At 34.0% G+C, this 72089-nt stretch overlaps 2 protein-coding genes across 6 annotated transcripts; both read right to left on the reverse strand.

The window, feature by feature from the left end:
* Positions 1 to 10795: 10795 nt before the first annotated feature.
* LOC108336896 (casein kinase 1-like protein 3) lies at positions 10796 to 35599 on the reverse strand. Of its 5 annotated transcripts, none has more exons than XM_052879914.1 (15): positions 35398 to 35593; positions 34766 to 34806; positions 22535 to 22604; positions 22309 to 22457; positions 22052 to 22147; positions 21866 to 21936; positions 21415 to 21476; positions 21267 to 21330; positions 21059 to 21143; positions 20699 to 20825; positions 13075 to 13157; positions 12729 to 12783; positions 12445 to 12566; positions 11966 to 12070; positions 10796 to 11156 (listed from the first exon to the last, which is right to left on the reverse strand). In XM_052879914.1, the coding sequence occupies exons 1-14, from the start codon at positions 35471 to 35473 to the stop codon at positions 11966 to 11968; spliced, it is 1206 nt and encodes a 401-aa protein (XP_052735874.1). In that variant the 5' UTR covers positions 35474 to 35593; the 3' UTR covers positions 10796 to 11156. The 5 variants fall into 5 exon arrangements, 4 of the variants coding, with proteins under 4 accessions (XP_052735874.1, XP_052735873.1, XP_052735876.1 ...); XM_052879913.1 differs by having other exon boundaries at positions 10796 to 11160; XM_052879916.1 differs by lacking the exons at positions 10796 to 11156; positions 11966 to 12070 and having other exon boundaries at positions 12480 to 12566; positions 13075 to 13107; positions 35398 to 35595.
* Positions 35600 to 49587: 13988 nt separating this feature from the next.
* Positions 49588 to 51532, reverse strand: LOC108336897 (protein FAR-RED IMPAIRED RESPONSE 1-like). The gene is made up of 4 exons (XM_017573342.2): positions 51213 to 51532; positions 50791 to 51094; positions 49945 to 50139; positions 49588 to 49740 (listed from the first exon to the last, which is right to left on the reverse strand). The coding sequence occupies exons 1-4, from the start codon at positions 51530 to 51532 to the stop codon at positions 49588 to 49590; spliced, it is 972 nt and encodes a 323-aa protein (XP_017428831.2).
* Between the last annotated feature and the right edge of the window lie 20557 nt (positions 51533 to 72089).

Here is a 72089-nt window from a genome sequence, read left to right on the forward strand (position 1 = left end):
ATTTCTTTCATTCCATATACACCATATAATGGCTATCCACACCCCCATCGAAATCATGTTTCCTTTCTAAACTTAATTCCATTAGGTAGAATTGTTTGAAGTGTGTCCTTGCTTGATTATGGTGTACATTACTAACTCTTATCCAAACATCACACATGTTCCATATTGTGCTAGCTATCTTACACTAAAAAAATAAGTGACTAGTTGTTTCCACACTTTCCGAACACAAACACATAGATCATTTCCTAAATTACTATCCCTCTTTGTTATATTTTCTTTAGTGGTCAATCAATTTAATATTATTTTCCAAGTAAAGTATCGGGGTTGTAGGAACGACTATAGTCAGTGAAGTATGGTACAAGAGTGTGATTGATTCTTTCCACTGTGGTGTTTATGATATGGTGATGCTCATGGTGTTTCACTACAAAAAAAATATTTATTACCGACGGCCAAAATCCGTCGGAAACGTCAAAAATCCGTCGATAATGGTATTTTTTCGACGGATTACCGACGGACCTAATTCCGTCGGTAATAACGTTGTCGGTAACCGTTACCGACGGCTTTTTATGGCTGTCGGTAATTATCGAAGGATAAATCCGTCGGTAATGGCAAAAAAATCCGTCGGTAATTACCGAAGGAAAAAGCCGTCGGTAAGTCCGTCGGTAAATATCTCGATCTGGTTCATCTTCTTCCTCTTTCCCCTTCGTCTGTTTCCTCAAATTTTTTTTTTTTATCAAACTTTCTTCATTCCTAAACCAAAACAACAATCCAATTCATTCCAAAACCAAAATCAAAGACTAAACTTACGTTGTCCAATTGTTTTAGAAACCCTAAAATTTGGAAAATTCCTAAATTATTTTTTGAGCATCCATGGCAGCAGTGACGTTCTCCTAGGCAACGGTGGCGCTCTCCAACGACAGCGGTGGCGCTCTCCCACAGCAGCGGTGACGTTCCGTGTGGTTCATCAATGTGCTTTGGAAACTTGTTGGATGCTGCTTCTCACCATCTTCACGTGTTGGACCATGCCTATTATGCTGCAGGCCGAGACACACTCCTGGCTGTGGTAACAGTAGCTCCATGTGCGTGCAGCTTTGCTTCTTCACCGTGCACTCCATTCCTTCTCGGTGGTGGCTCCTCTTGCCTCCAGCCGTGATACATTCAGCGTATTGTTGCTGGATGGAAGCTGCTGGATCTTGAGCTTCTTCACGTGAGATAGTTTCACCCTTGCCGTGCTGCTGTACCGTGAGAAGGTGAAAAATGCTCTTAAAACGTAGTCTTCTTCGCACAGTGAGAGAGGAAAAATGGGCGGGAATTTTGCCGCTCTTTTTACCGACGGATTTTGATCTTCGGTAATTATCGAAGGCTTTACCGACGGATTTTAGTCGTCGGTAATTACCGAAGGCTTTACCGACGGATTTACCGAAGGCTTTACCGACGGATTTTGGCCGTCGGTAATTACCGAAGATCAAAAGCCGTCGGTAATCACTTTTTTTTATCCGTCGATAAAGTCCGTCGGTAATACATCGTTTACCGACAGAAATGATTCCGTCGATAAAGTTTCGTCGGTAATTCCATGTATTTTTGTAGTGTTTTCATGACTAGGATAGTCATGAAGGTGGTGTATCTATGATGGTGATCATAGTGGTTGAGATGCTCTAGATGATGTGATGTGATAGCGATGTTACTATAATAGTTATAGTAAGTAGTTAACGTAGGTGCTAATGAGTGGATAGACCAAGGGTGTATGTGCAATGTTAGTGAGGACATCAAGGATTAGAGATCAAGGATCGATGATTAAGTAATTCGTTTTGATAGAATTGTTCTGTTAGAGGATTAGAGATCCTATTGTTATTGTGTTTGATTATTGTTGATTTAATCAGTATGTTTATGTCATGTTATTATGATTGTTTTAGCGGTAGCTTACTCCATACGTGTTTGTGTTATGTGTTTATGAATGGAATTATCGACGATGATCATATAATACGTTATACATGAGCTGATGATGTTGCAGATGGTGTTGATGCATGATAGATTTGGGAGATGACGAGGTACAAACTTGGGGTTTTATTCAAAGTTATTGCATTTGAATTTTAGACAAAGTAATTAAAGTTGTTTTATTTCCTTCGTTATTTCTACTGGACAAATGTTTTTAGAACTATTATGTTTTGAAATAAATTATGGTGTTAGATGTTTAGATTTTTGAAAATACGTTTTCGCGCAAAGTTATGTTTAAATTTTTACTAGTTTTTTATTAACCCGTGACATCCTGAAAATTTGGGGCGTTACAGAAGTGGTTCTCTACCAAGTTGTTTCAAGCTGTTTTTTATTCCATCATGTGTCGAAGGAAGGTGTTACTTTCATCTCTTATCGATTAAGAGAGGTGTTTTCTACTTCACTTTGTTCATTACTTATATTGTATTGTTAAACCAATTTTAGTGAAAGGTTGATTACTTATTTTAAAGTGATTAACAACTGGATGTAGAATCTTTTGATTCGAACTAATATAAAAATTATTTGTGTAATTTTCTCTATCCCTTCACCGAAAAAAAAAATTTAAAAGGGAAAACTAAAATTTTAATATAACCAATTTATCCCTCCCCTCTTGGTTTTGTGTCCGAACACGCTTTTAAACACTCCACTGCGCGATACCAATGCCTACACTTTTGTCCATATATTTGACAATTGCTTTCCTTTAAGTCTTAATCTCTCTACGTTCCTAAAGACTAGGAGACTACTAGAATATGACAAGAGGAAAGTTAGAGAAATGAAAATTTTCCTTACAAATCAAGACTCTCAATATGATTTCGAGTCTAGGGCACTATTGTACAGGATAAGATCCAGATGACATCATCTCCTAAGATAAACATCATCTCGACCTTAATTAAGGAACATTATTAAAGTAACCAAATAATTAACATTCAAGTTAGAATACCTAAGTCTTAGGCAACTTACCTTATGTAGATTCTCTAAAGTAAAGACCTATAAAATAAGTATAAGAAAAGGTGATTGTTTATGAGATAAAACTGTTCATTCAATTTTTTATCATATTTTAAATTTCTATATCTGATGAATGATTAACTTAAGCATTGAAGTTACCGAAGGCTTTACCGACGGATTTTGGCCGTCGGTAATTACCGAAGATCAAAAGCCGTCGGTAATCACTTTTTTTTATCCGTCGATAAAATCCGTCGGTAATACATCGTTTACCGACAGAAATGATTCCGTCGATAAAGTTTCGTCGGTAATTCCATGTATTTTTGTAGTGTTTTCATGACTAGGATAGTCATGAAGGTGGTGTATCTATGATGGTGATCATAGTGGTTGAGATGCTCTAGATGATGTGATGTGATAGCGATGTTACTATAATAGTTATAGTAAGTAGTTAACGTAGGTGCTAATGAGTGGATAGACCAAGGGTGTATGTGCAATGTTAGTGAGGACATCAAGGATTAGAGATCAAGGATCGATGATCAAGTAATTCGTTTTGATAGAATTGTTCTATTAGAGGATTAGAGATCCTATTGTTATTGTGTTTGATTATTGTTGATTTAATCAGTATGTTTATGTCATGTTATTATGATTGTTTTAGCGGTAGCTTACTCCATACGTGTTTGTGTTATGTGTTTATGAATGGAATTATCGATGATGATCATATAATACGTTATACATGAGCTGATGATGTTGTAGATGGTGTTGATGCATGATAGATTTGGGAGATGACGAGGTACAAACTTGGGGTTTTATTCAAAGTTATTGCATTTGAATTTTAGACAAAGTAATTAAAGTTGTTTTATTTCCTTCGTTATTTCTACTGGACAAATGTTTTTAGAACTATTATGTTTTGAAATAAATTATGGTGTTAGATGTTTAGATTTTTGAAAATACGTTTTCGCGCAAAGTTATGTTTAAATTTTTACTAGTTTTTTATTAACCCGTGACATCCTGAAAATTTGGGGCGTTACAGAAGTGGTTCTCTACCAAGTTGTTTCAAGCTGTTTTTTATTCCATCATGTGTCGAAGGAAGGTGTTACTTTCATCTCTTATCGATTAAGAGAGGTGTTTTCTACTTCACTTTGTTCATTACTTATATTGTATTGTTAAACCAATTTTAGTGAAAGGTTGATTACTTATTTTAAAGTGATTAACAACTGGATGTAGAATCTTTTGATTCGAACTAATATAAAAATTATTTGTGTAATTTTCTCTATCCCTTCACCGAAAAAAAAAATTTAAAAGGGAAAACTAAAATTTTAATATAACCAATTTATCCCTCCCCTCTTGGTTTTGTGTCCGAACACGCTTTTAAACACTCCACTGCGCGATACCAATGCCTACACTTTTGTCCATATATTTGACAATTGCTTTCCTTTAAGTCTTAATCTCTCTACGTTCCTAAAGACTAGGAGACTACTAGAATATGACAAGAGGAAAGTTAGAGAAATGAAAATTTTCCTTACAAATCAAGACTCTCAATATGATTTCGAGTCTAGGGCACTATTGTACAGGATAAGATCCAGATGACATCATCTCCTAAGATAAACATCATCTCGACCTTAATTAAGGAACATTATTAAAGTAACCAAATAATTAACATTCAAGTTAGAATACCTAAGTCTTAGGCAACTTACCTTATGTAGATTCTCTAAAGTAAAGACCTATAAAATAAGTATAAGAAAAGGTGATTGTTTATGAGATAAAACTGTTCATTCAATTTTTTATCATATTTTAAATTTCTATATCTGATGAATGATTAACTTAAGCATTGAAGTGTCTTTATAAGCACCCACCTTAGCATTCTGGTTAGAGAAGATACATTCATCTTAGATCAAAGAAGCTTGAAGAAACATTTTATAAGGACATTATAAGAACAAATATAAAAAATGATTATCAAATAGAATAAATCTCTTAGGATTTCTTTATTTCCTTGGTGAATTATATGTACAATTTTAAAAGTAGCTTTATTTGTGTTGATGCCATTATAAATATGTTTAAATTGATTTATTTTCCCTATTTATATAGTTTTACCTAAAAAATTTGGGTTATATATGTTTTTAGTTTCTAAACTTCGATGCGAAATTTAAAATTTATTATTGTCCTAAACTTTGATACAGTTGGGTTAAGCTATAAAAAATATGAATAAATATAGTTTTTCTAATCCAACACTTTTAATTTTTCAGGCTTATTAAACAATATTCAACATTGACATTTGAAGTGAAATATGTTAAACAGTGTAAACAATTCAAATATTAGTCTAAAATGTGTTTAACACGTTAAAAAAGTTTAACGTAGTTAAGGTAAGGAAACTACATTTATTCATTTATAAAATTTAGATATTAGAATGTATCAAAGTTTGAGAGAAGAATTCTAATTTTATGTGTTTAGAGAATAAAATTATATTTAACTCAAAAATTATATATATATATATTATATTAATAAAGACAACTGAATAAGTTAACTATCAAGAATAAGTATTTGTTGCCTATGAATGATGACTTGATGGATCAATTGTATGGGACTACTATGTTTTCCAAGATAGACTTGAGGTCAGGATACCATCAGATTTTGGTTAAGGAGGATGATGTGCAGAAGACAGTCTTCAGGTCTCGGTATGACCATTATGAGTATGTAGTAATGTTGTTCAGTGTTACTAATGCTCCGGCTATATTCATGGATTACATGAACCGTATCTTCAGACCATTCTTAGATAAATTCATTGTTGTCTTTATAGATGACATACTTATTTATTCTAAAACTCATGAAGAGCATGAGGATCACCTTAGGACAATACTCGATGTGTTGAGGGTGAAGAAGTTGTATGCCAAATTGTCTAAGTGTGAATTCTAGATGGAAGAGGTGCAGTTTTTAAGACATGTAATCTCAACAGGAGGTATCTTTATGGATCCTACAAAGGTGCAGGCGGTGCTTCAGTGGAAGAGACCTCAGTCGGCCACTGAGATAAGGAGTTTTGTGGGATTGGTGGGCTACTATAGGCGGTTCATTGAAGGATTTTCTAAGATAGTAGCGACGTTGACACAATTGACTAGCAAAGATCAGCCTTTTGCATGGATCGATCGGTGTGAAATTAGCTTTCAAGAGCTAAAGCAAAGGTTGACGAGTGCTCCCGTGTTAGTAATTCCGAACACAGGAAAATCTTTTGAAGTTTTCTGTGATGCCTCTTACCAAGGGTTGGGCTATGTACTAATGAAAGAAGGGAAGGTGGTTGCATATGCTTCAAGACAACTTAAAGTTCATGAGAAGAATTACCCCACTCATGACTTGGAGTTGGCAGTAGTGGTGTTTGCATTGAAGATATGGAGACATTATCTTTATGGTGCACAGTTCCAAGTGTTCAGTGATCATAAAAGTCTAAAATATTTGTTCGAGTATAAGGAACTGAACATGTGGTAAAGGAGGTGGATGGAATTCTTGAAAGATTATGAGTTTGAGCTGTTATACCACCCGGGAAAGGCCAATGTTGTGGCTAACGCATTGAGCAGAAAGATTGTTCATGTTTCTGTGATGATGGTTCGAGAGCTGAGTTTGGTTGAGAGCTTTAGAGACTTAAGACTACATTTTGAGTTGGAATCGAACTGTGTAAGGTGTTGCAGTCTTAAGTTGACAAGTGACTTGTTAGACCGAGTCAGAGAGAAGTAGTCGGCTGATGTGGAAATACAGAAGACTAGGGAGTTGGTCGGTTCAGATCAGGGAAAAGATTTCAGTATAGGGACGAACGGTCTCTTAAGGTTTAGAGGAAGAGTTTGTGTGCCCAATGACGGGGAGTTGAAGAGATCAATTCTTGAGAAAAGGCATCAAAGTCGTTTTAGCATGCATCCATGCATGACTAAAATGTATCAAGACCTCAAAGAATCGTTTTGGTGGTCCAGCATGAAGGGTGATGTGGCTCGGTTTGTGTCTTCATGCTTAACTTGTCAAAGAGCTAAAGTGGAACATCAAAGACTAGGAGGTTTGTTGCAGCAATTGGAAATTCCTGAGTGGAAATGGGATAGCATTATTATGGATTTTGTTACCCATTTACCCCGAACGGTCAAAAGTCATGATGTTATCTGGGTGATAGTGGACAGGTTAACTAAAAGTGCTCATTTCCTTGCCATTAACTTGAAGATGTCAATCGAAAAGTTAGCTCAACTCTACATCAAAGAAGTGGTTCGGTTACATGGAGTGTCGTCCAGTATTATATCTGACCGGGATTCTCGATTTTGGAAGTCTCTGCAGAGTCAGATGAACAGTCGGTTACAAATGAGTTCGCCCTATCATCCTCAGACGCACGGTCAGTCAAAGAGGACGATCCAAACACTTGAGGATCTTTTAAGGACGTGTGTCTTGGATCATTTGGGAGTCTGGGATGAAGTTTTGCTTTTGGTAGAATTCACCTACAATAATAGTTTTCAGACCAACTTTGGAATGACACCGTTCGAAGCTTTGTATGGAAGAAGGTGTAGGACTCCTCTTTGTTGGTTTCAAGAAGCAAAAGCTGTGTTAATTGACCTGAAGTGATTCGGCAGACTACGAAAAAGGTGAAATTAATTCAAGAAAGGTTGAAAGCGTCTCAAAGTAGGCAGAAGTCTTATGCTGATCGAAGAAGAAGACCTTTAGAATTTGCTGTTGGAGATCACGTTTTCCTCATATTGAATCCTACTACGGGTGTTGGAAGATTCGTTCGGTCTAAGAAGTTATCTCCTAAGTTTATTGGTCCTTATCAAATTTTAAGCCGTGTAGGACTAGTTGCTTACGAGATAGCCTTACCTCCTCAACTAGCCAACCTTCACTCGAATTTCCATGTATCGCAACTCAGAAAGTATGTGTCGGATCCTTCTCATGTGCTGGAAGTAGAAGATGTTCAAGTTAGAGAAGACCGTTCGGTCGAGATGCAGCCAATCAACATTGTCGAGAGCCTAACTAAGATACTTAGAGGAAAATCCATCAGTTTAGTTAAAGTGGTATGGGACAAGAGGACAGGTGACTTTACTTGGGAATTGGAAGATGTCATGAGGGAATTGTATCCTCACCTATTCTCTAAGTTCAATTTTCGAAGACGAAAATTCTTTTGTTGTTAGGGAGAATGTAAGAATTGAGAATTCAGAGAAAGTTGGGAAGACAGGTGTATGCATTTGAGTGGACCGATCGATTTTGACGGTAGTATATAAATGAACTTTTCAAAATGTCGTGTCATTCTCTGCATGCACTTCTTCTCTCCAAAATTTTGCGTTTTTCCTTTCTCCTCCTTCTCTTTACAAATTCTCTCTAGAAATTCTCACCTTTTCTTCATCTGATCATCAATCAGGCCATGTCTGAGCTTTCCTGGTGCCAACAACTTCTCTTTTCACCGATCAAGTTCCTGTTTTGGAGTTGGTAAGTTCAATTCCTTCATCCTTTGAGGTTCCTGCATTTTCTGTTACATGCAAGCACTATTCAGCTTGCATGTGTTCATCAACTACTCCTCTGAATATGTTTTTTGTCTTGATCCTCTGGGTTGTTCCTTTTCACCGATCAGCAATTTGTAGGCTGCCTTAGAAGTTAGTCACTTACGGGTTAGGCAAGACAGTGGAAGTGTAGAATTTGTATGGTTCATTCGAGGTAAGGGAAGCTAAATAATTTAACTTGTATGTTTATATGTTTGTAATGAATTGTATGATTGATTGAAATGCATGTTGAATTTCTGTTTTCAATTGGATGTGAGGACTGAACTTTGTGAACTAGACTTGGGGAGTATTATGCAGAAAAAGTGTTCGGCCAGTGTCAAATTGAGGAAGTGAGAGGGTGAAAATGAGAGTTTGAGGTTGGGAGTAATTTTTGGGCAGTGAGATGAGTTTGAACAAGTGCATTGTGACCTATTAGAATCAGGTTTGGAGGATTAGAAGAAAAATATTTGGTTTTGGGTAAATTTTAGTGTTCTTCGTAATTCTGCAGAATTTTGCAGAATTATGCAGAAAGCGGAGTTTGCATGTTTGGTCGTTCGGTCTTGGTCAAGCGATCGGTCTTATACTAGAAGTTATGCTAGTCTTAGCGCTCGGTCTTATACTAGCAGTTATGCTAGTGTTAGCGTTCGGTCTTACACTAGCAGTTATGCTAGTGTTAGCGCTCGGTCTTACACTAGCAGTTATTCTAGTGTTAGCGCTTGGTATTATATTAGTGAGAAATTGTTCGGTCTCCAACGTTCATAGAGTTCTCGGTCTTGTGAGTGAGGATATGATTGTTGAATGAAATTATATGTTAAGTGATGAGAATTATTTTTTTAAGTACTGTGGAAGAGAATTCCAAAGCGAAATGTCTCGTGGATGGTTATTGAATCGTAAAGTATGGATATGAATATCGTGTTAAGCTAGTGTTTATCATGATATTCTATGATTACTCATTCTTAAGTAGAGAGAAGTAACTCATGTGTGAGAATGGCAGAAGTTACTCCTCGATACCCTGAGGTTAAAGGACCTCCCACTTTCTCTAAATTTCTCAGTTCTTACATAAACCATCTTTTTATTTATAAAATATAGCTATTTTAAAATATATATATATATATATATATATATATATATATATATATATATATATATATATATATATATATATATTATAAGTTGCTCAATACAAAATTTAGTCATATTTAAGAACTTGGAATTTGTTTAAACTAAAACAAAGTAATTTATTTCATATTAGAAAAGCGAAAACATTTTCAAATATACATAATCTAATGAGAAAAAAAATTAAAAGACATAATTGTCCAATCTGTACTTTTACACATTTTAAAGGAATATTCCGTCAATATTACAAAAATATTTGACATTATGAACTTTTCAAACGATAATTCCATGTGGATTAAGGATTTTGATGACCAACAATTTTGAAAAACTTAAAATAAAATATTTAAATTTACATATTTAATTATTATCACTGATATAATAAAAATACATGATTTAATATTGAAATCTCCTTATAGGTTTCTATATAAAAAAACATAATTTTGAAAATGTATTTAATATAGATTTTGTTGTAAATAAGCATCTCTAATTCCATTATTTTATTCAATGGACCTATTTAAAAAAGTTCAATATTTAAAAAATAAATTATTTGAATAAAAAATTAGAAAATTAGTTATGAAAAAACACATATCAATTAATTTTTTTCTATATTCATAAAATATTATTATACAAAAGATTCATGAAATAAAAAACAAAATATATTGTAAAAATAATATTTTATCATCAAATAGGACAAGAATGGAACAAAATAGAAGAAAAATGAAAACAATAATGAGTTTGCTTTTAATTTTTTTTTTTCGTTTTTAGAAACAAAAAGAGAATATATGAGAGACAAACAAACACGTGTCTTAAATAATTGAAAAGATAATGAGAAGAAAAAAAATCATAATAATTATATTTTTTATTATATTTAATTTTTTGTTTTAATATTTATTAACATTAAAAGACATGTTTTATAACAAAAATAAAATAAAATCTTACCTAATTTAATTTTCCTAAATTTTTATTACAATAAACAAAAATTGAAAAATCTAGGTTCAAAGCACCTTACTCCCATGATGTATTTGCTTTTTTTTAGTATTAAAGAAATGAGAACCCTAGATGGATAAATTTGTAAAATTAGGATCAATTTATCACTTTTTTGTGGTTTATAATTTTTGATATTCATTTAAATAAATTGTCTTTATGTGGTAAAAAAAATTAAATACGTTTAAGTCAAAAAAAAAAAGGAAAAAAAGAAATAAGCAATGCTAGCTGCCCCTTTGTAACAAATGCTTCAAACAAAAGCAAATATTGATTAATCAACTCCAAAAGAATGACTGTCACATCCTTCACCCATGCATGCTTAACCACAAATTTTTAATAAATAGATTTATATTTAACTCAATCCAACAATATATATTGAACAAATAACATCCTCTCAACTAGTTAATGGTTAGTTTGTTTGTTTAAGTTTAATCTCTCTCATAATGGCTACATTTCTTGTGGCATGAAACCAATGAACACCTTCAATCATGCATTGCGCTTCAAGTATATCTTCACAGCTTATTTTCACTATTCCAAAAATATTGAATGGGTTCATTTCTTCACTTTATAAGCATGTTATGTCCACCAATGCATTTGATAGGCTTGTGTCATGCTCAGCAAAATTGCTAATGTCATCTTCCTTAACATTTGACAGAGTTAGAAACACATGTCACACTTCCAAATCCTTGTCTCATAAATAAGCATAGTGACTCACCAAAAGACTCTACATTTAGTAGTGTTTAGCATTTGTAAAAGAATAAGACCAAAAACAACATTTAAGGAATGTCCATAAGTTTTTCTTTAATAGTGATAGACTAAGGAGATTAATCACGAGTTATTAATTATCTTGTTATTGATCATATTTGACTTTAAGGTAGAAGTTGTTCATATAAGAGATTATATATTGATTTCAACATAAAATTTTAAGGTTTGATGTTTATGGATTATTTTATTTTGTTAAATATATTTTTAGTCTTTAAATTTTTGAAGTAAAATTGAGATTTGTTTGTATCCATATATTTGATACATTTTAATTTTCAAACTTTTAAAAATAAATTAATATAATTCTTTTAACATAATTAAATTAAATATTTTTATGTGTCAAATATATTATAGGTTAGTATTTGAATTGTTTATGTTTTTCTTTTACAGCCCGAATAAATACATTTAACATATAAAAAATTAACATTATTATATTAAAAAGATTATATTCAAGTATTAAAATATATTTAAAATTTTAAAAATTAAAATATATCAAAATTTAATATGAATCAAAATTCAAGTATTAGAAACATATTTAAAATTTTCTTTTCTATAACTCATTACATTTCTTTTATTTATATTGAATGTGAACTTTTACATCATTTAAATTTCTAAAAAGGACAAAGGATAATAGTAAAAGTTAGGTAGAAGCTTCAACATTCTAGTTTGTGTTGTTCCCTTACCTATTGTTTTGTTGATGAAACTCGGCGAAGCCTTACTGGTTTTGAGACATTTTCTGCTGAGACTCTGGGCATAGCAGTGGGCATAGATGAACCATTGTTCACAGTCTGCAACAATTTTATTACTGTCAGAGTGTGATACTTCAGTCAAATATGTGGATGGATATAGTTAAATCAACAACTATAATCACACAAATAATTGAATATTGGACTTTTCATTAAATAAATCATCTCTGTAATGTGTGAATGCAAGATGCTTAAGCCTTAACCACTATGCCACCTCTATCAAGTTTGAGAATGTATTTCACTCACAATTTAATCCCAAAATAAATTATGTACATGGCATAGTTCTCAAATTATTCAAATTTCTTCCTTGTTGCTCCTTCTCTAAGGTAACAAAATTGGTCAAATTAATAACTAGCTAACTCGTTAATTATGACAGAGGCAAGAAAACAATGGTAAAACTTTCATCAGGAGTATACATGTTTCTCTGGTTGAATTTTGGTTTTATGATTCTGAATATTAGATGTTGTTTTGAAAACCCGTTGATGATCAACACTGATTAATGGTCTTTCCGCATCAAGTTGAGTTGAACCATTAACTCCTGAAAAAGGAAATAATGCATCAGATGTGTTCAATACAACAACATTCTATGGTTTTAACTATGAAAATTGCATAATTAAATAAAAAACATCATGAGTTTTTGTGAGAATATCAAAATTATAGTAATTGATTCTTCAGATACCTAATACAAGCATGAAATTACCTTTATTATTATCCTCCTCCAGTGGTTCAAGACTAGTAGGCACAGCTAGTGGAGCCTACAATTCCAAAATAGACAAGTGAGATATTCAATAGACTAGTACAGATTTAAAGCATGCTATGCAAAAAACCCACGTAAATTTCATTATCCTGTAAATGAAATTGAGAAAATCATAATTAAAAGCAAATCTATCGAGATTCAAAGTTACGAAAAAAAAAAGTACTACGAACAATTGGATTAATTTTCTGTGAAACACTTTTAAGAAAGAAAAATTGAAGACTTCAAACACTTAAATTAAGTCATGTATAAGGTTTTAAAATTACTGAAGGAAAGGAAAGGAATGACTGACATTTGGTTGACTTTGTGTCTTCTGTTGTTGCATCTGTTGATATTTTAGAATAGTCCAATCAAATAAATAGTCAGAATCATATCCTGGTAAAGAAGATTTTATAACATTAGCACAGAACACAAATATTAGACCACAATGTACAATCAAACACCAATACTGCAATCAATGAAGTACACAAACACATTAATGATGGTACTTTTGTAACTTATTTTTAGCAACAACTAACAATCAAGATGTAACTAAAAAAACATATACAATGTGAAGCTAGGGGCTTTTTGGGGATCAAGGGTTATAAATAAACACCCTTAGGTAATTCAGGGGATATCAATAATACAATTTTAAGAATGTTTTTCTCTGTCGCTTGTTAGCTGAGAATGAGTGCAACTACTGATATTACAGATCATTTTCAAACAGTCATTACAATGTGAAGTGGTTCATTACTATAATGAATTGCATGAAGAATATAAGTAAATTGGAACATAATTAAGGAGTCACAAATTGATACATATGAATCAATGTGTTAACAATTTTGGATTATATATATATATATATATATATATATATATATATATATATAACAAAATCATTAAATAAACTAACAATTTTTGTTTGTTTATTATGCACAATGAATTATATTTTTATTGTTCATATTTAAAATTACTGGAGAACAAAAGGTTAATTAATGTATTTTCAACTATTCAAACTGAACATCTTTGTTACAGATGTTAATTAGCAAAACTTAGGGTGTTTTTACTTGAGTGGATTACATTGTGAGAGAATGTGAACGTGGATTTACGGGACGCATTATGTTTGTTTGTTCTGATTTGGAAAGAATAATTTGAGTGAATTTGCGAGTTTTTCACTTTTGTGGTCATCCGCAAAGATGCAAAGATTTGAGATGATTTACATTGAAATCTCGTTTTTACCTTCCATAATTTGAGAAAATACACATTTAAATTACTGTATTCGAAGAAATGCAAGAATGATTGTATTTGGTTCCCACCTATTCGTATTCAGTTCCAGTTGATTGAAGAAATAAACTTCTGCTCCATCTTCTCGTATTCGGTTACACTTGAGAGAAGAAGTACGGTGAATGGTTGTACTCGGTTCCCCATAGTTGTGGTTCCCCTCTCATATTCCTTTCACATGTATTTGGGAATTTGATTCCCCTATTCGGTTCCACAAGCCTGTAAAAGTTTCGTTGATGCTTTCCTCCATGTGGTAATGCTTTACAAGCTTGGTGGCTCACTGTGAACCGTGAAGGAGATGCATAGGTCCATTAACGTGTACAGCAGTGGGAGTCGAAGATGTGGCAAGCCTTTTGAGTGTAGAAAGTGTGGCAAGCCTTTTGCTGTGAGAGGGGATTAGAGGACACACGAGAAAAATTATGGTAGGCTTTGGTTCTGCATTTGCAGCTCTGATTTCAAGCACAAGAGGTCCCTCAAAGACCATGTTCTTGCTTTTGGTGATGACCACGCTTCACACACTATCGAGAGTTGTGATTAGATTGGGAAGGATGACTTGTTTGGTGACGAAGATGAAGAGGAGTTAGATTTAGAAGATGATGATGAAGGTTATAACAATAATGAAGTGGTTTTTTGGTTTTAATTAATAATAAAAATAAAGTATAGGTGGATTCTCTCATATGGATTGAAATTACCTATTCTCATCCATTTTCTCTCTACTTTACCAGGTTTAATTAGTGATTTATTTCTTACAATTATAAACAATATCATTCTAGGTCTGTATTCCAAAATATTTTTCTATGTTAATGGTTAAACTATTTAATAAAATGTAGAAAAACTAAGAAAAATGTCTTTTTAACTATATAAGTATTACACCAGTAGTTAAACTTCTTGAAAGTATCTAAGAAACAAAATACCAATTAAAAATTAATTTTTAATAATTAATTTTAATGTATTATTCTTTATAATAATTTTTACAATTAAATATAACATTAACAATTATCATTTTATATAACTTTAATAACTAAGGACATTTTGGTAATCTTTAATTTCTACCAATTAAACAAAAAAAATTTATCTATTACATCAATCAAATTCTAGGCTAATTTTTACAAACTTTACTTTCAAATTCACTCTCACTTACCTCCATATTCATTCAAATAAACAACAAAAAATGTATCCTCAAATCCATTCAATCACTTTTTCCTAAATTATTTCCTGCAAACTCTCTCAAGTGAACTAAACTATAACTTTTCATTATTATCAACATTGTAGCATGCAGAGTCTTGTCTAGGACGTTATGTTGGAAAATAGCTTAACCTCTTTTGAATGTAGTCTTTTAATGTATTTTATGGAGAAAGTTTGTCAACTAATTTGATTTTTTTTTCTTAGTAAAATCATGCAAAAAAAATGAATATTGAAGGTTTCTACATAATTTGCTCAATCATTTGCCTTTGCCAAAGCGAATTTGAGTTCTCCACCCAATGAATGTAACACATTCACCCAACAAATGCCACTTTGCCAAGCAAAAATTGTTAAATTTCATACTTTTAAAGTTTGTTCTTTGGAGTGATTTCTGTCAACCGTTTAAGATCTGCTTCACGAATTTAAGGCTGTATGACGACATGTGTTTCAAAATTTTGATCAGCAAAATGGTAATTTTCTCAAGTTATCCTACTTGTTAAGAATAAATAACCTTAATATATATACATACATACAAATATATATATATATATATATATTGGATAATGATATATTAATATAAATTTTTTAACAACATTGTGGTGTCATTTTCTTGTTAAGTTTAGAATTACATAAATACAATAATAAATAAACAATGAATTAGTAAAAAATTAGATAATTAAAATGTTATTAAAAAAATATTGTAATTTTTTTTTTTACTTTTTTTTCATTTGGTTTGAAACGAATTTGAGAACTGTGAGAAGAAAAATACCACTTGCAGGCACAAAAATCACAAGTTCCTTCCTTCCTTCATCTTTATCACCTTTTTTTTTTCCTCGTTTTCAATTTCTATTGATTAAAACTTACTTAGATATATAAGTCGTTCTCATATTTCATGTTTTATGTGGTATGAGATGTGACAAATGAATTATATGATTTTTGGATTGTAAAACCCCAACTTTTCTAATCCTTCTATAAATATATATATTTTCTTGAATACTTCATGTGGGTTTTTAACATCATTTTTCTTTACATTGAAATATAGTTCCTAGTGAATAGGTTTTTAAATATTGTTTATATTTCAGTATTTATATAAAAAAGGAAATTGTAAAATGTGATAGTTGAAATCCATATATCTCTTAAGAGACCATAATTCAATAACATTAGAGGATGTGATGGCACCTAAGTTCAAACTCTTATAAGGGTAATATAACAAAATCATAAAGTAAATGAAACGTCTAACAAAATGTTTGAGCTCACCACTAAATCAATAAAATGGAGAAAAAAAAAGTTAAAAACTTTAGTGCTAGGAACAAATTATTACTTCATTAGTTTAATTTTAAGTTATTTTCTTTGAATTTTGGATATGATTAGCAAAAACTCTCTTTTAATTACATCTTGAACCAACATAGTCATCTTAAGTTATATCAAGGCTCAAACCCACAATTTGTTTTATTTATAGTCTTTAATCTAACACATACTGGACATCTAAATTTTTATTTAAATTATGTATTGGAACATACTTTTAGTTATGTTTGTTTTTCCATCGTCTCTTGGAAAGAGGAAAGACAAACTCTACAGAACAAGAGGAAAGTATTAGTATTTCCTTTTTATTTTTCTAGTGAACATTTTAACTTCATTATTTGTTTCTTTTAATACGTGTAGCTAATTTATTTGGATAAAAAGTGTTATAAGTTCCTTTGAACATTATTTGTTTTCTTTTAACTACTACACTAAAGGGAAACGACAACGGTTATTTTCGCTTATATGCAACGGTTCCGCAACCGAGGCATATACAGGCGAGACAAAAAGGGGTAGACTTTTTGCCTCGGTTCTGAACCGAAGCAAAAAGGTGTGTGATTTTGCCTCGGTTCAAATCCAACCGAGGCAATAGAGGTTTTTTTTTTTTTTTTTTTCGTTTTCACCATTTGCCATATGAGTTGTTAGCCCTTGGCTACAATCCATCAATGCCTACCACTTCATCTCACAACACCATCATCAAAGATTCCACTACGAAGAACAAAGAACGAGAACGACGTACTCCCACCACCACCTGCAGAGAATCAAACTCCACCACTCCCGCAAAGCATCAATTAAACATAAAACAACCCAAACAAAATTAGAAAAAGGAGACGGAAGGAAGTTTCCTCCTTCGCTGCGAATTAGAACAAAGAGAAGAAGAACGAGACTTATCGCCCTTGCGCCCCCGCCGCGTCTTCGCCACACCTCAATCACGCCATTGAAGATCCCTTCGTCGCGCCTCCATCAGAACAGAGAAGAGGAAGGAAGGGAAACAAAAGAAAATGGGAGAAAAGAGAGGAGCGGCGCAACTTCTATCTCTGTTTGCGAAATTTAACCCTAAACACATGTTATTACATCGGTTATTTTTTTAACTGAGGCAATAAGGGTCTACGGCCTCGGTTCTATAAAGAACCGATGCCTAAACGCTCTCAAAAAAATAAAAAATAATTACAAAAATGTCACCGCGCCAGTTTTAGGCATCGGTTCCTTTTGAACCAAGGCATATACCTTTGCGCGATAATTACAAAAATGCCACCGCACCAGTTTTAGGCATCGGTTCTTTTTGAACCGAGGCATATACCTTGCGCGATAATTACAAAAATGCCACCGCACCAATTTTAGGCATCGGTTCTTTTTGAACCGAGACATATACCTTGCGTGATAATTACAAAAATGCCACCGCACCAGTTTTAGGCATCGGTTCTTTTTGAACCGAGGCATATTCATTTGTGATAACTATAAAAATGCCACCGCGCCATTTTTTGCTTCGGTTACAACTTAACCGATGTCAAATACGCGAGTTAAAATCTTGTTTTTTTACCAGTGCTAGTAATTAGATAACTTCATTCAACCTAATGCCTCTTAGGACTTAATCACTCATAACTTTTTCTTTGTCAATTAGCTTTGCATGACCAAACTAGTTAGTTTATCAAACCTTTGATAGCTAGGATTAGGAAATTTTCATAATCAACTTAATTTCTATTTTCTCCTATTATTTTTTCTAAACTATCAACTGAAAGTCATTTTAGAAAGTGAGTTTAAGCCTAATTCAACACCCCACAAAACTGGCTTGTAAGGTGAGGCTTGCACCCCACTTAGATATTATTATTTGGTCTTATCTCTAGTCGATGTGGGACTTCCAACAAGTCACACTAATACAATAAAGAGATATGGCATCGGTTGTTTTTGCCTATAGGCAGCGGTTCTGGAACCGAAGCATATACGAGCGAGGTAAAAAGTCTACTCCTTTTGCCTCGGTTGTGGACCGAAACAAAAATAATAGGATTTTGCCTCGGTTCTCTTTTGAACCGAGGTAATATATTGAGAAATTCAATAAAAAAAAATGCTATTGTGACACTTACATTCATCCTATAAAACAAAGTCCTTCTTTCAGTGCTCTACTTCAGATTTTAAATAAATTAATATAACATATACTCTAACAATGAAACAATAAAACATCAATATCATATACTGTAATCTAAAATTAATATAACATATACTGTAATCTAAAATTTGTCAGTTTCCACTGAGTAGTACAATAATCATCAATATCAAATGTTGCCAACCTCTTCAACCAGAAGAAACAAGGGATAATCTTTTCACAAATCAGCAAGATGCAAAAGATATCCTCCTAGACTATCACGACTCATCACAAAATGGCATTGCCCTATTTCTGTGAAGGACAAATGGCAAGAACAATGTCACAAAGATGTCCATCAACTTCCTTACCCACAAGCTTCATCTCCAAAGCTTCATCTCCCTCAACTGTTTCTCTGCCTCAATTCCATGACCAGCACAAATGTACATAGCAAGGAGCCTTTCATGAACCACTCCATATAGTGATGGGCTGCCATCTTGTATTAGCCAATTGGACAACCGCACTCCATGGACAAGTAGCAAAACTCTGGAAAAAAATTGAACAATATTTTCAATGGTGTTGGTGATGCCTACAACCACAAAACGACAACTATCAAACCCAAAACAATTGATAAAGAAAGAACCCGGCCCAGGTGGGTCTTCTCCTGGGGCACGAACCCAGGCCAGAGGTGCGGCGGAACAAACTTGTCGAGCTTGGGGGGCGGAGACGACAGCAAGGAAGCGGTGCCAGTTCGACGAGGGGGCAGAGCGAGATCGCATCCGGTGGAGGAGAGAGATCGCATCCGATGACGGAGCCAGATCGCGTCCAGATCGCGTCCGGTGGTAGAGCGAGATCGCGTCTGGTGGCGGAGCCAAATCGTGTCCAGATTGCGTCCGGTGGCGTTGCGAGATCGCGTCCAGATCTCGTCCGGTGGCGGAGCGAGATCGCGTCCGATGGCGGAGAAAGATCGCGTCCAGATCGCGTCCGATGGCGGATCGATATCGTGTCCAGATCGCGTCCGGTGCCGGAGCAAAATCGCGTCCAGATCGCTTCCCGTGGCGGAGCGAGATCGCGTCCGTTGGCGGAGCGAGATCGCGTCCGTTGGCGGTTCTGATTGGTGGTGGGGTTAGGGTTGCGGGGGTGGGAGGCGTGACAGGTTTGGGGGTGGGACAACGACGATGCGGCCATGGGCTTTGGGAGCAGAGACAGAGGAATAGGCTTCCGCGGGAGCAAGTTGGATGCGCGGCGGAGCGGCGGAAGAAGAACTGCGCGGGAGCAGAGGAAGAAGAACTGCGAGGAGAAGAGGAAGATGAACTGGAGATTAGGGTTCTGCACTTTTTGAAGATAAAAAACTAATACTGACTCGGTTCTTTACCAAACCCGATGTCTATACTCATTTTACTGTCTCTGTCCAATTACACCGATGTTGTAGGTCAATTTGAAAAAGGATTACGCCTCGTTTTAACCATTAACCGAGGTAATTTGGCATTTATGCCTCGGTTCAAGGGGAACCGAGGCCTATAAGTTCACTTAAATTGCAAAAATGCCACTGCCTGTACATATACTTCGGTTCTCTGAAAACCGCGACATATTGCCCGCCTTCTTTTCCGCGTTTTGTACTAGTGTCACATATCAATTCAATTAGAAATAAGCCAATTTTATAGTATGTATAGTAAGTAGAAACCTCATACAAACTAATTTTATGAAGTTGAATTATGTTTAAAGTTTATTTCTTAACAATATTATACAATCATTTCATTTAAGATAAGTATATATATAGATGAATTGATTCACTTTATTATGTATATGAATGCAGTATTTATACAAGATGAACACTACATAATAAGAAGAGATATATGCTATCAGTGATTCCTGAAATATTTCCTAATATGTTAAGATTATGATTCCTTAAATATCTCTTAACCATTATGACTAAATCAAAACCCATTAATAATAAATTATTGTTGCTGATCATTTATCAATAACAATATATATCATGCACGGCTACAATTAATATTGGTGGGAATAATAAACTAACAAGAAAATTAACTTCTACAATGAGGGATAACTAGCATGCGAGAAATAAAAAAATTAATACCTGCACGAGTGAACAGATTACGAAACAAACGCTTCAAAAGACCATAATCTGGTCGTTGATCAAATGTCAAAGAGCGACAATAATGAAAGTAAGAGGCAAACTCCACAGGATATGACTTGCAAAGTACCTAAGAAGATAACATGTAGTATATTAAGCTTATATGCATAACAAAAAGTTCAATAGTAAAATCTTTCTTAGGATAATGATGAGTTAAACATTGAATAAATCATCGATACCATTTTTTGAAAACATAATTTTTGATTATGAAGTCAAGGATTCAAGCCTTCAAACCAAGTTACCCATGTTTTTCTAATTCTTATTATCAGAGCAAGTAAAAGTGAAAATTGTTTATAAACAGACCTCAATGGGCGTTGATAACTTCTTTTTGCAAATTTGATCATACTTTTGTCTTTTGGTGGCAGCTTGCAAACCTTGCCATGGAAGACTGAAAGAATTCAAGAACCAAATATCAAGCCACATGTTGAAAAATATGTGCAACTAATACTCAAAATTTTATATTAATCAAGATTCATTTTATTAAGATTACACTCGATGGGATTGCACATACCTTCCTCTTAAAAAGTACATTAAAACATAGCCAAGAGACTCCAAATCATCTCGACGACTTTGCTCTAATAAGAAGTAAAAAAATTGAGGGAAGTTATAGGTTATTACAATCTATGGAGGAGAAAAAAGGAAAAATTCTTTGTACTTACCAATTCCTGAGTGAGTATTGTAACTTGCATAACGGGCAGTCCCTGTTAAACCTTTGTTTTCTCTGGATGAATTTATCAATGTAAGAACAAGCTTTAAGCAACAATAATCTGACACGAAATATAAACTTGATTTTGGTTTCTCATTTTTAGCAATAATGCATCTACATATAAACAGATTTTTTGCAACATTACTATAGGGACAAGTATGGAAAAGTCCTAACACTTAAAAACTTCTTAGTTATACTAAATAGTGTATATAAAATGACGAATATTATACCATACAGAGATAAAGGAGTTACCGAGAATAAAATATCTTTAATTTTAATTTATTATCGTTTCTCATATACATTGTACTGAAATTAGATATTCCATAATTAATGAACCTGAAATATAATCTGTAATAATAAGAGATTAGATAAAATAGTAAAACTAGACAGAAAAATATATGTACCTGTAAGGGATATGCTTATTTGTGATGGGATCCCTGTATCTTTTTGCTAGTCCAAAGTCAATCATGTAAATCTGAGAGTGTTACATTACAACATTATATATTAAAGGTTGAAAGCTAAAGAAAATACTAAATAATCTTTTTATCCACATAGAAATCGAAAGAACAAAAATACTAATGAAGCAATACCTGATTTGCTTTCTTTCCGAGACCCATAAGGAAGTTATCGGGTTTGATGTCTCTATGCAAAAATCCTTTGGAATGTATATATTCTATCCGTGTAAGCTGTGGTCAATTAAACAAAAGCAGATTTATCTTTAATTTCCATGTATTTATATATTGTTTTTATAAATGAATAAAAAATTATAATTTTGTTTTTAATTTCTAAATTGTGAATCTGCATAGAAAAGTAAGAAACTGGAGCGTGAAAAGGAATTAGTGATTACCATCTGATCAGCCAACATCAAAACTGTTTTGAGAGATAATTTATTGCCACAGAAGTAAAAGAGATCTTCAAGACTTGGTCCCAGAAGTTCAATAACAAGAACATTATTGTCCGCGTCAGTGCCACACCATTTCATTCTTGGAATTCCACCTTCAATTCCATAACTATGTGGAATCAGAATCTATATAGAAAATGTTCCAACAGCATTTGAGTTTCTGTTAACTTACTTCCTCCTTGAAGAATACTATATAAATTGCACTCGTACAATAGCTGTGGTTGATTGGTTTTCTTGCTCTCCTATAAAACAAGCAAAATATTGCTTTTAGAAATTGAAATGTCTATACTTTTGAAATATTAGAATTTATCTATATTTCATAAAAATGGATGGAAAGTGGAATGCAAACAAGTATAGGTAAGTAACTTGTATAGGTAAGTTAACTTGTCAGCCTCTCAAACTTTAACAGATTGGATTTGAGTTTTTAATCCGCTGCTCCATCTTGATTTGTTTCATTTGAATTGTCAATTTAACAGGTCATAGGTGGGTGAGACGAAGTGTGACAACCAGTTTTTTTTCTTCTTTTTAAATAAAATTAAATAGAATAATTTAAAAAATTAATATTTTGTATTATATTGCTTTTAAGATTTATATATCAATTAATTATAATAAAATAATTTAATAACATGATTATAATTATTTTAATTTATTTTATCAAATAATCAATTAAAACTTAAAAAATACCTACAATGTACTCTTAACATATATATATATATATATATATATATATATATATATATATATATATATATATATATATATATATATTAATAAAGAGGATTAGTTTCTCTAATTATTTTAGTGTACGCATATCGTTACAATTTTATATTTTTATAAATTATTTTAATTTTTAATTTTTATATATTTTCTTAAATTAATTAAATACTAAAAATAAAAGCTCCCTTCAATAAAAAATTAGCAATAATTTATTTTATATACTTTTTAATAATTAGGATAAAAATTAATTTTTTTATTGTAATAAAAAATGGATAGTACACTTTGTTTCCAATTACATAACAAATTTTAAAAATATAAAATTAAATAAAAACTCACTCCTATCAAAAATACTCATGGGATTCTATTTAATGTCGATCTTTTTTACTTTAATCATTTTTTTTTCACGGTTAGAAACTTATTATTTAGTCATCGATTTTAGTGTTCAAAATATAGGTGTCATATGATAATGAGCTATCTAGTCACCTATTTTTCATAAGTGACAAATTTGCAATTGAATGAAAAGTTAGTCATACAAGAGTATTTAGGGACTAATATTATGTGTTCTAAAAACTTTGAAATAAAGGGAAATTGTTAGTGATTGAGACCGAAATATTCATCTACTTAGCAACGCATTTTGTTTCAGTCACAAAAATAAAGCAAACTAGTAAATCAATGACCCATTCTTGTTTTGTTATTAAATTAAAGTTTTCTCCTAAAACGTTTTAGTTTGCCTCCCTCCATCTTACTAAAATTCCCAATTCATGTAACCTCCAATGCTAATTCCACATCTTCTCTCCAATGTTCAATCATATTTGTGTTAGCCTATCCTCAATCAAACGTTAATTTTTTTTATCCATCCTTCCTTCACTTATAGACGTTACCATTTTCCCTATCTATTGAAACACAATCCCATTTCCCTGTTTGCAAGCCCTAATTGATTTCTTATACCCTAATATCTATGAAAGTGTGAAATCCCAAGTAGAAGCAACAACTTATAATGACTCTAGCAATGTCTCAAATGCAAGGTCCCAAGTAATTTTATTTCCTATTACTAATGTTAACAATTGATTTTTCACTACTCAATTAGATAAATTATTGTCAAATATATATATAATCCCAAGTTACCAGTCTCATGCTTAGTAATCTTATTGTTGGTCATCTATAAGTACATCTACCTAGTCTTTTGCTCACATATAATATGTGATTATTAAAGGTGGGTACCAAAACACAACGAAAGAAATGAAAGGTAAACTTATTTGTTTTTATAAAGTTCTATCAAGCATTTCATATTATATAATTCAGGTTTCAATCAAATTTTAATTATTTTCAACTCATTATACAATATTAGACACAAAAATAAACCTAAAAGACTATACTTTTAGAGACGTAAATATAGGGTGTCGACGTTCTTGTAAAGTTTGGCACCTGTCATAAATTTTTTCTCCAGTAAATTCAAGCCTCAACAATAACATTCACCTTATCTCAAAACCAACATCATTATCCTCAAATTGTCACCCTCATCCCAAAACCATCATGATAGGGTTAGTTCTTATCAATCCTTTAAGTCACGGTATTATTTCATACCAATCTGTACACAAGGAATCTTTATTTACTCTCACCACCTAAACCTCATTCTCTATTTGATTATGAGAGTTCAGTAGAGTCATGATGACTTTATGCCTAAATTTATAGACAATCATATACATTACACTACATAATTCAAAAAATAGTAATACATCCATATCACAATATTCGATATATTTTTGGCATTCAAGTCACGGTTATATTCAATCTGACATACACCATTACCGCAATGCCCTCATTTCATTAATTCTCATCAAGCCATAAAAAGCATTAATAGAAATCTCTTATCATAACTCAGGCAAATTAAAACATTCATCACATATAAAAAATTTCGTATCATTTATATGATTCACATCCTCATCATCATTACCATTTTAGTTATAAAGATCACACACATAAATATATGTACAACAATTCATCATCAAAACATAAAACAACTAATAACTAATTCCAAGTTAGTCAACACACAAATGATGAAGCATATTAGTATTTGGAACTTATAAAAGTTAATAAGACTACCTAACCATAGAAGTAACCTTTCCTAAAGCTAAAGGTCCCCATCTCAATAGATTGAGGTATTTCTAATTAGAGAATCTATTTGAAATTCTGATCAATCCAATCTCAGACACTCAATACTACTATAAATTTCAAGGATCATCTAATACATAGGAATAAATGATGTCCTAGTAAATTTTCACAATGAATTTGAGTCGTGCACTAGTCGTATTGTACACACCAATCCCTTTTCGTTAACCTTACCTTTAGTGATTTTCAAACTGTCATTCATTTGTTTTCTCACTACTTTCTTTAGTTCATTGGAGTTAACGTTGGTTGTAAGTTTGAGTTTCTAACTAGATTTGTGGGAGAAATGAAAGACAAGTTCGTAGATGGATGTGTTAACATGAAAGTGAGGGTTGGGTCGTCGGCAAGGACGAAGAGCACAACACCAAACTTCATGCGTGAAATCGTAGTTAACTTTGACGTTCTCCTCTTCGTCCCCATCGACGACCTAACCCTCGCATTTGACGCCAGCACACCCATCCAAAAAGGCATCTTCCATTTCTCCCGTGAATCCAACGCCAACCCCAATGAACTAAAGGAAGTAAGAAGAAAACAAGTGATTTACAGTTGGAAGATCGTTAATAGTGTTGGGTTATTGGGCTCCCTTCCTATGTGGAGAATAGGCCCAAATAATGTGGACCTTTAGGTCTCACTGGGTCAAATTGAGATGGGTCAGATTAGTAGAGTACATTAGAGTCATTTGAAGAGGCAAAAGCCAAGTGAGAGAAAAAGAAAGAGCGAAAGTCATTCTCGCATAACCCTAAACCTGCACTGGTGTGTTTTATTCGCTGTCAATTCGTTCACCATTGGATCGAGCTGATGTTTGGACAGTAGGTTCCAGACATATGGTTCTTCATTCTGACCGTTCGGATCGTCAATCGGAGGTCCAGATTGGGAGAAATGGGTCCCGCACCAGCAGCCCTGTTTTGTGGAATTTTCATCTTCTTGGCTCTCATTTGTAAGCATTTGTGCTTATTTAAATTGGCTTATTGAACACATAATTTGGTGTTATTATTGGAGACTCTTTTGTACCCTATTATTGATCATAGTGGATTTTTCTTTGGTCTAGACGACTCGTGGTTTTTACCCTTGCATTGAGGGGTTTTCCACGCTAAAAATTGTTGGTGTCTCTTTGTGCTTTGGATTCTATTTTTGTTCTATTTGTTTGGTGCTCCTCACAGATTCTCGCAAGAAGGGGGATTGAATTTCCGCTGCGTTATTACTGTTTGATAAGTTGTTATATTTTTTGGCCCTTTCCCCATCAGAGTGGCATCAGAGCTCTTTTGTTAAGGGAATGTTTAGTTTGTGTGAATGATGGAGGCACATACAAAATTGATTCCTTTGAATGGGGAAAATTATCACCTATGGAAAGGCAAGATGAAGGATTTGCTATTTGTGAAAATTTTACATCTTCCAGTTTTTGCTTCCAATAAACCAGAATCCAAGTCAGATGAAGAATGGGATTTTGAACATCAACAGGTATGTGGATTTATCAGGCAGTTTGTTGATGATAATGTTTATAATTTTGTTGCTAATGAGACACATGCGAGAAGCCTATGGGATAAGCTTGAGTCCTTGTATGCCTCTAAGTCAGGAACTAATAAATTGTACTTGCTGAAAAATTTTGTGGAGTTGAAGTACAAGGAAGGAAATCCTGTTTCAAATCACTTGAGTGAATTTCAAGGGCACTATGATCAATTAGCAGGAGTGGGTATAAATTTGATGATGATTTATTGGGTTTATTCCTGTTAAACTCTTTACCGGATTCATGGGAGACATTTCGGGTTTCCATGATAAGTGCTACCCCTAATGGTGATATTTTTTTGCAAATGGCAAAGAGTGGTGCTCTTAATGAGGAGATGAGAAGGAAGACACAGGGTACTTCATCTCATTCAGAAGTGCTTATTACAGAGAATAGGGGGAGAAGCCAAAAGAAAGAACAAAATAGTGGTAGAGATAAAAGCATGAGCAAGTCCAAGTCTCGGTGCAAGAATGTGGAGTGTCACTATTGTCACAAAACAGGGCATATAAAGAATTGTTTTTTGTTGAAGAAAGAGAGCAAAGACAAAAAGGGTAAGCAAAGAGAAAAAGATACCGATGATGGTGATCGTGTTACTACTACTACATGTGGTGACCTTATTTATCTTCGTAATTATGACACTATTAATCTTGTATCTGATGAGAGCATGTGGATAATTGATAGTGGTGTTACACTGCATGTTACATCTAGGAAGGAGTTCTTCACATCTTATACACTTGGTGATTTTGGAGTATTGAAGATGGGTAATGATGGAGTGTCTAAGGTTATTGGTGTTGGTGATGTTCACTTGCAAACCAACATGGGGATGCAGTTGTTGCTTAGAGGAGTTAAACATGCTCCAGATGTTCGCTTTAACTTGATTTCTATGCCGGTACTTGATGATGGTGGATTTGATAACCACTTTGGTTCTAGAAAGTGGAAGCTCACCAAAGGTAACTTGATTGTGGCTAAAGGGGAGAAAAACTCTAAGCTTTACTAGACAAAAGCTTTGGTTGCTAAAGATAGTGTGAATGCCATGTATATGGAGTCATCTTTGTGGCACAGAAGGCTTGGGCATATTAGTGAAAAAGGACTTAACTGCTTAGTTAAAAAGGATGTTCTCTAAAGATTGAAGAGTGTAGAGTTGGAGAAATGTTCTCACTGCATCCTCCTTCCAGGAAGTCAGAGTTGCTTGAATTGGTGTATTTTGATGTTTGTGGCCCATTGAAGGTAAAGTCTTTTAGTGGTGCACTTTACTTTGTTACTTAATGATTGTTCCAGGAAGCTTTAGGTTTATGCTTTACAGAGAAAGGACCAAGTGTTGGACAAGTTTAAAGAATTTCATGCTTTGGTTGAGAGACAGTCAGGCAAGAAGTTGAAGCGCATTCGTACTGACAATGGTGGTGAATATTGTGGACCATTTGATGCTTATTGTAGACAGTATGGTATTGCACATGAGAAGACTCCTCCCAAAACTCCTCAGTTGAATGGTTTAGCAGAGAGGATGAACATGACATTGATTGAAAGAGTTAGGTGTATGCTTTTTGAAGCAAAATTGCCTAAGCATTTTTTGGGTGAGGCATTGTTTACAGCAGTGCATGTTATTAATCTAAGTCCTACAGTCGCTTTGAACTCTGAGGTGACAGACAAGATTTGGTTTGGCAAGAATGTTACTTATGATCATTTGTGTGTCTTCGGTTGTAAAGCATTTGTTCATGTTCCAAAGGATGAAAGATCCAAGTTGGATGTGAAGACAAGGCAATGCATCTTCATTGGCTTTGGTCAGGATGAATTTGGCTACAAGTTGTATGATCCCATTGAAAAGAAAGTTGTTGGAAGTCGTGATGTGCAATTCATGGAAGATCAAACCATTGAAGATATTGAGAAGGTGGAAAAGTCTACACCTAAGTAAGATGGTAATGTGGCTGATTTTGATCTAATTCGGTTGTCTATTAATGATTTGGATATTGATGTTCATGATGATGAACAACATGGTGATACTAATCAACAGATTGGAGATGACTTGAATGTTCCTATTGATAATCTTGATGAAGAGGAACATGATGTGTCACTAGATGAGAGTCTTGGTGATGTACCTGAGTTATCAGAAGCTCAACCCAAAATATCTGATAGGCCAAAACAACCTTCTAAGAACTTTGTTGAAGGCAAGGAAGATGTGTGTAGGCTACGAAAAAGCCTATATGGTTTGAAGCAGGCTCCGAGGCAGTGGTATAAGAAGTTTGAGTCTATTATGTGTGAGCAAGACTACAAGAAGACTACTTCTGACCATTGTGTTTTTGTCAGGAAATTTTCTGAGAATGATTTCATTATACTGTTGTTATATGTTGATGACATGCTTATTGTTAGGAAAGATGTATCCAAAATTGATAGGTTGAAGAAGCAACTGGACGAGTCTTTTGCCATGAAAGACATGGGAGCTGCTAAGAAGATTCTTGGTATAAGTATCACTCATGATAGAAAAGAGAAGAAACTTTGGCTATCACAGGAGCACTACATTCAGAAGGTGTTGCAAAGATTCCAAATGGAAAATGCTAAAGTTGTAAGTACTCCTCTTGCTACTCATTTTAAGTTGAGTGTTAAACAAAGTCCTTCAAATGAAGCTGAGAAGATGGATATGAGCAAAGTTCCTTATGCTTCTGTGGTGGGTAGTTTGATGTATGCAATGGTATGTACAAGGCCTGATATTGCACATGTTGGTACAGTCACTAGATTTCTGTCAAATCCAGGTAGAGAGCATTGGAATGCTGTGAAATGGATTTTGAGGTATCTTCGTGGTACTAGTGGTTTGAGGCTTTGTTTTGGAGGTGATAAGCCTACTTTGGTGGGTTACTCAGATTCAGATATGGCTGGAGACATTGATTCCAGAAATTCTACTTCAGGGTATTTGATTCATTTTGCAGGGGGAGCCTTGGCTTGGCAATCAAAGTTGCAAAAGTGTGTAGCATTGTCTACTACTGAGGCAGAATTCATTGCACTTACTGAAGCATGTAAGGAGTTGTTATAGGTGAAGAAATTATTGCAGGAGCTTGGTTTTGTGCAAGGGAATTACTTGTTGTATTATGACAGTCAAAGTGCTATTCATCTTGGTAAGAATCCAACTTTTCATTATAAATCCAAACATATTGATGTGAGGTATCATTGGATACGTGATGTTTTGGATGCTAGGTTGTTGGAATTAGCTAAAGTTCATACAGATGATAATGGTGCTGATATGATGACCAAGGCATTGCCAAGAGGAAAGTTTGAAGTTTGTTGTGAGATCGCCGATTTGGCGGATATCTCCACATAGTCGTGAGGGAGAGATTTGTTGGGTTATTGAGCTCCCTTCCTATGTGGAGAATAGGCCCAAATAATGTGGACCTTTAGGTCTCACTAGGTCAAATTGAGATGGGTCATATTAGTAGAGCACATTAGAATCATTTGAAGAGAGGCAAAAGCCAAGTGGGAGAAAAAGAAAGAGAGAAAGTCATTCCCGCATAACCCTAAACCTACACTGGTGTTTTATTTTCTGTGAACTCGTTCACCGTTGGATCGCGCTGATTTTTGGACAGTAGGTTCCGGACATATGGTTCTTCATTCTGACCGTTCGGATCGTCAATCGGAGGTCTAGATTGGACGAAATCGATCCCGCACCAGCAGCCCTGTTTTATGGAATTTTCATCTTCTTGGTTCTCATTTGTAAGCATTTGTGCTTATTTAAATTGGCTTATTGAACACATCATTTTGGTGTTATTATTGGAGAATCTTTTGTACCCTATTATTGATCATAGTGAATTTTTCTTTGGTCTGGACGACTCGTGGTTTTTACCCTTGCATTGAGGGTTTTCCACGCTAAAAATTGTTGGTGTCTCTTTGTGCTTTGAATTCTATTTTTGTTCTATTTGTTTGGTGCTCCTCACAGATTCTCGCAAGAAGGGGGATTGAATTTCCGCTGTGTTATTACTGTTTGATAAGTTGTTATATTTTTTGGCCTTTTCCCCATCAAATAGTAAGGTTAACAGAAAGGGCAACGTTAACAGAAGAAAATTTACTAGTGTGCGACTCAAAGACTTTGTGAAAATTTACCAAGTCATCATGTATTCCATTGCATTCAATGATCCTAGAAACGGACAACAACATTTAGTAATTGAGGTAGTAAGGAAAAGTTTGAATTGATCATAATTTTAAAGAGAGTTTCTAATTAGGAATAACTCAATTTATTGAGCTAGGGAACTTTCAGCTTTAGGAAAGGTTATTTTTAAGGCAAGGGAAGCTTATTGATTTGTATAAGTTCCAAATATTAATATGTTTTATAGTTTGTGAGTTGGTTGGATTAGAATTAGTTATTAGTTGTTTTATGTTTTGGATGATGAATTTTTGTACATGTATTTTTGTTTGTGATCCTTATAGCTGAAATGCTAGTGATAATGAAGATATGAATTATATAAATGATATTGAATTTTGTATATGCGATAAATTGTGATTTGCCTAAGTTATAAGAAATTTCTATGAATGCTTTTTGTGGCTTATTGAGAATTACTGAGATGAGGAAAATGTGGTGATGGTGTATGTCGAGTTGAATAGAGCCTAAGCTTGAATGCCAAAACTATATTGAATCCACTAATAAGAATGTATCACTATTTTGTGAATTGTATGAATATAGTCATTTCGACGTGAAGTCATCTTGACTCTACTAAACACTAATACTCAAATAGAGAATAAGGTTTAGGTGGTAAGACTCGAAGGATGTTCCTTGTCTACAGGATCGGTATGAAATATTATCGTGCCTTAAAGGATTGATAGGAACAAACCCTATCTTGATGGTTTTGGGATAAGGGTGATGGTTTTGGATAAACCTGTTAAATTGAGCCAAACCGGCTCACACAGGTTAACTCATCACAGGTTGAGGATGGTGGTTTTTGGATAAAAGAAATATTGTTGTTAATGTTTGAATGTATTATAGAGAAAATTTATGATAGGTGCAAGACTTTATAAGAACATCAACACCATGTATATGTCTCTTGATCTAGAGCCTTATAGGTTTATTTATATAAAGTGTTGAATGATTAATATCTGAATGAAATTTTGAATGAAATCCTGAATTATATAATATAAAATGCTAGAAATTTATAAAAATAAATAAGTTTACCCTTTATTCCTTTTATGATGTTTTGACATCTTATATTATATGTCAAAAGATTAAATAAATGTACTTGCAGAAAATCTTACCGACAATAGTGAACAACAAAAATGAGACTGTTAATATTATAAATTAGGATTATATATATATATATATATATATATATATATATATATATATATATATATATATATATTCTTCTAGTAATATAATATTTATATATTTTCTTTTGAAACAAATTTAAACACTTTTCTTGGTAAAAAGAATATATAATATAAACATATCAATGTGATGAACAAATTGACAGTAAAGAAGAGTATTAATATGGGATGTTATAGTTTAGAATAAATAATTGAATACTCTTGCAATTTTAGTAACTAAAAGTAAAAACACAAGAATGATGGTTTGTGAATAGAAAATAACAAAGTTTAAATTAATTAAAAACTAAAATTATACATACTAAAACGTATATTGTCTTTAAATATTAAATTAGTTTATTATAATTAATAATTAAACCTTAACCTATAAATATTAATAATTTAAATATTTAAATATGTTTTTAGTTTTTAATTTTGACATAAAATTGAAAAATTTTCATATGAGAAACTTTGATACATTTTTTGGTTTTTAAATTTTATAAATGAATGAATATAATTTTTTTCATCCAATTACGTTAATATGTTTATTACGTGTAAAGCGTGTTTATTAGTTAATACTGTAACGAGAATGTGTTAAATTATGTAAACCAAATGTTAGCATGAATTGTGTTTGGCACATGAAATTTTTTTAACATAATTGAGTTAAAAGTCGATATCCATTTATTTTTAGATTTTAAGATCAAAATATTACAAAATTTTGAACATACCTTACAATTTAAGTTATAACATTATTGTATATTTTATATTTATAAAATAATTAATTTTTTATTTTAATTTTTAATTTAAAAGAAAATAGGTTGACGAAACATCTTAATCCACTTTTAGTCCTTCAAAATTTGGTGTACTATAACAAATGAACTGAAATCAATTAATAAAATAAAACATCCAACTTAAATTTTGGACAAAGCAAGGACCAACTCTTCGGTCAAAGTTCAGTTTATAATTTGAAATTCTAATGATATGTGACGATTTTTTTTTTACAACATTTTAATTAAACATGTCACATAATAATAAATAAATAATAAATTAATAAAAAAATAGTTCATATATTATACCAAAATGTTGTAAAAGAAATCTTATTAAAATATTTTGGTCCATTCAAATAATAGCATGAAGACAACTTTCAAAGTTAATTAACAAAGAATTCGGACTTGGTACAAAAGGTTTTGCCAATCGATGGAAAAAATGATTGATCAGGTTTGTCATTTTAATTGGTCAGTTCCGTATTATTAAATTATTATTATTATTGTTATTTTATAGCTTTAACTTTTCTAATACTTTAGCAAGCTAAATTATTAATTTATTTTATATCATTTAAACGAAATATTTATTTAAATTATTTGTATAAAGTGAATAATTTAATTTTCTCTTTTTTTCTTTTATTTTTATTATTTTACCCAAACACACCAACTCTTTTAGCTTGTTTTGAAATTAGAAATCAGTCGGCCAGATCAATTTTCGGCTATCAATATGCTAGTTAAATTGGATCAACCATTATATTTAGACGCATGATTTTTTTTATAAAAAGCATAATAAAAAGAATAAAAGATTTGAACATGAATACTTAGTAATACAATAATGTTTTGATTTTGTTATTTTTCTTTTTGATTTTTTTTTCTTTTGCTATCTGTTGTTAATTTGTTTGATTAAATTTAGCAATGTTACGCCATCTCAAGTAAAACATCAATCTATAACACTATCATGGACTAGGATGAAGAATGGTATACTTCTAAGAAAAAAAATAACAAATTTGTGACGACTGCAAAATTACATATTTAGAGAAACTAAGATTAAAAATTAAATATTTATTGGGGATGAAAATAAAAATGACTAAATTTCTCAAAACCAAATGAAAAAAACCAATATATTTACAAAGATCAGAAACAGAAGTCAATTTTTTTTTTTTGAGAAAAGTCAAGTATTTACCATACTAAAAAAAAAACAATAATTACTGAAAAATCTAATCATTTTGCAACAAGGAATATCTACAATTAGAAACTAATAACACTAATGGTCATGAATCACCTTAACTTGAAGAAAAATCAAAGTATGCCGAATCTTTACATTAAATGAAAAAAATTGATAAATTATATTAATGCTAAAATTGACTAATTTAGCCATTTCTTAATCAAATGATTGAGTTAACATAAATACCCTTATGGTGTTCAACACAAGCAAGCAAGAAAGGGGTTACATTTTCATTTGTCTTAAAGGAAATGGATTAATATTAGAAATTGAAATAAAACACTCCTGTTTTACGAGAAGGAAAAGTTATTTTACTAAATACTTTTTTAATAAAATTTTGGTTCAAAGTTTAATCCTAAATCCTTAAGGTTTTCTTCACTTGAATGAATGAATTTGGAAGAGAGTGATCGAGAAATTTTATTTTTTTGTTGTTTATTTGAGTAGATTTGAAGGTAGGTGAGAGTGAATTCGAAAGTAAATTTTTTTAATTTATCACATAAATAAAATCGTACACTAAGTCTTATAAACTTTACTTTCAAATTCACTCTCACTACTTCTAAATCTACTCAAATAAACAAAAAAAAAATTAACTTTAAATCCTCTTAAATCTCCTCGATCAATCTCTTCCAATTGTACCTTTCCACATGTTTTATGTCAGGTCTTAGCACCAACCCTTACGAGTAATAAATAGGAAATTAAAAAAAAATTATGCCGGAAATGGAAGTCAATAAATTTGCGACGAAAGGAAATAAGACTCACCATTTTGATGGCTACGATTTCAGAAGTATCTATATGTGATCCTGGAAATAAAACATATACAAGTTAAAAAGATAATTTATAATAATAATAATAATAATAATAAACCAAAACTATATAAGTTAAGGGATATATTTTCTAAAATATTATTTACTGAATTAGTTCTTTAAAAATAAATTTTATTTTATTTTAATTCTGTAAATATTTTATGTCAGAAAGTATTTTATTAACTAAATTCTTTAAGAAATAAAGGGTTAAATAAGTTCTTTATTATCTCAATATTACGAGTAACTTTTTAGTTTCAATCCATTATTTGATTTTTTTTATTTAATCTATTCTTTTAAAATAAGTATAGTATCTTCCCTAAATTGATTGTAATCACGAAAATGGTAACATGTGACATAAATAATATCAATTAAAGTTAAACTGTAAGCCAAAGTAACATGATCAACAAATGTCATATAACATTCAACTATTACCATAAATTTAACCTTAAGAATCATGTTATTTCGTTTTTAAAAAAACTAGGACCAAATTAAAAGTATAAAAAAAATAGTAAAATGAAATAAAAAATTATCATGTATCATTAAAAAAACTATTTAACAAAAAAAAAGTAATAGCAAAAAGTTTCCTACCAATGTAAATTTCACCAAATGATCCGCTCCCAATTTTTTCACCGATTTTATACTTTCCTCCAAGGATTCTCGCCATTGAAACTCTAAACGACAACGGTTTACTGATACACAGAGGGAATGCCAAAATCGAGGTTTGCTGTCAGAGGCTGAATCGGTTTGGAATATATGAAGAAGAGAAGAGGAGAGAGAGGAGAATAGATTCCATAGCAGGGTTAGTTTGGGAATTACAGTTTTACATTTAAAAGTTTGTTGATGACGTAGGTGGACAAGAAATATATCCAACAAGGCAACGTAGCGTGCATCAGTCGCATCACTTTTCAAATTCCTTGTCCCTAAAATCAGCCGTGAGTCATTTTGTCCAAATGCATATTTTATGGTTTTATGATTTTTTTTAATTAATTGAACCTTTTCATGCTATGATTTGGATATTAAATTTTCTAATCTTAGAAAATGATTAGCACAACTCTAATATTAATATTTTCACCAGATGAATTTTTCCTTCGTTAATTCAAAATAAAATCCCTTAATAGATCAATGTTTTTTAGGAAAAGAAACTTGTTGAAGATAGAAAATCGGCTTCCAGAAGTCTTAAATATCGAAGGCAACGTGTGCTTTTGTTTTGATTTTCCTGCTGAAAATTAAATTTTATTGAGTTTTGTTTTTAAGAGGGTTAATGAGATTTTTTTGAGAGATGATGTGATCTGAATAGCTTTAAGTTTCTAACGTGTTTTTAAGGATTGAAATGCGAAAAGGATCAATTTGTAAAAGGTATTCCGACACTTGTCGACAAGAGAGTTTAAATCTAAAAAAGTGAATATTGGAGAATGTGTATCAGATTGAGTGTGATTATTAGAGTGATTGGAATATTTTTTAGAAAATACTAGTTGCATTTATAGGATCAGATGTGTCATTTGAGTGTCTGATTCATGGGTTGATCCTGACTCCTTCTAAAATCAAGCCCCAATTTTCTAGTCCGTTTAATAGGAGATTTTTTAAAAGCCCCAATCCCTAAAGTCCCACATAAAGTGGGCTGGGGTAGGGTTAGGATGGGGCTAGCCCCCAAACTAAATTAATTCACTTTTAATGTTTTTTTAATTATTTCTTTTATTTACTTTACAAGTTCAATAATTTCCAAAATTTACATGATATTTAATATCTTTTTAATTAAATATAAATGTATAAATATTGATTTTATAAAAAATTATTTAAAATAATTTTTAATTATAAGTATATTTTAAATATATAATTTTATTATTTTGGAAAGTTAAAAAAGAAATTTTTTATTATTATTTTTATTTAAAAGAAAATGAAAAAAATTTCAGAAAAGAAATTATAAAAGTAACACAATTGAAAATTCGATTTTTCAATAATCGAATTCTGATATCTATATAAATATTTGAAATATTAATTATGGATAGAATTTAAATTCAAATCTACTGATTGGATGAATTTTTAATATCGGTGTAAATTTTTTATTTTTTATAGTTTGTCATATAAAATTATTTTGTTGAATGTTTTGTATAGATATATATATACATTAAAAAATTAAACCACAAACTTTATAAAGTTTAAAATTAATTTCACGTAATAAAAGAACTAACTTTTTAGTGAAAGTCCTTGTTAGGTAAAATTGTTATAAATATCATATATGTTAGTATACAAGATCTAGAGGTAATCCTAGTGGTTATAAAATCAGATTTTTTTTCTAACCTTTTAGATTAAATTAATATTTTAAAATCAGACTTATCTTTATCCAACAAAGATCATTTTTATTGAATTATTTATCATAATTGAGCCGATTGTAATAAAAAATAATTAAATAATAGATACAATATTTTTAAATAAATATAATGTTATAATTTATAATACTAAAATTAAATTATTATTGTATTTAATTATTAACATATAAAATAAATAAAAATTATAATAACTATAATAATAAATAAATTACATCAATGTCTCTTAATAAGAAACTAATAAAAAAGACAAATGAATATAATATAAAATATATTAAAAAGACATAAAAATATATAAATTGATGTAAATGACTAAATTATACGTTTCATAATTTTTTTTTAAGAATTATATAACTTTATAAATAATAAATATTAATTTTATTAAATTTGGAAAATTAAAAAAGTTAAAAAGTTATTAAGTCAAAATTTTAACATGTTCACACCAATTAAAAATAATGTAATTTTGATCACAAATCTTAATCGAATGATATTGATTTAAACTAGTGACAAAATAAACACTACAAAAATTATACATGATAGGAGGGGTTTTTTTCCAGCGATTTCGAAAACCCCTCTTAGTTTTGGCAGTTTCAATAAACGACCGCAATAAAGTTTTCATTTAATTATTTTAAATATTTATTAAATTCTGATTTTTCCCTCTCTCTCGCGCCTTGAAATTCTTAATTTTTTCGATGTTCGCGCTTTCACATCTCTTTCTCTCTACTACGCAGCTCACATTTCTTTCTTCTCCATTTCTCGGTTTTCACTTTTTCTTCCCTTCTCAACTTTCTCTAAACCTTCTTCTGTCAATCCTTATGCACACGAATCAGCGATGTCCTTCCCCATTCTCTGCCAGCGATGTCTGTGCAACCGTCGACCATGCCCTCGCCGCCACGGCCAAAGGCCGAACTCGCTGGAGTAGCGTGATTCTCGTAAATCTGCTGGACCAGTAGAAGCGAAGGCACCACATGAAGGCCTAGAAGTCCTGCGCTGGATTGATGAAGAAGAGGACGCTGAAGATTCAAAGAACGACGTCGCCGCTGCAGAAGAAAGCGTGCTCACTTGAGCCTTCGACTTATTGCCCAACCAATGCTGCATTTTTGGATGCATATTTTGCAGGAGAAGATGATGTACCAGTCAAAATTTCTAATGCAATTTGTATCTTTGAGAAGTATGCTAGGGATATCATGTGGCGCCACATAGAATCAAAACTCCATGATGAGGAGGTAGTACACCCTTATGTGTTTTAAATTTCTAAACTTTTGCTATTAAAAGTATTAGGTATGTAAAAAATATGTAACAGATTCATACTGAAGATTCAATAAATCTAAATATATCAAACAAGCACATTTAATCATATTCAGATTTACAAGAATAAAAGCGGAAGCAGAAAGACCAACCTCCAGCCATTGTTGTACGCTTGCCTTTTTCTGAACCCTTGCTCTTAAAACACGATGGTGATGTATATGAAGGAAAGAGTAGGCACAGTGACCTAATATGAAATTTTTCTGTAGTCTATATTACTCCAAAAACCATCACAAAGTATTTAACGTTAAAAGAGATTATTGTGGGAATAATGGCACACCCACACGTTTGAAAACGGTTTTAAAATGGACTACTTCCAGAATATTAACTGCTTTATAATATTAACTAAAAGAAATAAAATAAATGGGAAAGATATAATATTAAATAATATAATATTAAAAATGTAACCTCTCTTCTGTATAAGGCTAACATTCTCCCACTTGGTCCATTTTATTCAACCATCAAACGTAATAAGAGACCAAATATATGAATCATGGTGATAGTTCCTCTAATAATGAGTATTATCTCCCATGTATTACGATGTATTTAGTCTCACATCGCAATCTCTTAACTTTAATGAATAAACCATATGTCTATTCTAGGTCACAATTAAATGAGTTTTCTCAAAGTAATTAATTATGTGCACAAATAATTGAGAAAACATTAAACTGAATAAGAGTTTTATCCAAATGAAAGTACTTACAATGATTGTCACATCATGGAAACAAGTCCCATTCGCGTTACATGATCCTTAAAATTCTTTGGTGGCATGCCTTTAGTTAAAGGATCAACAATCATCAACTCAGTGCTAACGTGCTCAATAACCACTTTCTTTTCTTTAACACGTTCTCTTATGGCCAGATATTTAATGTCGATGTGCTTACTTCGACTTCCACTTTTATTATTCTTAGCCATGAAAACAGCAGCAGAGTTATCACAGTACAACTTTAGTGGCCTAGCAATTGAGTCCACAACTCTAAGCCCAGATATAAAACTCTTCAACCATACACCATGTGAAGAAGCCTCAAAACAAGAAACGAATTCAGCTTCCATAGTAGAAGTAGCAGTCAAGGTCTGCCTTTTGCTACTCCAAGATACTGCTCCATCAGCTAACATAAAAATGTAACCAAACGTTGATTTTCGTGAATCAACGCAGCCAGCATAGTCTGAATCGGAGTAGCCAATCACTTCTAAATTAGCAGTTCGTCTATACATGAGCATGAAATCTTTTGTTCCTTGAAGATATCTCATTACTTTCTTTGCAGCTTTCCAGTGGTCAACACCTGGATTACTCTGATATCTTCCTAAAACTCCAACTGCAAATGCAATGTCAAGTCTAGTACAAACTTGAGCATACATAAGACTTCCGACAGCTGAAGCATATGGAATATTTTTCATCTGTTCCCGCTCAAGATCATTTTTCGGACATTGACTTAATTCAAGTTTGTCACCCTTTACAATGGGAGCTACACTTGGTGAACAATTCTTCATATTAAACCTCTCTAAAACTTTGTTGATATAGGTCTCTTGAGACAAACCCAAAATGCCCCGAGATCTTTCCCTATGGATCTTAATGCCAATGACATAAGATGCCTCTCCCATATCCTTCATGTCAAAGTTATTTGAGAGAAATTGTTTCACTTCATATAGCATACCCTTGTCGTTGGTTGCAAGCAAAATGTCATCCACATATAAAACAAGGAAACAAATCTTACTCCCACTGACCTTTTGGTATATACATTGATCCATGATGTTTTCTTCAAAACCGAATGAAGTGATAACATCATGAAATTTTAGATACCATTGGCGGGAGGCTTGTTTTAATCCATAGATGGATTTATTAAGCTTACATACCAAGTGCTCACTGTCTTTAGAAAAGAATCCTTCAGGTTGTTTCATGTAAACCTCTTCCTCTAGATCACCATTAAGGAATGCTGTTTTCACATCCATTTGATGTAACTCAAAATCAAAATGAGCTACCAATGCCATAATTACTCGGAAGGAATCTTTCTTAGATACAGGAGAAAAAGTCTCTGTGTAGTCAATTCCTTCTCTTTGAGTGAATCCTTTGGCAACAAGTCTTGCTTTATGTCTCTCAATGTTACCTTTTGAGTCTTTCTTGGTTTTAAAGACCCATCTACATCCAATGGATTTTACACCATCAGGCAACTGAACGAGATCCCAGACTTTGTTGGATGCCATAGAATCCATCTCGTCTTTCATGGCATCATACCATAGGTTTGATTCTTTAGAACTCATGGCTTGTGAAAACGTTTCAGGATCATTTTCAGCTCCAATGTTGTAATCCGATTCTTGTAAATACACTTCATAATCACTAGAAACTGCTGGTCTTCTGATTCTAGTAGATCTTCTTAATGGTGTCTCAACATCTTGATGAGAAACTTGTTGTTCAACACTTACTTTTTGCTCCTCGTTAACAACTTGATCTATATTATCATTTTCAGCAATTTGTGGAACATCAATTATTGGTTGTTCAATACGCTTTTGAACTGAAGGAGCGTGAATGACTACCAATCTTTCATTTGATTGAGAGGTTTGAGCTTCATAGTGATCTTTTTCAAGATCAACGTCTTGATTTAAATCACTCCCACTAATCAAGTCATTTTCAAGAAACTTTGCATTTCTTGATTCCACAATCCTAGTGTTATGATTTGGACAATAGAATCTATACCCTTTGGACTTTTCAGCATATCCAATGAAATACCCACTAATAGTCCTTGAGTCTAGTTTCTTCTCTTGTGGATTATAAATTCTTACTTCAGACGGACATCCCCAAACGCGTACATGTCGCAAACTAGGTTTCCAACCTTTGAATAACTCAAAAGGTGTTTTTAAAACAGCCTTAGTTGGGACCCAATTTACTATATACACAGCCGTCTTAAGTGCTTCAGTCCACAAGAACTGAGGAAGTTTTGAATTACTTCTCATACTTCTCACCATATCCATCAAGGTTCGATTTCTTCTTTCTGCTACACCATTCTGATCTGGAGAGCCAGGCATGGTATATTGGGCAACAATCCCATGTTCTTGAAGAAATCTAGCAAACGGACCAAGTGCTTGTCCATTCTCCGTGTATCTACCGTAGTACTCTCCACCTCTGTCTGATCTCACAATCTTAATTTTCTTTCCACATTGTAACTCTACTTCAACCTTAAAAACTTTAAAGGCATCTAAGGCTTCATCCTTAGAACGAAGTAAGTACAGATACATGTATCGTGAGTAATCATCTATAAAGGTGATAAAGTATTTTGGACTACTTGCATCCATATCCGGACAACAAATATCTGTATGAATAATTTCTAGTAAACTTGAACTCCTCTTAGCACCTCTTTTGGACTTGTTAGTTTGCTTACCCTTAATGCAATCCACGCAAGTCTCAAAATCAGTAAAATCCAAAGTACTAAGTACTCCTTCACTTACTAATCGTTTAATTCTCTCAATGGAGATATGTCCCAATCTTCGGTGCCATAAAACAGAAGAATCCTCATTCATAACACATCTTTTTAACCCAGCGGAAACATGCATAGAACTATAGGCAACGTTGTTTTGCAATTTAATAAAGTAAAGACCATCGCATAATTCCCCAAAGCCAATAACCTTGGATTTATTCAATAGAGTAAAACCAGAATCCGTAAAATTAAATGAAAAACCCAAAGGTGCAAGTTGTGAAATAGAAATCAAGTTCTTGCTAAAACTGGGAACATAAAAGGTCTTTTCTAAACATAAAACAAAACCACTGCTTAAAACTAAATTGCACGTCCCAATGGCTTCAACATGTGAACTCATCTTGCTTCCTGAATAGATGCATTGTTCACTTCCCATCGGTTTCCTTAGGTTTTCCATACCCTGCAAGGTATTAGAAACATGGATTGTAGAACCAGAATCAATCCACCATGTGTTATGATTAAAACTAGTCAAATTAGATTCATAACAGACAAAAGCAAACAAGTTACCTTTCTTTTCAAGCCAATCCTTAAACTTTTGACATTCCTTCTTCATGTGTCCCTTCTTTTTACAAAAGAAACATCTGGACTCCTTCTTAATAACTGGCTGAGCAGGAATCTTTCCCTTCTTATTAACTTGGTTCTTCTTATTCTTAAATGAAGTAGTCAAGTTCACCTTCTCCCCTTCTTCAATCAATATCCTTTCTTCTTCTTGAACACACATAGTCAATAATTCATTAATAGACCATTTGTCCTTATGTGTGTTGTAAGAGATTTTAAAGGGAGCATAATGGTGAGGCAAAGTGCACAAAATATAGTGCACTAGGAAAGAATCAGACATGGTAACTTCCAAAGCTTTCAGTTGAGCCACAATGTCCCTTATGCGCATGATATGATCACGCACTCCTCTAATTCCAGTGAGCTTTAAGGATGAAAACTGCATTATAAGAGTGCTGGCAAGAGATTTATCAGATGTCGTAAACTGCTCATCAGTAGCCTTCAGTAAATCCTTGACATTCTCATACTGATCAACCGAACCCCGAATTCCAGCGGAAATATTGGTTTTTATGAACGTTACGGAGAGACGATTTGACCTCTCCCATTTTTCATAAAGTTCAATGGCATCTGAATTGCTAGTCTCAGTAATACCCGGTGGTTCAGGTTTTCTAATAGCATAATCTATGTCCATCCAGCCTAAATGAAGAAGAATTCTCTCCTTCCAAATCTTATAATTATCTCCTCTCAATCCGGGAATACCACACTTGATATCAGAAATATTCACAGATTGAGAAACTGCAAATTCAAAATCATGTTCATTGTCATAATTTGAGACAAAAATAAATGTCATGTTTTACCAATGCAAAACATGTCTTTACCAATGAATCTATTAACATAAAACTTGTCTGTGGGCTAAAGTCTTACTCAATTAGACTCATTTAACCTTATGATAAAACTATTAAATTATATTACATTCCTAATTCCTGTAGGAAAATTAAGAATTATAATTAATATTTTATCCTAATTAATTATATAAATGTAACAAAAATCCTGTGGGTATATTTCATCACACTATATATAATTAATTACAATTAATGTTTCAATAAAGTGATCTTTATAATATAATTTAATTAATTAAAGATGTTGTGGCTACTCTCTAATTATTAAAAATTATATTTATCACTAAACATTAAATTATCTTTAAATCTTATATTTAATCTAAATAAAATATAAGCATCATATTATAAATATATAATATTAAAAAAAAAAATTTAAATATTATACTAACACGCACCGAATAAACTTAATAGCGTGTGTAAAACTGGAGCCTATCACAAAAGTAACTAACATATATAATATATATGCAAACGTGCTATACCAGAAAAGCACCGAAAAACGGCAATGCAACTTTCGTACTATATATATTTATATATATATGTGAAAAGGAAAAGATCAATCTGAATTGAAACCAGAAAACAGCGTACCTGCAGTGCACATATGTATGTAACAGGTAAAGAAGAAAATAAAATAAAATAAAAATTGAAACGCAAAACCAAACGCCGTTTCAATCATCTTCAACCTCCAGCATCAAAATATTTCACAGAAAATTTCACAGAAAGCTTTCTTCTTTCTACCCAGTTTCAAAACAATTGATAAAATTAAAAACACAATATGCACAAAGGAGTGAACCAGATAAGGCAGAGGATAAACGTAGCTCTGATACCAAATGTAAAAAATATGTAACAGATTCATACTGAAGATTCAATAAATCTAAATATATCAAACAAGCACATTTAATCATATTCAGATTTACAAGAATAAAAGCGGAAGCAGAAAGACCAACCTCCAGCCATTGTTGTACGCTTGCCTAATTTCTGGTTTCTGAACCCTTGCTCTTAAAACACGATGGTGATGTATATGAAGGAAAGAGTAGGCTCAGTGACCTAATATGAAATTTTTCTGTAGTCTATATTACTCCAAAAACCATCACAGAGTATTTAACGTTAAAAGAGATTATTGTGGGAATAATGGCACACCCACACGTTTGAAAACGATTTTAAAATGGACCACTTCCAGAATATTAACTGCTTTATAATATTAACTAAAAGAAATAAAATAAATGGGAAAGATATAATATTAAATAATATAATATTAAAAATGTAACCTCTCTTCTGTATAAGGCTAACAAGGTATTCATAAATTGGATCTTTGCAGATAAGGGAGGCTAGGCTTGATGCGAGCCTGATGGTGAGAACTGTCTCAATTGTGGGCAACTATGATTATATCATAAATTGGGAGTTCAAGCCAAGTGGTTCCATAAAAATGAGGGTATGTATGACATACATTCTTTTTCAATGTGAATTCCTCATCTTATCCAATCAGTAGTACATGTATAAAATCTTTAAACAATTAGTAGATGCACTATTAATTAAATACAATGTGTGAATATTTGATGTTTTCTGATGCTAACAACATTTTAGTTTTAGGTTTTTCAAAATGTGGTCATATTGATAAGCATGTTATTTAAATTGCATCATGCTATTTAAATTGAATCAGGAATGTAACATTGAAGAGGTTGAGAATGAAGATGATCCCCCATCCAAAAGCTCAAAGGACAAGAAGTCCAATAGACCAGATTCTGGTAAAGTCAATATTGTATTTAAAATTACCAATAGAGTTCCTTATAAATCTGTTCTGAAAGGTAAAATCCTCTGTTAATATAGTCGTCAATGGAACATGCACACTTTTATTTCTTACAATTTTTTGAAACCATTTTAATTACTATGTTTTTATGTTGCAGCACATAGTGTTGTTGTTTTGAAGGCTGAAAGTGCATCTGATAAGGTTGAATGGATTAAGAAGATAAATAGTGTTATACAAGAAAAGGGTGGACACATTAAGATCTCATCTGACGGTGATCTACCATGAGGCAATGTTATTTTGATAATTTTTTCCAGCTCTTCCATTTAACGTTTCATGCATTTTCTGGTTACTTGTTTTATAGGTAGTTGTCCTTTGTCAAGTTGAAAAAGCAAAGGAAGACATGCTGAATCTGTTATACAGCTCTATCAAGTTCAGAAATTTGTTATTGCCTTTTATTTTTACTCACTTGCATTAGTTTAGTTTGCTACACTTATTACGTGCAAGTCTCATTTACTTTTAAGTTTTAGGCTTTATATCATACTCTCCTTTCATCTATTTACTTATTGTTAATTGTTTACTTGTTCTTTTAATTAATTTTTTTTTTCTAATAGTTTTTTATGTCTCTCAACTCTGGATACAGTGTGGAATACAATGTTTTGTATGTGTATCATTCCTTGTTTTCCTACTTCGACAGAGATAACATAGCTCTCGAGGGACTTGCCAAGTAATCAACTTTAAACCAGTGTCATATTTCTATAATGTTATTTATTCTATTTCTCAAAAAGGGTTTTTAATAGTGTGCTGCTTTGTGAAGAACAGTGTCATATTTCTATAATATCATCATCATCATCAATCTTTATATCATTTGAATAATATCTGATGGAAAACCATCAAGAAATCACATTGGACCTCTTACTAGAGCAATGGCTAGGAAGATTCAAGAAGAAGAAGGATCATCTAACATTTTACTTCTATGGAAGGTTACTTATAAAAATCCTTCTTCTCTTAACTAAAGCACTTATATTTTGTTTTGTAGGAATTAATAAATCTTGGAGAATATGATTGAGCCATCCAAGAAAGAACCAAGCAAAGGAGCCAAAAAGCAAAGGAGGTGCTTACGGCATGCACCAGCATTTTCCACGTGAATGTTGGCTGATTTGGAAGGAAGCACACACCTTGCTGGATGAGCTGGAATGAGGCATGGATTTTGCTTGATCAAAATCTGAATAATTTGAATTTTATGAGGGAATTACAAACAGAATTTAGGCTCCTCTTCACCTATAAATAAGAGGGCCTTTTCTTTGTATTGGGTTACTTTTGAGCTTAGTAAATTGCTGCTGAAATTCACTGCCAGCCCTATTGCTCTTGAGACATTTAATTCTCTCTACTTTCTCTTCCCTTTCCTCTAGCTTCCTTCCATTGTAGGAAGGCCTTCTGAGCTGTGAGGTTCCCACACATACTTATTCCACTCAAATACACCAAAATCTCACCCAATTGCTACTGCATCCACTCTGATGTATTTCATCCACTGCACCAATACTATTTTTCATCCGCTGCATCTGCAAGGCCAGGTCATTCAAGCATGGATAAGCTTCCATCAATATCTGTAGTGCAAGCACAAAATACAAAGCTAGACTTTATAGCTTAGACTTAATGATGACAAACATAGCTCTTATTTGCTTAGAACATTCATGGTGGATGAATGGTGCTGCATCCCATTTCAAGTCCTCCCTTAGAATTTGAGCATCGAAAAAAAGGGGATGCCTTATATGGTGAGTTTTCTGTTTTTGTTACTGAAACTTTTGTTTTAAGTTTCTTGATCATGTTTTTTGTTTGCATCTTCACAAAATAATGTTACACGTTTTTATTTATAATGGTCTTATGATCAGACCAATATTCTAACTTGCTTTTCCATTTTTGTTATCTTGACTTGATTCAGCCATGGAACTAGCTTTGTCTTTGGAGAAGTTGACAAATGAGAAACTTCTATATGTTCACAGTGATACTAAAGAACATGGTAGAAGTGCATAAGCTTCCAGATGAACATTTTGCATTTAGTGAACATGTTTCATTTGAAAAATGTTATTATTTATATTGAACAATTACTTGTATCAAAACATTTTATAGTTTATTTTATCTAATATTTACGTTTCAAATTATTTTATTATGTGTTTTTGTTTATTATAGCTTTTTTTATCATAATAAACTAAATAATATAAAAAGAATTAACCAATATGACATGCATTTCCGGTGGTTTTGGAATCCTTGTAACTACAAAACTCTTGTCATTCTCGGCGGTTTTCGTAAAACTCCTGCTATTTCCGGCGGTTTTCAGAAAACCCCTGCCATTCCCAGCGGTTTTCAGAAAACCCCTCCCATTCCCGGCGGTTTTGGAAAAAACCGCTGGTAATTATTTACCGACGCAGCTTTTCCCAGAGGTTCTTACAACCCCGAGAATTGTATTTTCTGGGGGTTAAAACCCCAAGTAACGTTAAAAATAACCCCTACTAAAATTCTATATTTTTGTAGTGAGATTACCATCTATAATTAAATTCGTTAGTCCATCAAAATTTTACAAATTAAATTAAATTTTTTAACTTTTAAACCTATTTTATGTGGATATCTCTGAACCGTCAAATTTACAAACCAAAATTAAGATGAAAAAATTATCTAAACAAAATTTGGAAATTAAAGAATAATTGTATAAAAGCATTATTATTAAACTAATTAATATAGAAACAATTATGAAGTAGAAAATTAATTTTATTGGTAAAAAAATATAATTACACATGAATCAATTATGGTTATAAGTTATTACTAACAAAGATAAAATGAAAGCTGGATAAAAAATACACATGATTTGTGATTACTTGTATGATGATATTATGTTTCTGGACGTTAAATTTTGTAAAGAGGAAAGCCCATGGGCTGGCCCTGACCTATAGGGCTTTAGGGGTTTTTAGCCATATGGGCTTTTTTAATAAAGAGTTTTTTTGGCCCTGTGGGCTTTTTTGGCCCCAACCCACATGGGCTAGGGCCAAATCTTATTAAAGGGGCTCATTTGACAACTTTATATAGGATTAACATGGACCATGAACTTATGTTGTGATATTGAATAATATCTTGAAAATGATACTTACCTTAAGTAGATAATAATAATAAAGTGATACTTTACCATAAATAATAACTATAATATCAAACTGGTGAAATTAATTATGATTGTCATTAATTTGTGAATATACTTTCAATAGATCTATTATAGGTTGTTCCAAGATGAAAAGGCTTGATGAGCCTTGTTAAGTCGTGCTCTTTAGTACATACATTGGATCAGGTAGGTACATAAGTCCCTCTAGTCTCTAGAGTTTGATTAACGAATGAGGAGTGATCGTGACCATCTCTTGGTCGAGTTATGGCCAACTTGTAGAGTTATAGGTGGATTAACCGTTTGGCCAGGATGTTCGAGTGCCAAAGGACAATCTTTGCTTTATGCTGCAAAATTGGCAAACTTAGTGTTGTCGACGTAAACAGGCTTTATGCTAGGTTGTCAGCTTGGTCAAACTATGTTGGGTGCTGTAAGTTTGGGTAGGCTTTGTGTTAAGACAAAATCGTCTATGTGCCTAAATGCTCTCTTGTTTTGAAGTTTAATGAAATAACATTAAAACGAGATAATAATCTGAAAACAACTTAGGGTGAAAATACAAGACCTAGAACTAGAATGGCCAATCATAGAAAATCTACACAAAAACTTAGAACTAGAATCCACAACATAAAAAAGCTTAAGAAAGCAGTTAGGATTTTAGGTAACAGAAAAACATCTAGGCTAAAACACCCAGATGCATGGCTAAACGCTATTGTGTCTAAAGAGTCTAAGAGAGTTGAAGTAAAAGGCTTGATGCTTATCATGCTCATCACGCTTGATTCTTATCATGCTTTCCAAGATTTCACGATTGAAAAAATGGTTAGCAAACTTCTCATATTGCTGATCCGACGAGAAAAGGTCATTGCTTGTTGGTGGTGGGGATGGTGTTGGACTGTGTCGGCGGCGACGTCCAGCAGTAGAAGAAGATGCCCTTTGTTTCTTGTTTGCGCGATCAGCCATTACAGATTTCTTAGGGTTTTATGAGGGAGAATAACGTTGGAAGGGTACTTCAATAGTGGGCAGTTAAGAGGGGGACCAAAAGTGGGGGAAGTGGGGGACAAAAATAACCGTCACACGATGACTTTTGGCAAACAAAGTTAGGGTTTCAATACTAGGCGGTGAGTAGGGGTTTTTATATGGACGCACCATCAGGTGTAATCGATTACAGCTTACTCGTAATCGTTTACAAGATGGTTTTTTAAGCCAATCATTCATTTTCAAACAACAGTCTGTGTTATTAATGTAATGCAGTACATGTTCAGTAACAATACTTGAGAAGGCTTTTTGATAATGTACATCAATCAATGGATAACCTTACATTTCATGTATTGATTTAGAGAACATTTACACAACAATTTCATACTAACGTGCATATAATATACATAGAAATTGGAAGTTATAAACATCAAAGAAGGTTGTTATCTAGATTGTTATGTACAGCAGACAACAAAGACATAAACCTAGAAGAAAGCACTTCGGATAGTTGTGATACTTGGTAAGGTTGGGATCCAAATTCAATGACCTCCTGACTTTGTCTCACATGAATTGTTCTTGTCTCCTGAATCAAAAAAATTACAATTAGAATACATTTACCCAAAGTAGGTACTAAATGAAATACAAAACCAATTTATATACTCACAACTTCTTCTATGAATGGTGTTGAAGTATTTTTGGATGAAGCAGTTCTCCTTTTTTTAGTTTTCATCTCAACAACTGACTTTAACCCGTTGATGCGCGGTTGACCTTTTCATTTGACAGCTACAGGGTTATGGACAACTACATCACCATTACAACCTGAAGTGTCGGGTACAATAGCGTTGACCGGATTGTCATACCGTAGTTCACCTCCCTCACTGATGATGTTATTTGTCATGGATGAATTGGACCCAAAGTTTTTAGCAAGGAAATGAAGTTCTTTTTCCAAGTCATTAAAAGCAGCTTCCGATTCACAAGCTACCTTAACTATTTCATAGAATCGTTTACACAAAAATTGGTATCTTTGCATCGTCGGTTCATGATTGGAAGTACTATATGCCGCTCTAATGAGTGTGTGCCTTCTACGGATATTTTTGTTCTACCGCCTTAGAACGTATTTGGAGGGCACACTGTACACATCTTCCTGACCGAATACCAATAGGGAATGACGACATATGATGTCTCTAAACTCAAATAATAGGCAAGAACAAGTGGTATTCTTTGTAAGTAGATCAAATTGCACATGATAAAATTTGTCCGCACATTTACCCTCCCACATGCGCTCCTCTTTTATTGTGTAAGTGTTGAATACATTGTCTTTTATGATGTCTTTGATGAAACAATTCATCCTTGACCGAAAATCTCTTTGGACTTCCTCAAACTTTGCATGTGTACTATACTTGAAACTGTCTCTCCATCGGTGATTGAAAGCCACAAGCAACCGTGGTATTGAGGGAGGAGAAGTCAACTTGTATTTCTTTTTGGGCCTTTACTTTAAGGGCATTGTCGTATTGAACCATAAATTGTTGAAGTGTGGTACTAGAATTGATAAATCCATAAAAAAGTTCATTCCCTCACTTCTTTGAGTAGTCGACATACCCGCCCAAAAATGATTCTTCAAGTAACACAGTACCCATTTTTGTCTCTCCTCATGCAAATTACATAGCCATTCATTGTCTTCTAAGCCATGTTTCGTCAGTAGTTGTTCCCAGCCATTCTCAAAGTCCGTTGAACAACCACACTCATACACAAGCTCTTTTAGATCGCTTTTGATAGCCACATAATTTTTATACCCCTGAAATTTTTCGGGCAACTTCTTCATGATGTGCCATAAACACCACATGTGCTTTGTATAAATAAAGACTTCTTCAATGGCATTTGTCATTGCCCTACATTGGTCGGTTATAATACCATGAGGGGCCTTGTTACCCATGCATCTAAGCAAACACTAGAACAACCATACAAATGAAGCAGTGTCCTCTAACGAGAGCAATCCACAACCAAGTAAAATGGAATGTCCATGATGGTTAACTCCGACAAAAGGTGCAAATAAACACGACATCGCCAAAGTCTTCGCAAGCGGCTCGACTTCTCGCATCTGCCCAAAAGACACTACAAATTATATTTCCTTCGTTCAATTGAATGTCATAGAAGAACTCATTATTTAAATCTTTCATTGATGAGAAGTGTAGGAGGGCTTGACCATCACCATCCTTACATAACGATCTTCTATGTTGCCCAATGTAGTTTCGCGCATCTCGCTCCACGAAGTCCATATTTTCAAATCCACCTGCTTGCCCGACGATGCTAAGGAAACTCTTATTAATCCGAACTCCCGCATCATCGTTGACCTCCAATGTGTGTTTAGCTTGCATGGTTAATTTTCTATTTCCAGGAATTTGTTGGAGGTGTTCGGGCAAAGATCATGGTTGTGCTCTAGCACAACTGTCCTTATAAACCATTTGTCATCCTTCCTTGCAATGGTTATCCCAACTAGACATTGTTTTGTTTAACTAGGAAGTGTTTTGACCTCGGGTCTGATGGAAGACACATACTTCCCTTCCCTTGAGCAAACCAGTTTCAAGTAATAGACATTGTTGTTGTCATCTTTTTTAGAAGTTCTTGTACGCACAACAAATCCACATCTAATGGCATAGTCTGTGTAAAATTTGTTGCCTTCTTCCATTGACTGACAACAGATATGAAACGTTAGCTCCAAGTCCAAAATGTTGTCATTATGGTCATTAATATTGGCATTACACTCAGCCACTTCAGTCACATTACTTGTGCTATTAGCCATCATAACCACCTATAGCCTGATCATATTGGAATGAAAATAAAAATAGTGATGAATCATGCACTAAAATATAGCAAAACCCACTATAAATATTTTATTTTAAAATACATTATTAGAAATCAATAATGAAAAACTTTCACCATCAACTAATACTTCATACGAAAATGGGTATCAACATATAAAAAAATGTAAAATAAATTAACAGAATAAAATACATTCATATAAATGAGTAATGGAAATAAAGAAGTAGAGGTACCTACATAGGAGGATTTAGTGCGCCCTTAAATGAAGGTCAAGTGGTCCTGACCATCCTCCTCTGAAGGATTTAGTGCGCCTTTAAATGTGTTGTAAAAACTGCCAATAAAAGAATAAAGATCACGAACAAAGGATTTCCTGAGGCGTGTAGATCACTGTCCTTAAAGACTTATTTGTGGTGTATTGCGCAAGCCCCCCAAGATACAACAGGAACTTCTAAGAAATTTCTGAGCATATAAGAACTAGCAAGGATCTCTATAAAGAGAATAAAATAAACCCAGAATATTTTTAGGGAAAGAAGAAAAGAGAAAGAATGAAACTAAGAGAGGAGAGAATGAGAGAACAATGATTTCTGATAATGTGTTTTGGAGTGAAGGAAGTGTTCTATTTATAGAGCTGGTGAACAAGGCCCATGATCCAAAAGATCCAAAATATTTGCCAAAATATCTGCTAGAAAAATGATTTTTTAATAAATTAAAACTTTGGCAACAACACTTATGAGACTTGCGGGACAATAACAACGTTCAAATTAAATATTTTTCAATGTTATATTCAAAACTTATAACAATCCCCCACATATTGCAAAATATATAAAACAAAAGAGAAAAGAATTTATTCTGGGTTTCACAAGATGTAATGCATCAGAACTGGTATAACAAGCTATATGAACCAGTCTTAGATCATAAAACTTAACACACAGTGTAGTTGGTATAATAAGTTATATGAACCAAAGACACTTGAGTGTGTTAGAGGTTTATCAATCACAGTACACCCCCATAATCCTTGTTGTTATCGCTGTGATGCGCTTACTAGGCCATGCGCGTGCCCGGTATTCATGAGTGCTCTAGAGATCATGTCAAGATCTCATGGAAGCGGCCCTACTTGACACTCATACAAGTGATTTCATCAAGTGTATGCTGCAAATCATACACAACCCATAAGGGATATGAAGATCATTAAAAACTTTGTTTAATTACAAAGTTTAACCTCTTTATAATGCAGTCTCTAGAACTTTCAGACACACCATAGGAATGGACATATTTGATTTAAAATCAAATTAGTGTTATCAAAACTAACAAGTGACTTGTTTTTACCCATATGAACCTTATTCATGGGATCTCCAATCACAAAGGTTGGGTTACCATCACTTGTTTGTTTGCTAGTGGCTGAACTCCCATTCCCCTCGATGTTTCTAAGATCATATTTCTTCCCAAGGGTTTTGTCAGAAGATTTCGTTCTGACTTCACATAATCAATGGAAATAGTTCCACTCTTTAGCAGCTGCTTCACCAAATTATGCCTCAATTGTATATGTCTATTCTTTCCATTGTGATTCTTGTTTTTTTAGCTATAGCTATTGTCGATTAGCAATCATAGTGTATTGACACTGATGGGGTTGGTTTCATTCCTAGTGGAATGTTTGCTAATGAAGAGGGATGGTAGAAGGCACAAAGTTCACGTTAAAGGGAAAAGGATGAAGTATTTTGGATGAAACAAGGCTCACTTGCAAGGAAAACTAGCTACGTTGAGAAACAATGCATTCATTTGGTTAAGGAAGCATGCAACAAATTAGCTGACAAAAAAGTACCTCTACAAGTCACTTTTCATTCCCCTTATTTAATGCAAGTTGATTCAACCAAGACAAAATATTTTCTCTTTCATGGGATTGTGCCAAAAAGTTACTGGTACGTTAATCAACAAAGCTTTGCTCATTAATTGGAACATGAAATAGGAAAAGTAATAATATTATATTATATTAGTAAACTTAAAAATTAAAATACAATTACTTGGTCCAGACGTCTTTATATATGTCACACATACCCATTGGAGTGTAATCAAGTTGCTCACTTTATTTTGTAAGTCAGTTAAAAAAATTTCAATTCTTATCAACTATTGTTATCTTCCCATACATTGTTGTAGTCACGTAAACCTGAAATTCACATTCTTGCATATTATTAAAGGATAATTATGGATGCATGGGAAGAACTTGCTGTGGATGATGACGTGCTATTCTTGTATATTATTAAAGGATAATTATGGATGCATGGGAAGAACTTGCTATGGATGATGACGTGCTTGAAGGACTTTTGAAAAAATGCGATGCTTCATTAACACTCATATCTGGTCTGGCAGAGAATGTTCAAGCGGCTTTCCTGAATAAGACAACAACAGAAGAATAAAAAACCACTCAAAAATTTACTCGTGATGTTGCTCAGGCAACACATGAACGAGATTTTAACTCCAATGCATGGAAATGGACACAAATGTTCGTTTAACACTATGGTACGATATTCGTTACAATCAATCAACACTCAATTTCGTCCGGATCGACTAAATAATAGGTCCCTTTTTATTTTTATTTTAGTATATTTTATTTAGTTTAAAGAAAAGAAAATGAATGAAAAAATAAAAAAGTAAAAAAAAAAAGATAAAAAAAAAGAAAAAAAAAAGAAAAAAAGAAAAAAAAAAGAAAAGAAAAAGAGAAAACTAAAAAAGAAAGAAAGGAGGAAAGAAAAAAAAAAGAGAAAACGAAAAAAAAAAGAAGAAAAAGATTACTAAAAAATGAATGAAAAGGTGCTCGCTACACCATCATCATTATTTTACTCCCTTTATGGATTTAGAGTTCAGATTTTTCAAATCTTTACGTTATCTCCCATTTTTGGATGGAGATCTTTGCTGAGTGACCTACACTATCTTTGGCTTTTCACCACAAGTGAAAATGCCTTGTTTGGTGGTGAGGAGAAGGAGAAAGCGAATAGGGTGACTGGATGGCAATGCGAGTGGCAGGTGCCCTCTGACCTTAGCATCTGCAAAGAAAAAAATTGGAACTATCCTCTGGTCAATCAACAGATCCATCTATTTCTAAAAAAAACATATTCCTCCATCAATCACTTACTTCCTAACCTCCATTACTTCACCATCACGGCTTGAGTATTCTTGACGCCCTCACCTCTAACACGAACCCTTATTTTTTTTTGCATAAAAAGAAAAAGGAAAGCCAACCACAAGGAGGAGCTCTCAGAGTTTAACAACAGAGAACGGAGCTCCAAGAGATATATCATCATCCCAACAAACCGAAACCCAAGTTTGCTTTAACTCTTCTGATTCCTCCATTCTCTGTCAACACAGACACCAACCATTATTTTGCATCATTTTCCCTGCAACGATTCATCACTTGCAGCATAGAGAAAGCACAATGTCAGAGAGCTAAGAAGAAAAAAAGAGCGTGCAAGAAATTATAAGGAGGAGAAGATATAAGCGCAAGAGGTAAGCTCCCAGTCTAAAAAGCTTCATTATTCACATGCTTAACGCTCTGTTCGCATGAACCAAATTTACTGTTCATGCGAATTATAGAGCGAAGAATTGAAGGTAACGTCGTGTTCGTATAAGAGGATTGGTGAGGAAGAGCGCGGACGGATTTGCGGGATTCATCCAATTTTGATCACCCGCGGAAGTGAGAAGATTTGCACTGATTTCAGGGGAAATGTCGTGTGTGCCCCAGACCTTTATATTAAATTCCACTTAATTAAATCCATGAATACCAATTCCATAGCACAGTGCACCAAATAACCGATTACATGAAGGGTAACCGATTACATGGTGAAGGGGTACATATTAAAGAAATAGAAAATAGTAAACAGTTTGCTTTACACTGTGCATACACGAGAATGCTTAGGTTGGTGTGGGGGCGTGGGCACTGAAATATTCCTGAGCTATACGGTGCTTCATATAGGCATTCAACAGGGGAGATTCCTGCATCCACACAGTGCAGTAAAGATAAGTTCCATTGACCCGTTGGTGGGAATTGATATGTGGTTGGTTATGGGTAGTTGATGTTATTTATTGAGTGGTAAGAAGCTTACTACATTGCTTGATAGTGTTGTAAGGTGTGTGCGAAGAGAGAGTGCTCCGCTGTGTAAGCTCAGACGAGGAACAAAAGAAGGTTTTGCTGAGACGAAGAACAAAAAGTGGTTAGGTTAGTAACATACCTAAATCGTTTATCGAAGCACATATTGTTGGTTTTGATTTGTAGGGTTGTAGAGGAGGAGGAAGAAGGACGTTGTGCATGTTGGTGGAATGCAACAGGTGGTTGTTGAAGATGAAGAAAGTGGATGGGCGTGTTTGAGAAGATGATGAACAGTGCGTAACCGGTTACAGCTCTGGCTTTGCGGTTATAGTGGTGTGAAACAACGTGTGCATTTCTGTAATCAGTTACGTAAAGTGGTAACCGATTACAGACCCCTCCCGCGTATGAGTTTTTTGGTTACAACTCTACGTTCAAAGTTGAAGAGCTGTCTGGAGAGCCGTGGTTGTGGATGGGTTATCAGTCCGAACGTTATGGGGATGTTCTCAGGTGGTCTTAGATCCGGGGTTGAGGGGGCATGGTTCCAGTAAGAAGTCAGGGGGCGACCATGGATTTGGTGAGACCAAATACTTACATAATGAGGACCTCATCCCTTCGTGGATGCAGTGAAACATGATAAAGTGGTGTATGTTGGTGAGTGGAGGGCACCGGAGCTGCTGCAATGCATGGAAGAGTGTTGACTTTGCATCTGGTTGTTGCGCGAAGTGGGAGACAGACATAAGTGCATGGTGGGTGGAAGACGATGAGGTCTAACGGTGTGTTTTTCATGCAGGTGTTGACTGTGGTTGGACGTACTGTGATCGTGGTGGATGCGTAAAGTTTGTGGTTATTGGCTAAGGTTAATGTAACATTGAAAGTTTACTTCAGTGATGTGCAAGCATTGAAAAATGGGGTTGTTAACTAATATACGAATATGATTATATTTGTAGGTTTGAATGCAAGTTACATATCTAAGGTGAAATTGGTTGTGTGATTTGACGAAAATAGCTTGTGGCACTCATTTGTGGAAATCTGTTGCTAAACCATATTGAAGTGTGCATATACGTGTTGAACGTCTTCAAGAGGTAAGTGTTTTACATGATTTTGGATGTAATATATATATATGTCAATGATTGAATCAGTGGTGCTAATGTGTACATTTACAAGTTTGAATGTATGAATGAAATATATTATGGTCATTTATATTTCAATGTTATTTACTATATGAATGTGTTAATTTTTCAAACCTGGATATCATTTGTTATATGTATATGTATTTAGTAAAAAAAAATGTATGAGAAGTTGACGTTGTGTGATGATATTTATTGTTGTTTATTTATAATGATTATTTGAATGTATATAGGAATTATGTTTAATGAATATTTTAATGCATGATTTTGATTGTAGTATGTGTAATTGTTTAAGTAAATATAGATGGAAGAATATATAGATTTATCATATTTGGACCGCGAAGATGTAGATGATGATGTGGTTGGTGTAGACTTCAAGATTATCTCAATGATACGTCAACACTTACACATAACCACATCATTGGCGGCAATAACAATGTAAGCAATTAGTATCTTGAATATGTACTCCAGTGATTCCAGTAGTGTAAGCAATTACCTACCTGATAGAGACCGTCGTAGGGAGCAGTTAATGTCATATCTTGTGCATACTAATCGGTGCCGTGACATTATTAGGATGGGTCTAGAGGCATTTATTAATCTTTGTGAGAGAGTAAGATCAACTGGGTTAGTGAAGGACGCGATTCGGTCGACCGTGGAGGAACAAGTTGCTGAGATTCTTCGTCGCACCCCCAATTACACATATACTGAGGCGGACATTTATGAAATGTTTAGTGCTATGAACATTAGTGATGAAAATTTGCTAGAGCAGTGCTATGATTTCTTATGTCAAAACCCCACATGTACGAAGAGGTTGATGGGACTGCCACCACATAAGCGGTGGAACAAATTATGTAAAATGATATCGGGCGGTGACTGTTAGGAATTTCCATGTCTGACTTACTTGTATTAGTATTATATGAAATTCTGTATCAGTGATTTAATTATGAATTATTATATTTCTATGCTGGATGTAATTTTGTAGTTCTATTATGTGTTCTTATTTGTTGTTATTATTAAATATAAGTAATATCTTATGTTATCCTTTGTTGTTGTTTTAATAAAATGATTTGTTGAAGAAATTGTCAGATGGCCTCATCATCAACAAAAAGGTCAAGAAGAACCCGTAAGGGAAAAGAAACTGTCACTAAGGCAGAAGATGCACACCTTGTAAGACCATCTGTAGAGGAACAATTAGATCAGCGGCGTTTTTTCACTCACAGTCATCAAATGGAAAACTATGCAGCTGATTTCTATACAAGGAGTGTTGTTCCTCCCAAGATAATGAATTTTGATTCATTCACCGGTTCATGGTTATTTTTCCAACAGCAGCTTCTATTTCAAGGGTTGAGCCAATTTCTGACATTACAGGGACCCTACTATCCGGATTTAATCAAAGTATTTTATTCAAATCTAAAGATATCTGGAAATGGATATTTGCTCACTGAGGTAAACAAGAGAAAAATTAGATTCAAACCTGCTGATTGGTTGAATGTAGCTAACTTGAAGTACGACGGTCAGAAATTATGTTATTCAAATATCCCAGACGAATTTCCATATGACCGCGACATGGCATTAGCTACTATGGTTATACCAGATTTAGAGGGTGGTCAAGGTGTTTTAACGGTTGGTTGTTTGAATATCAATGATAGGCTTCTCCATTATATTATTGTGCATATGTTGACTCCACGACAGGGAATTTTGCTAGGTTATTGCACGAAGATATTTTTATGATATAGGTGCTTAAAAATAATATATCAATCAATTGGCCTCATCACATCATGCAACATATGCTTAAATGCAAGGCCAGTGACACACCCCTCCCATACGGTGTCTTTATCACACACATCATGCAATATTGTGGAGTTGACGTCTCAACCGATGCCAGCACTCAAATAGGGTCCCGACATCACTTTTCTATCAATTCTTTGAAGAGGATGAAAATTGTATATGTCAACGGTGTTTGGCAACACGATCTGGATGATGATGAAGAAGAAGACCAACCACACCCTTATCAAAACCCTGTTCAGCCTCCTCCACCTCTATCAAATGCTAACATGATCACTCAAATGTGGGAAGGAGTACAAGACTTGAGAAACATAATGCAGGGTATGGAACAAATGCAGGTGCGGGTTCAACGTATAACTTGGCAAACCTTTCCCTAGACATGAACCGCCAATTTGCTAACCTCAATCAAAATGTGAACTCCATTCTTCACCATTTACATGACTTTGAAATATTAGATTATATATTAATGTTATTATCCTTAACATCAGCTTTGGTAGTTTTTTTTAGGCTTAAATGCTTACTTCGTCCCCATGTTAAGAGATGAATTTCTGTTTAGTACCCGATTTTAAAAGTGTAGACATTAGGTCCCAAAGTTATCAAAATTGTATGAATTGAGTCCCTTCCGTTAAGTGGGGAGTAACGGAGTTAACTTCCAGCTCACGTGGCAAAGGAATCTGCATTTTTTCTTCTCTCTCCTCTGTCTTTTCCTGAAATGCCCCCAACTTTTTCTCTCTTTCTATATATTTTTTAAATATTTTTTTTCTCATACGACATCATCCGGCTGAAACAATCAGTGAAACCATCTCTTGAAGCCTCACCCATTGTCGATCGTGAGCAAAAACCAAACAACGTCGATCACCTACACCAAAATCTACCACTTTCAAGATCAAAACCAAAACCCCAACAATATGACACGATCCAAGCCTCGTGTACTCGAAACCGACGATCGAATCCTAGAATCAAAAAGCCTAACCAGGGAATTAGAGAGCAAAAATTTGGGAATAAAGAAATGGCGAAGCAAAATCCCACAATTACATGGTACGAATCAAACCTCTGGGTGAGAGGATTCGAAGACCAAGCTGCGGAACGAAAAACCTGAGCCAACCTTACAAGCCCCCCTCCCAACCCACCATAGTCCCTCTCATTGGTCATCCCCCCCCCCTCCCACGGCTTCCCAAACTGTAAGGGTTCTGTAGCGAGGCCCACGAATATGCGTCCCCTCCCCAGACGTCCTCCGGAAGTTTCATCATGTCGACAAGACAGCTAGCACCCCTCCCGCCGTGACCCCCACCAACGCCCTCAACCACTTGAGTGTCGCTCGTCTGCGGCGGAGGTTGTCCCACCATACCCGTCGTGTTCACAACCGACATATTCCCAATTGAAATCAGTCATCGAAAGTTCACGCTCTGACTCCGATTCGTCACTCGCGAAGACAGCGACGACGACGAAGATGGCGAGGAATCGGAGGCGCTGGAAACGAAATCGAGTCATTCATCGGCGGCGTTAGGAGTCATCACATTGAAGGGACTGAGATTCGAATTTGCAAAGTGAAAAACCTGAGTCAAGGGTGTTAGAAAAGGAAAGAAAATTGTGAAAGTTTTTCGTTTGGGTTTGGGATAGTGTTGCGATCGAAGAAGGAAGTTGATATCAGTGGTTGGAGGAACCTTCCTCTGAGGCAGATCAAGTGCCCTTGAGTGAGGGAGTGAGAGTTTGAGATCATCCACGTGATACGATTGCGTCTGTCTCAAGATTCAACAGTTTGGTGATATGTAGTGATTAAAGCATTGGGGTCAAAGGTGTACCGGTCACACCAGAGGTGGATAATGTTGTCTGAGCCGCCGTCGGAGAGGGAAAAGAGGCGGGAATTGCGTATGCGGAGGAGGTAGATGTTGCAGAGCAAAGAGAGAGAACAAAAATATTTAATAAAAATATAGAAAAGAGAGAAAAAGTTGGGGGCATTTCAGGAAAAGGAAGAGCAGAGAGAAGAAAAATGCAGATTCCTTTGCCACGTGAGCTGGAAGTTAACGACGTTACTGCCCACTTAACGGAAGGGACTCAAGTCATATAATTTTGACAACTTTGGGATCTAATGTCTACACTTTTAAAACCGGGTACTAAACAGAAATTCATCTCTTAACATGGGGACGAAATAAGCATTTAAGCCTTTTTTATTACTTACTTTCTGATCTGCAAATTAGATGGAGTCTCGAATCATTGATGAAGTGCAAAAACAAATTCATCTATCAAGAAGACTGTCTGCTGTTCTTGAACGACATATACAAGCCACGGAGCGTCGAATCAACCTGGTAAATGCTACCATTCAATCATCTAATCCAACTACAGAAGAAATTGAAAACTTGTTACGCACTATGAACATTGAAGACCATGATTTAATCAGACAGTGCTTCAATTTTTTATCTTCGCATCCATCTCATACAAGACGTCTAATAGGGATGCCAATACAATATCGTTTCAATGCATTGCAACGATACCTTGCTGAATCAACGTCATGATGAAGTATTAAAACAATATTTGTATGTTGAATTCTTCAAACTTTGTTTTAGGTCATGTGATATTATAACTTGCTACTTAATTGTGCTTGTTTGATTAATGTTAATCATTCTCACATGCGTGACAAATAAATTGATATCACTTCGTACTAAATTATATTACAATTTAATTCTACAATTTAAAATACATTCATTTTACTACAATTTAATTTTTATAATTTTTAAACATTAACTTTAACAATTTTTCATAATTTTTTTCTCTTTATAAACATTTTTACAATTAAATATAACATTACAAAATAACATTTTATAATACTTTTATAACTAGGGGCAATTTGGTAATCTTTATTTTCTACCAATTAAACAAATTTTTAAAATCTATCACATCAATCAAATCCTACACTAATTCTTACAAACTTTACTTCCAAATCCACTCTTAATTAGCCACAAATCTACTCAAAAAAACAACAAAAAAATTACCCTCAAATTCATTCAAATCCATTCAAATCATCTCTCCTAAATCATCTTCCCAAATACCTCCAAAAGAACACACCCTAAGCCTGTGTTCGCATGAACAAAAATTACTGTTCATGCGAATTTGAGAGCGACGATCTGCGGGTGTTGTGTTGTTCCTTTGAGCTGAAATGGAAGGATGTTCGCGGACGGATTTGCGGGATACACCCCGTTTTCATCACTCGCAAAATCGGAGAGATTTGCGTGGATTGAATGTAAAAAGTCCAGTGTGCCCTTGACATATTAATTAAATTCCAAGCGTGTACGTTGCTCAGAAAAAGCAGTTCAAACACTGTTGAACCACGAGAGTGCATGGCTTGGCGTGGTTTTAGAAATATTCGTGTGCTTTCACTACAAAAAAGAAGGGCATTACCGAAGGCCACAAGCCCTCGGAAACAGGCCGAAACCGTCGGTAGAAGACATTTACAGACAGCTTATCGACGACCAGAAAGCCCTCGGTAATTCGCTTGTCGCTAACATTTACCGAGGGCTTTCGCCCTTCGGTAATTACCGAAGGGCAGAAGCCTTCGGTAATTACCGAAGGGCAGAAGCCTTCGGTAATTTCCGAAGGGCAGAAGCCATCGGTAATCAGCGAACGTGGGTATTTACCGAAGGACAGAAGCCTTCGGTAAGTTCGAGGGATATGTCAGAGACATTTGTATTTACTATGAAACCAACAACAGACCTGCATAGCAATTTTCATACACAAACAGACCTGCATAACAATTTTCAAGCACATATAGACTTGCATAATGTGCATCTCAAAGATGCAATCATTGATCAATAATATCCATAGAACATCCATTAATCCATAGAACATGTATTTATATTAATAACATTTAACAATGTAACATAATGATGTTCTAACATCCAAATCATCCAACTGATCTAACATCCAAATGATGTAAACTCCAAATGTTCTAACTATATTATCAAAGAGTCAGAATCACTTATGCACGAATTCACTTTTAGAACCACCAATCTTGGATCAATTTTTTGGTGTAGAGTTGAAAAAATTTAAGTGTTGTTTTGATGAAGTTGGTATAAAGTTCCATTTTGCTTGGAGCAAAACATGTTTTAGTTTTTCTTGTTTTCTTCATCTGTTGAAGAACCTTTCTTAGAATCAATTTGAGTGCCTACTTCTATTCTACACCTATTTGTATTAGTTTTAAGCTTGGTGGCATGTTAAAATTGACCAATTCAAGTCAGATTTTGGTACTGTCCTTGTACATTTCTGGTCCAGTTTTTGATCTGCTTTGGTGCTAATTTATGTATACAATAGTGGTGTTCTGAAGACTTTGAGGTGCAGTCCAGTTTTAGAAACATTTTCCAACTAAGGTCGCATCTTAGGAAGTGGAGAAGGAGCAGAATTTGTCAATTCAAAGGGGCTGTCCAGCAAGGAAAAATGATGAAATTGGCAACTCCGATAGCCAAATTTTGAGTTCTAAATTGTTTCTGTAGTTAGGTTTGTTCATTAAATTTCATTCCATTAATTTAATAATCCAGAATTGAATTTGGGCAAACAAAATAATCAAACAATAGCTGGAAAGGGATTCAAAGGCCTTTCTTCACATGTTTGGGGTGAAGGATAAATCCAACATAGTGCTAGTTGAAGACCCTATTAGTCAAGAAAAGAGGTTGTTAGAGAGAAGGAAGAATGCTAAGATGGAGAAAGCTGGAAAATCAATCTCAGAAATCAGCTTGGAAGTAGATAGGCTTGCAGGGAAGAAATAGTGTTGTGGTTGCTAATGATCAGTGATTGGATTTGGTTAGGTATCAACATTTGAGTGAATTATCAACAAAGGTGGAAGATTTGCACAAACAGATTGCTTAATCTGATTGAGTTATTGCTGAATCAATTGCTTAAACTAGATGGTATAATGGTTGCAGAGGTAAAAGGAATAAGGACACTAAACTTGATGATGTTAATTTTGCAACAAGACTGCCAAGAATGGAAGCCATTGCGCAGGGCCTTTGGGGCAATGTTTGACTATAGCAACCCTCCAAGTGGTGAAATCTACTTGAGATTCCAGGACAGTGGCAGTGTAGGGATTTATTGGGTTCAGTCCAGGAATGCTATCTCTACTGATTGGACGGCCAGAGCAACATATGACACCATGGTGCAGCTTAATTGGATTATGTATAACTATATTGTCTTACTCAATTCAAAGGGGCTGTCCAGCAAACAATAGATGTCAAAATTGGCAACTCCTATAGTCAATTTTTGAGTTCCACGTTCTTTTCGTAGTTTGAGTTTCTAATTAGTTGGGTTCTAGGTTCTAAGTCTAAAAACTCTTACATATTTGACAATCAAATTCAAACAATTCAAAACAAAGTTTGACAAAACTCAATGTATACAGTATCATAAACTCCATTCAACATAACTTAACATTCAAAGTGGACATTCACAACATTTATAACAACATCAAATTAATGAAACAAGAATGAAAATAACATATCACATATAATCATGCAATTTCAGTTTAGGTGACCAAACCTTCGCCTTTGTTATCCTTTCCTGATCAAGTCTTCTTTGTAGACTCTCTTCCTCCCCTTCTGGCCACAATTGCTTTAAAAACTCAACTAAGACATCAAATAGAAGTGTATTTAAGGTTATTCATTAGATTTTGTTCCATTAATTTAATAACCATAGCAACAGTTTAAGCATTACCTAATAGTATCCAAAAAGGAATAACAATAACCAACTAAAACATCACCAAACAAATTTATCATACTGCACCAGAATTCAACAAACCAAATTCTTTCAATTTTGACAACTTTTGGCCAAAGAAATTAATCAAACAGTAGGTTCCAAAAAAATAATGCACTAGAGAAAGTCCCTAGTTGGGTGGTTTGATACTAAAACACGTATGGAAGAGATTTAAACACACAGCTCAATGTTCAAGCAACTTTGTTTGATGATTTTATTTATGTTTAAACTCTAAAATGAGTTATAAACAGCTTGCAGCTCAAAATCAATACTCCACTTCCATTTTAACTCAAAAAGTGATGGTTTAGAAAGAAAATCTTCATATAAACCAAACTATGACCCAATGAGGTGCATAAGACTTTACTTTTAATTCTTTCTTCCTTTTTTAAACTTTTCTAAAGTGTGAACAATTAAAAATCAGAATCAATTATCAGTTAGCCAAACAATGTGTTGAAAAAGATTTCTTTGGTGTAGAGAGAGTATCTGAAGCTCTTCTTCCTCTGCTCCAACTCTGCACTTCACTAAGGATTGTCACATTCTTTCTTTGAGAATGAAGAAAGCATCAATTAATCTCTGCCAAAGCAATGAAACTAGAGAAGTTGTTATCACTTCTCTTCCTCTGGTTGCATACATTTTTACTTATGAATACATATGTCTAGTTTCACTAAATCCAAATAAGAAAACAAAGTCCTGTAGACTAGTTGCCTTTCAATATATATATATATAATTGAAGCTTTCAATTCAGAGTATCATATTCAGCCTATAGAGTTGGCATATTCAGCCTTATAGAAGTGTATATATTTGTATTGTATTATTTGGCATATTCAGCCCTATAGAGTTGGCATATTCAGCCTTATAGAGTTGGCATATTCAGCCTATAGAGTTGGCATATTCAGCCTTATAGAAGCTAATTAGATGTTACAGTAACAAGGGAAATTACATGAATATCTGAGGTCAAAATTGCAGTGTCTTGGACAAAAAAAAATTAGGAAATGACACTTAAATGAATGGATTTTAATACCCCACCAGTATGTGTCCATCTATCACTTTGATAATCCTAAAAAATTACACTATCAATGTATTTCAATCAAATTTCTGCTATTCTGGTCCTAGAGGCAACAACAATATGCTGAATCGCCCATGTGAAGATGGGGCTGCTGCTTGACGCAGAGGTGATCAAAATTTGTTTATCATAACTAAGTGGGGCATCATCATAAGAGTGAATATTTCTCATGTACGGCGCTGCTACACGATGATAAGTGCAACTGGCTGTAGCAAAATAGGAAAATATAAAAATTGCTATCCCATTCTCAGACTCGTGTTCTTGTTTGATCAGGCCATCTTAAATCATTTTTCTTGTTCAACTATATTGATGAAATCTTGCTCAGGTCGTTTGATTTAAATAAACATATGCTTAGCCCATTTCCTATTCAATAAAGTTCTTTTCTTTAACATATATACATATATACTATGTGAGAATAAAACGTGAAAAAGGTTAGTGTTCAAAAACTTTCTCAAACAAATTAAATTTGATTTTACTAATTCAGTCATCAAACATGGAGAGGGAAATATTCTCAAGGTAAGAAACTATGATAGAAAAGTGTGTCAACTATATGTCTACATCTAAGTCAGTTCCATCTTCAAGCAGTTAACAACTATTGAAGCGAGAAGTGATATCTGAGAACACATCTTCTCCACAAGGAATTGTAAGACCACCAGTTGGATGCTCATAACCAAATTCATCCTCAGCTTGACTCAACAGATGTTGAAATGAAGGTTGGTTCAAGTATGACTCAATAGACACTGATATAGAGTTACCTAAAATGATAAGCAATTTTTGAATTGAGTTTGAATCAACTTGATTTATGTTTATTTGCTTTATTAATATGGTCTAGAGCATTTCCTAGGTTACATTTCAGTGCCTACTTCGTTTCTAAACTTTACTTAATTGCCTATTCAATCTTTGGCCATCCAAGTTGTCAATTTAAAGTCTAAAATTTTCTGTTGTCCATAACCAATTATGGTGCAGTTTTTTCTCTGCTTTGGTGCTAATTTCCTGTGATTTTTTAATACTGTGAAGACTTTGTGGTTCAATCCAGTAGCTTCAATGTTACCAAAAGAGTGTTTCTCAATCTGTTTTGAAGTAGCATCAAAATAAGTTTAAACTTTGAATCATCTACGTATATTAGAGGTTGTTTGTACTTTACTGTTGTATATCACATAAACTTTTAATTGTAATCTTTCTTTCTTTGTTGTTTTATGTACTTGTGTTTACATACATACATGTTCTGGTCTAGTGAGAAGAAAACTAGGCTCTACATATCACTAATGTAGGACACTGATTGAAAGAGAAAGAAAGATTGACCAAGAGCTGAAAAATCCATTTTGCCTAATCCAGTGCACTAAACAGCAGAGAGAACACTCATTTTTTTGACCTTTGTGTGGCTAACTTGGCCTCATATCTTTGGCAATAAGAGAGAGTGTTATGTGGACAGTTTCTAAACAGATAACAAACCTTTATGATTTGAAAAGCCAAAACTGTTTACATTCATTTTGAGTGTTGAATTCACTTTGATTAGGTGGTCCAAAACCATGCTGATATGATCACATGCATCTTGCTTTACACAAGGAATTTGGACCACAAACTACACTGTAGCAGTAGTGGCCAGTGTGACTCTCTGTTCTTCCTCTCTGTTCTGTGTGACTGTGTGACTCTCTGTTCTTCCTCTCTGTTCTGTGTTTTTTCCTCTATAAATTAACACCCTTTGTTCCCTTTGTCCCTCACTTCCACACACTAAACTCACCCTTTTCACACTGCTACTCCTTCCACAATCCAGACTCTGCTTCATCCACCACCCAAACCACCCTCCTTCAACAACACTTTTAAACCATTCAATCAATATCAAACTTCATTTGTAATAAACACTTTTAAATAATTAAAAATTACATAAGCTTTGCAGCCATACAATTGAAATAATTATTGACAAATAAAAACTACAGAATCAATTATCTTAGTTATAACCACTTTGGTTTTTTAAATACTTTTAAAAGAAAACAATTTTATTCATTTTATAACACTCTTGATTCTGAAATACTTTACAATCTCAGTACATGAGGAAAGAATGGATAAGATTAATAGAATCAGGGTCATGGCCAGATCATCTCCATTTAACAAGCTTCTGATGGTTCAATGTTTAAAGCAGAAGGGTAATGTGGTGCCAATCACAGGTGATGCCACAAATGACGCACCTTCTCTAAAACATGTAGATATTGGACTTTCCAAGGGAATAGAAGGCACTGAAGTGGAAAAGGAGAGCTTTGGCTTTAGCCACCGAGGAACCTACTGATGATCTCATGAAGATGCCACCTGTAGGTAGAGTTGAGCCACTGATAACTACACTTATGTGGAGGAACCTGATTTCACAGGAATTGTACCTATAACTGGTTTTAGAATTGAGGGGAAGATCAATCTTTCATGTTACTGACAAGGTGAAGAACACGATTATCTTAAATTCTTTTGTCCTCTGCCAAGTGTTCAATGAGTTAAATGCAAGGGAACTGGAGAACAATAACATATTTAAGGGAGTTGGTAAGAATAGGTTGTTCATTGTAATTGTGAGCCTAACTGTCGTTCTTTAGCTAGTGAAGGTTGAGTTTCTGAAAAAGATACCCAATACTGAGAGATTCACTTGGGAGCAATGGGGTGTTTGTGTTAGCATTCGAGCTTTGTCTTGGACAATTGGTGTGCTGGTGAAGTGTAACCCACTTGTTCACAAGAAAAATTAGTACAAACCACTAAGTTATAATCTTCACCTACTCAATCTTCACTGGTTGCTTTTATTTTCCCTAAACTACGGCTAAGGTTATTTGAACCTTGTCACTGGCAGGCCAATGCCTTGCCCCTCATTTCAATTACAAAATAAAAAACTTTCTCGAACAAACAACATCACACAGTGCTGCCACAAGAACATCAAACAGATTGAAGAACAATTAAACTCAGAACGAATTTTTAAACGCACAACTTACCTCAACCAAGATAGCCCTAGACGATGGTAACCTTTGTAGAGCACGACAGCGACAGAAGCCCACAGTGGCCCCTCCAAGTCCGTCCACCAAGTTCCTTTAACTTCAGAGCGCACCGTGGTGAGGTCGCCAGAACACCGTCGTCAAGTCGCAACACCAACCACCACCCTCGACCAGCCCCCTCGGAACAACTAATTTCGTCAACCACCACCCTCCTTACCGTCACTATCCTAACATCGACACACCAATTGCAGCAACAAACGGGTTAAACTGCAGTTCTGAAGTGAGAGAGAAAAATTTTGGGGAGAGGTTCTGCGGAAACAAAAATTGGGAGAATAGAGAGGGAAATCCCAAATTTTCATTTCATTAGGTCGATCAATATACCGACGGCCTATGGAGCCTTCGGTAAACTTAAAAAGCCTTCGGTAATCAACCACTTACATGACCGTCGGTACATCCTTCGGTAAGTCAACTTTACCGAAGGCCACAGAGGCCGTCGGAATTATTCCTTCGGAAAATAACGCTTTTCCTATAGTGTTTGCTTTTCCTCAGTGATGTTACCTTGCCTGATAAAAGCAATGAACAACAAAGATTCCTGCATTGCATTAGAGTCAAAGTGCAGTGTTGAATATGAAAGCTCCATTGACCATAGGATCTCATACGCGCATGGTAGTGGGTAGGTGTGGTTCTATTTATTGAGGGATGAGAAGCATAATAAATTGGTTGCAAGTTTGAGAGTTATCTGCGAATGTGTGGAGAGTGGTTGCTGGTGTTCAAATATCTTGCAATTTGCTGAGACGAGGAAGAGGGTGGTGAGGTAAGTTCAAGCCATTATCATGTATGTGTTCGTTTGCATTAGTAGGTGTGTAGACTAGGACGAAGACTCAGAAAGTGCGTGGTGATGTGAAGAAGAAGCAAAGGGTTGAAGAAGAAGATGAAACACGTGCGTGAGAGGCGGAGAAGATGATGAACAGTGGACGTGGAGGCTTCGTAACCGGTTACACGCTAGACGTAATCGGTTACGTCTGTATGAGAAAATTACACTGCGTCATGTAATCGGTTATAGGCACAGTTAACCGGTTACATTGTTGACTGAAAAATGAGTGATATTGTGTTGTGTGCTTGGCCGGTTTCTGGAGCAGGTTATGGGGTGCACAACGGTTGTTCTTCGACACCACCGAGGAGGAGATGATTAACCGGAGTGGACAGGTATGGTAGTGGTGAGTGGTTTTGAGTGGTTAACAAGAGTTATGTTGTAATGGTTGTTATTGATTGGCATTGCAGGGAGTTATGGAGGAGGTGAGGGTGGCGGAGGCCATGTGAGAGATAAGAAGGTGGAGAGGGAAGATAGAGTTGTGTTGAAACAATGGTGGAGAAGCAACCATATGTACTGATTATATGAGGATTGGATGGTACTGGGTGATCTATGCTGGTCTGACAGTGGGTTTCTGATGCAGGTGTTCACTGGGAATTGAGGTGTTTATCGTGGTGGACCAAGAAGCGTGAATGTGGTGGAGATTTGGAAGTCCAAAGGTACGAAATGTGGTGGAGGTGAAGGAACAACATCTTTTTGTATTGCATGAAATAATGAAATGAATTGTGCAGTGGTGGTGGTAAGAATACAAGAAGAAGTTATATCTATAATCTTAGTAATAAAGTAGTCTTATGGCTACACCTACAGTCCTAAGACTTCTAGTTCAAATAAAGTTTGAAAAATAATAGCTTCTACCCAATGTGTTTATTTTGCATTGATGTCAAAAATGCTTGAACATGTTTAGAATCCAGATATGGTTAGAAGTGAGCAATTTTTTCAAATTTTACGAAAATGATTATAAAAAATAATGAATGTGAACTATAAAAGTTGTGAATCAGTACATAATCATAGAAACACAAGTTGAATTTATTTTACTGTCACAATTGTTTGAAATCTGATTTCAACTTCTGTTAATGTCCCTGAGTTACACCTACTAGAAAATTTAGTCTATTCATATCTTGTTTGAATTTACATTTTTTTCCCAGGGCTGTTGAAAAAAGCAAAAGCAGGACCTAGGAAGTGCCAGTGTTCCTCTCTATCCATCAAACTGTATGTGGTATTAAAAGCCTCTGGGGTATTGGGGGCGAACAAATCGAGGGCCTGGTGTCTTGGAAGCGAGAACTGAAGGCGTTTTTGAGTGGATAGAATCTCATTCCAAGCTGCATCAATCCTTGTATTGCTTATCATGTATGCTTTATGTTATGCTTAACAAACTTTTTTTAAGATTGTTATGTTAAAACTTACAAAACCTCCAAAGATTTGACTGTGGGAGTGAGTACCTATATTTTATGATGTTGTTGAAGGATCTGTGATGTGTAAATTTTGCAGCATACCTTCAGCAAGGTGTTCTGAGTTTGTGTGAAAGAAAAAAACAAGTTGTATGTGAGTATGTTCCTTGCCATGTACTACTGTTTACCACTTATCAAAATCATTCCCAAAAAAGCATATTGTTTGTAAGGATCTAACAAAAAACTGACACCAAAAGGCTAGAACTCCCGAGCATGTTTTCTTAAAAAAATATTAAAAGAGTATGCTACGTGAATCTTTGACAATGTTGATTTCACGTTTTCAAATTTATTGCATGAAATAAATTAAATGAATTGCTGTTTTGGTTTTCTTTGTTAAAAATGAAAGCAAAGTGTCATGAGTTGGATTGGAGAAGTATGATTTATTGACCCAATTTTCTTTTACTTGCTTTCATTGGAAAGAGGTGCCTGTGTGATTGCTTAGTTGTTGCTGAAAGCATCTTCAAGTGTGCTGATATAGGTGTTGAACGTGTTGAAGAGGTAAGTATTTTACATTATTTGGTTATAATATAATTATTTGAATGATTTATTGAGTTATGGACATGTGTACCTTAGGAGTATAATATTATTTATTTGATATATTTTATGTTCATTTATATTTGTATTTTATTAAATATATTAACGTATTAATATTTCAAATAATAATTTAATTTGTTATACGTATATGTACCCAGTTAATAAGAAAGATATAAAATGTTTTTGTGGTATTATGTTATTTAATTTTTTTTTTATAATCATTAGTTTAATGTATTAATGTATATTTTTATTTTATTTAATGAATATATGAATTTTAAACTTTTATTGTAGTATGTTTAATTGTTTAAGTTAATTTAGATGGAAGAAATTATAGATTTATCATATTTGGACCGCGAAGAGGTAGATGACGATGTAGTTGGTGTAAACTTCAATATTATAGCAATGATTCGTCAACACTTGCAAATAACCACTTCATTGGCGGCATTAACAATGTTATGCATTGTTGCACACGCGTTGAGTATCTTGAATATGTACTCTACTGATTGCAGT

The sequence above is a fragment of the Vigna angularis genome, chromosome 7 (assembly GCF_016808095.1).
Source record: "Vigna angularis cultivar LongXiaoDou No.4 chromosome 7, ASM1680809v1, whole genome shotgun sequence".
NCBI classification, from domain to species: Eukaryota; Viridiplantae; Streptophyta; class Magnoliopsida; order Fabales; family Fabaceae; genus Vigna; species Vigna angularis.

Excerpts from the sequence above, each read along its gene's own strand:
- LOC108336896 (XM_052879914.1), bottom strand. The coding sequence starts at position 35,473 with ATGGCGAGAATCCTTGGAGGAAAGTATAAAATCGGTGAAAAAATTGGG. Across the intron at positions 12,567-12,728 it reads GGAGGAGGATAATAATAAAG|GAGTTAATGGTTCAACTCAA; the intron begins GTAATTTCATGC and ends TTCCTTTTTCAG. Across the intron at positions 12,071-12,444 it reads AAATTCAACCAGAGAAACAT|ACTGTGAACAATGGTTCATC; the intron begins GTATACTCCTGA and ends AAATTGTTGCAG.
- LOC108336897 (XM_017573342.2), bottom strand. The coding sequence starts at position 51,532 with ATGCAAGCTAAACACACATTGGAGGTCAACGATGATGCGGGAGTTCGG. Across the intron at positions 50,140-50,790 it reads ATGAGGAGAGACAAAAATGG|GTAGCTTGTGAATCGGAAGC; the intron begins GTACTGTGTTAC and ends GAAATAGTTAAG. Across the intron at positions 49,741-49,944 it reads ATGTAGTTGTCCATAACCCT|GAGACAAGAACAATTCATGT; the intron begins GTAGCTGTCAAA and ends TTTTTGATTCAG.